At 38.8% G+C, this 71,945-nt stretch overlaps 4 protein-coding genes across 7 annotated transcripts; 3 read left to right on the top strand and 1 right to left on the bottom strand.

Moving 5' to 3' along the window:
• Positions 1–1,357: 1,357 nt before the first annotated feature.
• On the bottom strand, positions 1,358–3,529 carry LOC112181196 ((+)-neomenthol dehydrogenase). The gene is made up of 5 exons (XM_024319646.2): positions 3,284–3,529; positions 2,875–3,121; positions 2,653–2,733; positions 2,274–2,450; positions 1,358–1,908 (listed from the first exon to the last, which is right to left on the bottom strand). Exons 1-5 carry the CDS (start codon positions 3,301–3,303, stop codon positions 1,531–1,533), a joined length of 903 nt encoding a protein of 300 aa, XP_024175414.1. The 5' UTR covers positions 3,304–3,529; the 3' UTR covers positions 1,358–1,530.
• Positions 3,530–41,789: 38,260 nt separating this feature from the next.
• LOC112168025 ((+)-neomenthol dehydrogenase) lies at positions 41,790–51,210 on the top strand. Its single transcript, XM_024305141.2, has 2 exons — positions 41,790–41,855; positions 50,689–51,210. The coding sequence occupies exons 1-2, from the start codon at positions 41,790–41,792 to the stop codon at positions 51,208–51,210; spliced, it is 588 nt and encodes a 195-aa protein (XP_024160909.1).
• A 7-nt stretch (positions 51,211–51,217) lies between these two features.
• LOC112181282 (kiwellin-1) lies at positions 51,218–66,011 on the top strand. Of its 4 annotated transcripts, none has more exons than XR_005807931.1 (2): positions 51,218–51,359; positions 53,333–53,827. XR_005807931.1 is itself a non-coding variant. In XM_024319701.2 (2 exons), the coding sequence occupies exon 2, from the start codon at positions 65,208–65,210 to the stop codon at positions 65,910–65,912; it is 705 nt and encodes a 234-aa protein (XP_024175469.2). In that variant the 5' UTR covers positions 51,218–51,359; positions 65,042–65,207; the 3' UTR covers positions 65,913–66,011. The 4 variants fall into 4 exon arrangements, 2 of the variants coding, with proteins under 2 accessions (XP_024175469.2, XP_040371943.1); XR_005807933.1 differs by having other exon boundaries at positions 51,218–51,364; XM_024319701.2 differs by lacking the exon at positions 53,333–53,827 and adding an exon at positions 65,042–66,011.
• A 1,404-nt stretch (positions 66,012–67,415) lies between these two features.
• Positions 67,416–71,719, top strand: LOC121049498. The gene is made up of 9 exons (XM_040507031.1): positions 67,416–67,518; positions 67,726–68,183; positions 68,295–68,841; positions 68,947–69,199; positions 69,485–69,701; positions 70,062–70,203; positions 70,306–70,426; positions 70,511–71,623; positions 71,701–71,719. Exons 1-9 carry the CDS (start codon positions 67,416–67,418, stop codon positions 71,717–71,719), a joined length of 2,973 nt encoding a protein of 990 aa, XP_040362965.1.
• Positions 71,720–71,945: the final 226 nt, after the last annotated feature.

Here is a 71,945-nt window from a genome sequence, read left to right as displayed (position 1 = left end):
CATTTTATCTCTTTCAGCACTATCTGTTTAGTCTTGGGTGGGAAACTTCCTTTCTTTGTAGTTTGTACATAGTATGAACCTATTGAAAGGTAGCTTCCGAGAAGCAGACCTCACTTCATTATTATCTAGTGCTATAGGCCTATAGTAAGTTACATACACTCTCGCAACTTCCTTCCGAAAATATAGTTTTCAAAGTAAACAGTACAATATTGTACCCATGTATCAATTGATAAATTGCAATAGTTATATTGATAGATCATCTCTCCCTAGTCCCAAATGTACACGGCAATGATTTAGTCTACTATTACATGAGGATGGTCTATCATTGATGTATTAGTCCAATGTTGTACCGAAGTGGATCCCATATTGTAGGTATCATTGAGCACAATGTTCCTATCACACACAGCTTTATCAACTGAAAGATAAGACGTCATTAGGTAAGGAAAAGAAGAAGAACCACAAGAACAAGAAGAAGAAGAAGAAGATAAGAAATCACTTTGAGAAAGGAAAATGACTAAACCAAACAGATCCATTGGTATGGATTAGTTTCTAGAATGTGATCTCAATTAATTAATTTTTTGTTATTATTAATTTATTTCGTAAACTTTTGATTTTAAAAACTTTTCGAACCACCTAGAGCGGGTGAGAATCGGTGTTTCAATTAGCCTATAGATACCATACTGCGATGTCCATCGAGCAGTGAAGATCTAGAAGAAAAAAAGGAAAAAAAAATACGATGAGACATTTGTCGACGAATATTTCTGGGAAATGAGAGTCCAATTAGTCCATCTATCAATATATAGTTTTGTAAGTTTTGAGTAAATAGAGAAGTAGAGGCCATTCCCAACTGCTAGAATGCATTCATTGAGATCCCAAGAGTCACAACATTGGGAGATAAATGTCAGTTTTGAAGCATGTCAATTTTCGTCTAGAAACTTCTTTACTATAGCACACAAATTTTAAATAGCTAGTTTCTTCGCACAAATTTTCTTCACATTGCAATGGCCGACAATTATCAAAGATATATAGCTAGTATAAAAATGGAAAAAAAGCAGGAGAATTTGTTAAACAGCAATAAGTGTACCCTGTGGCTCATTAGTGTATCGATATTGTCCTAACTTAACCACCTTGTATCAATAATGTTTTAACTTAACCACTCGTTAGGTGTTGAGTTTTAATCACAAAAAGTCTCCGTACAATTGGGTAAGAGCCAATGAAAGTTTTATTTGTTCAAAAAAAAGAAACTGGCAATGAAATTTCGTCGGGCAAAGGATACTGTGGCAACGCCTTGTCCGTAGCCAAATTTTCTCATAAAAAGGAATACCGCTGTCGTGGGATTCTTGTACCAAAAAATAAATAAAACAAAAAGAGGCACACTGATTGAAATAATGGTTTGGCACAAGTTTCCAGCATCATTAGCACTAGCAGAGATCCTTCTTAGTTACACTCAGAATCTGATAGACCGTTTGCTTATAAACTATTCTAGGATCATATTCATGAAAAGAAAAAGGGTCTGTTGATGTTACTTAATTAAAAGGGTGAGACTTCTTGTACATAGAAGTATAGACCTGAAGGACTGCCATTTGGAGTCATTGCCAACCTCACAACACTTGTAGCACCCTCATCGATGGATAAGATGCCGGCATTGCAGGTCATATCTGTTTTAACAAATCCAGGATCAACACAATTGACGCATATCTTCGGGTACTTCTTGGCCACAATTCTGGTGTATGCATTCAAGGCTGCCTTTGAGAGTGTATAGGCAGAAGGGGTAGGAGGCCAACCTTTGGTTTCAAGCATATCTTCTTTGAAGTCCTTTAGAAACTCACTTAAGACCTCCTCTACTTTCTCTTCTGTAACGTTTTCGGCATCACTTAACACCACTTTGGCCCATTCATTTGGTATATGCTGATCAAATAACAGGTATGACAGTATAACTTCAGCTTGACATTATGGAAAGTAAAAAATCAAATGAACACAAAAAAGTAATCCTGCAGAAATTAAGTCAGTTGTTAAGATTTATTATACAAAATTTCAGTGGCACCACCCTGGTGATGGCATGAGTTAGTTAGAAGCTAGTGGTAAACTTGATGTACATGTTTGGTCATCTATTTCCTAACTGTTTAAAATTTTCAGGTATGGTGGATTGCGCAAGTGACTTAACCTGGTATATGTTGTAGCTTTGGTTGCAAGGTTTAAGGCTATACTGATAGATTGTAACAATGGAAACTCATGGTGAATCAAATAGCTTTTAGAAAACTCTTCATATATACCTTTAATGTCCCCATGCTAGAAGTAAGATTGACAATTCTTGGTGAATCAGATAGAAGGAGGAGAGGAAGGAGTGCTTTGGTAACTTTCCTTGCACCATAGTAGTTTGTTTCCACACATACTTCAGCTAGATCGTATGTTTGGGTCATTAGTTCACTCCAATTGACTCCTCCACCATCCTACATCAAAGAAACGGAACTTTTATTCTCTTGGTTTTGAATTTATTTCGATAATGGACTTGCATTTCAAAATTTGAATATGAGATATACATATATTGTTTCATCATTTGTATCAAAAATTTTCATTTCACCTCCACAGTCCACATATCCAAAAATGTTCATTTTAAATGACATTTTATTACTTTTTGATAACTAAACTCACCTTAGCCATACCTGCGGCTGCAACAGCATTTCTGAAAGCGTCAGGATCTGTAATGGTTCCACTAACACCTGCATTGTTAACCTGTGGAGAATAAACCAATACAAGTATAGAATATTACTTCAGGTTATGTGCTTATATTCATAAGAAATTTTCAGCATAAGCTTGTATAGAACTACATATAGAGAAATCGATTTCTTATGTATGTTTTCTTTTTATGCATACCAAGATATCTAGTTTCCCAAATTGGGTTTTGGCAAAATCTGCAAGGGAAGCAATGCTAGCAGGGTCTGTTACATCAAGCTGATGATAAACAACAAGGTCAGAGAGGCCGGAGTCTTTTAATTCTTCAACCGCTTCAATGCCCTTCTTCTCATCTAAAGCTGTTAACACTGTCATGATCCCATTTGAGGCCAACTGCTTAACTGTTCCAAATTCAATCCCCTGATTTGAACCTGTAACAACCGCGTACCTGATCGTGCAGAAATTATTGGATACAGACACCTTGATTAAACAAAATTAATCGGACAAATAGGTCACATGATGAGGGATTGAAGATGAGAGTGGGGCTGTATGCAGGGAAAGTGTGTGTATGAAGCTTCATTAGAAATAACAGTGAAACATTACGAACTACCTCTTTCTTGATTCTTCCATTGTTGATAGGCTTTCTAAAAGCTTGCTTTATCTGATTCTTGTATGAACCAGGCCTCTGAATAAATAATTCCACTCTGTTTCTATGTAGGGCCGTATTCCTATAATTTCTGGGTTTTTTTTTTCTAAACAGATCAAACTTTGTCCTGTTTTGCTGGTAAGTGCTTTCTTCCTTGGCAAGCAGGCGAAGATAATGTTCTTTTCTTGTTTGGTTCTTCGTCAAAGGGTGCAATTTGTCCGTTATGTATAGAAACTACATTTACATTTCAAATGAAAATGATGAGCAAAACTGCAAAGTTCTGCACCATTTAAAATTAATCATAGAATTTGATTGGTTGAAGATCCAGCTAGCTACAGGTGTGTGTGTATATATATATATATATATATATATATCCTAATCCGTATTTTTATTTGATCTTGTTTGGAGTATAAAGCCAGAAAATCTTCGAGTATCTTCATCTATTCTTTCAAAAAAATAAATAAATGAAATAATTTGTGCTCCAATAATCAAACAATTCCTAATAGAATCCCAAGTAGAAAGGCAGCACAAAAAAGGGAAGAGCCTCTTATCACATGGCAAGGCTATGAGTGGCACTATCTTACTATGCCCCAATTATAAACAACAGTCAAGCTGTGACTGTAGGGACCTCAGAAAAATAAAAAGAAGTGAGCTTAGCAGACAAAAGAATGAATGCATCTCAACTGTTGGCAGTGTTCCAAGCTAACCATGAAGTTTAGAATCAGGAAACCACACGAAAAGTCTGTGAAGATCTACTTTTCAGTTAAAGGATTCATCGAGAAGGTTAGTAAATCCCCTAATCTCTGTGACTTGGATACACATTTACGCAAGCGTACGTATCATTGTCAAGATAGGGAAATATTATACCCAAAGTTTATCGTACCACGGGGATTAGTGGTTAACCCACATTCCTTGGGTAATCGGAAATAAAGACACTTAGCAAACAAAGGAAAGAAAAAGAAAATAAATAAAAATGTTAATCTAAGGCACCAAGCCTTAGCAATGCTCGGCTTTAATTTTCACCAACGCCTAATCAAAACTAAGAGCCTAGTTGTGGATATGCACAAATGAGTGGAAGAGTTTAATGTTTGGGGGTTGATTTTAACTTAACAAATAATAATGAAATGTAAAGCAATAAAAATAAAAATGAAATGTAAACAATAAAAATGAGAATGCCGGGTGTTAGGGAGATTCCTTCACCCAAATTCTATGTGTCGGAAGCTAATCTAATATAGATGCATATTTCCTATTTTGGCAGTAGTCGTATCCAAGGCGGTTCAAGGCTCAAGGACCGAAATTCCCTTTCATGGTATTCCTACTCCGGTTCAAGGGCCGTAGGAACTCACTTGACATGAGTTAGTGCCGGTTCTAGGGTCACTAATTCACATCAAGAGGCGTAGAGATCGAGGAATTAGACTACTAAGCTACCCGCCTGCGCAATCACGCAATGGGTGTAAATCACCATTCTTATAACCCCTCGAATACAAAATTGAAGGTTTCTAGCTTAGGAATTAGAGGGGGTCAAACCTCTAACTCCATCCTAGATATACTCAAAATACACACCCTAGAGTTGACTAGGCTCCTAGACATGCATTTCAACCCAACAATAATTGATATAAACATCCATCATATGAAAATTGCATCATTACATTAAATTAAACATCTTTTACACAAAATTTGGGTTAGGGACACAACCCTAACCCCCAACAAGGAAATTACTCACAACCCATAATTATGAACATCAAAGATACAAAATTCAAAGGGAAAAGAGTATAGAAGTGTAGGAGAAAACAAGAATAATCACAAATAGCTAAAAAGCTAGCATGACTAGTCTTGAATTACAACTCTCACAATTACCCAAGTCTTGAATCTTGTAGAGGAGAGGCCTTTGATGAATCTTTGAAGCTTTGAGTGAGTAAATCCTTAAAATTCCTAAAATAAAACTAAAGAAAAAAGGAAAAATGGAGGAGAAGGAAGAGAGAGAGCAGCCCAAAAGGGCTGCCTCTGTTTTTTTTTCGGTGCGGCGCTGTAAAAGGGATGTCTTCTCCCTCTCCAGAATGAGGGTGCTTCAATATATATAGTGGGTTGGTGGCCATTCGTTTCGTGAGATAGAGGGTTGGATGATTAACTGAGGTGATATGCTTGTGTGTGGTCTCGGCAAAGAAGAAAAGGAGGAGATGATGAGGTGTAATGTGGTGGCTGGTCCATGTTGGAAGAGAAAGAAATGGGACATCTGATGGTTGCCACGTAAAGGAAAAGAAAAGCTTGCCTAATTAAGGTCAGCATAATTAAGATGCATGCTGCACGTGCATGAATGGCTGATTACCACATAACTTGATTAATTAAGTAACTAATCAATTGATTAATTAACTTAATTAATTAAGCTGCATTATTATTATTTTTTCTTTTCTTTTCCTTTCTCTCCTCATTTCTTTTCTCTTCTCAATGCACATCCGCATATACTATCAGAGGCAATTGGATTCCCGCTCCTTTAATGGTGTTGACCACGGTTGACCCGCATTGACTATTTCGTCTTTTTGTCAGAAACTCAAATTTGTTCTAATTTCTCACAATTTTCTCTCGTTTCCGCAGCTCCGCTTATTTTCTACAAAATAAATAAAAATGGATTACTTACATAATAATTGACTTAAAGATTAGCTCAATTCTAGTATTTAGAGTGCAATTACGCGTATAAAAATGCGTATAATCACACCCCCACACTTGAACTTTACTTGTCCCCAAACAAACTAAATGAAACATAATATGAGAATCTACCAACTCAAACATAAGTAAAATGCGGTATTAGCCTTTCCAACCATAACCCTCGGAGAACTAATTATGTAAATGATCATGACGTTGACAAAGCATAACATTGGAATTATGAATTTGTAAGGCAATTAAGATGCACATGTGAGAAATGCTCAAGTATATGCATGTGTTGACCTTGTGTCAAATCAATCCACCATAATTCAATAGGCACATAGAAGACCCGACATAACCCACTAAACTCACATAGGTTCACTAAATATTACCGCTCAAGTGTTTAGGGGCTATATGTATTTCACTCAAAAATAATTTCACAACACACGTCGCCATATGCTTGCTCTTCGATCTCATCTCCGCTAGGTAACCCACAACATTCAAGATTAAGAGGTGTTTTATTTGGTTGTAATGGGGCTAAGGGCAAGTGGCTATAAGAAATAAAGGATAGGGAAAAACAAAGTCCATGAAAATCGGTGAAGCAACTCTCTCTTGTAGAGATTTAAGACTTTGCTTACAAATGCTAACTCACTCACTCTAATCCCAATGTATAACCCACTCTAAACTACGTAATACTTTTTTCTTTTTTTTTCTTTACACAATTTTTTTTTTTTTTTTGCTACTTTTCTTTTGCTTGAACTTTCTTTCTATTTTCACAAACTTTTTTTTTATATATTTTTTTTATAACTTTATTTTCTATACAAATCACTCTCCCTCACACTTATTCTTTTGTAACCTCACACTTTTGACTTTTTCTTTCTTTTGAAGCACTCAAACATAAAGTCATTCTCTCGAATCGCTTCACCAACTACCATAGAAGGGTAGGATAAAAGTGTTTAGGCTAGGTAGGGATTTGTGGTGGTAATGAACAAAAAGGCTAAAATATATACATAGGCTCAAAGTCGCAATCTAGTGGTAAATATCTTTGGGCACATGCTTCTTTGGCCATGGTGGTATATAGTCCTAATGCCTCCATCCTTTCTATCATGTCGCAAGCTACAAATAGCCTTGAGAGGTCTCAAGCAAGTTCTAGATACGCAATGTCATGAAATTGCACACACATGAAAGAATAAGTGAATGAACGATGCATACACTATAGATATAGGCACAAAAGCTCACAAATAAGGCATGCAAGTTAATCGAATAATCTATATGCTTCTCTAATTATGATGAACGAACCTAACATAGGCTATGTGCACACATATAGTCAAGCATAGATCACATATACACTTCATCACAAAACAAATTCAAAGTCCTAGATCATGCTCAATTTATCCACAATCATAACAAGTTTGTCTCGTCATTGGGGTTGGAAAAAGGCATTAACCACTAATATATAATTACAAAAAGCTAATCTAAAAAAAAATAAATCCTTTTTTTTTTTTTTTATAGGCGCCCGAGCCCTCACCCCCATACTTAAAACCAACATTGTCCTCAATGTTGCAAAGTGAGCTCGAAAGCTAAATCCGTGTCGGAATTAGGCATGAAAGTGAAGTCCGGGCGAAAGCACAAAAATTAACTACGAAAATAAAAATCTAAATGCGGAGTAAAGTTACGGAAAACCCCCTTTGTAGACATCTCCATTGCTCACAACCTTCGGAGAAGAAAATATGAGACACCAACCTCAAAGCACAAGGCCTTGACTTCCTTAAAGTATGCTCCAAGCTAGCTCTAGGTACTCATGAAAGATCGACTCCATTGAGACATATATAGTGTCCAAAGAGCAATGGGTCACAAGTAGCCCATCAAAGAATAAGGACAAAGATCCTCCATTAAAATCATAGGCTTGGTCACCTCCAATACACCTCACAACATCCCTATAATGACCTCCATTGAAAAATTGAAGTGCAAAAAGTCCAACCACCCCGAGTGAACACAAACTAGTGAGTGCAGAAAACTTCCAGCAATGACCTTTCTGTCTTCAAATGCCCATATCTCATACTCAGAAAGTGATAATCAGGTGAGGCCACTTGAAATGGAAAGTAAACTCAGAGAGATTTCTATCCATATAAATTTAGCCACCTATCTCCAATTGAAATGAAAATTAAAGCTAGTCAAACTTGCCAATCTGTCATGAAGTTGTCTGCTAACCCTCAGTCACCAAAACTGTAATATCTAAAGCTCCAGAGGTGCAAAGAGGGTGAGACTAACTGGATACGAAACTAAACTCATGAATATATCTGAAGGTAAAATTTCACTGAAGTATCATATCTGAGTCAAACATCGTTGGCCTCCAAACTCACTGATCTGTTCTGCAGTTTCTGTTGTGCCCTATTTCTGACCTCTGTTACTTGGAACACTATATCTGAAGCTAAGAAGGTTCAAATCAAAAATTGTTTCTCCCGTATATAGAGGAAATGTTAAGATACATCTCTAAAAAATTTTAGCTCCAAATAGCTTGATATGTAGAGGATGTAGCTTCTCAAAGTCACTCTACAGTAGCTGTCTCTTTTCTGATCTCCTTGCATTGACCATTAAATAAATAGAGCTCCAGTGACTGAAAATGGTTCAAATTTTGGCATAGGACAGTAAACATATAGAAGAATAGTTACAGAAAATTTCATCTCAAAATAGCATGTAGAATGGAAGCTATAGTCACCCAAATTCAACTGAATTTTCAGGACAGAAACTGCTCACTACCAAATTAATTTTCCTTCACATTTCCAAATCCGGACACCTCCCATCCACCCAAAAATGACTAGAAAGCCTTATTCACTACTACAAAAAGAAACTACTAAAGGAAGAAATACTAGCGATGATGTGCTAGGGTTGCCTCCCTAGCAAGTGCTTTGTTTAAGGACTTCATTGCCGGTACATATAGAACATGATCTTGTCATGGTGGATACTTCTCAAGTGCGACCACCCTATTGTTTGGGGCTAAGGGACTCCATGATGTATCATAGAGGTAAGACCAAGAACTACCTATGAATATTCCAAATGGCGAGCAAAAGTGTAGCTTCTTAATCTTCCTCTTCTTCATAATTGTTCTTATAGGAGCCAACATTGCCTTCTCCTTCAAAAGTGGTGTAGAAATGATGCTCATAGGAAAAATAGGTGGTAGAAGCTCTTGAGAGTGATGGGAAAGGGTGAGTGCAAGTGCTCCATTTCCTTTCCAATCCATCACCTCATTGTAGAAACATTGGCCACTTAATGGTGGATTGAGAGGTAAAAGTACCTTGATCCCAATCCTCTCATTAAAAACATAAGTGCTCAATGTTTTACTCTCCACCTTGGGAAGCTCATGATGGATCTCCATGGATTTGGGAGGCGAGAAAGTCCTTGGCTCTTCAATTTTTTCATCATCACAAAGTATTGAAGGACTCTCTTCCTCCATGAGAATATCTACCTCAATGAATAAGGGATTATAGTGTATGACTTCAAGCTCCACATCCTCCTCGATGAACAAGGGATTATGGTGTATGACTTCAAACTCCGTATCCTCCTCACTAGACAAGTCATCCTCCTCTTCGGAATCATCTTCAAGTATCTCCCCTTCATTTGGAAGCTTAGATTTCCAATATTGTACCCATTCCTCTGAAGTGTAGTCTCTCACCCCACTTGCATTGAAACTTTCATAACCAAGCTCAATTTCTTGTACATCAACATCACTATCATCATTTTCAACTTGCATAAAGGATTCTTGCTCAAGATGCTCGATATACACTTCTTCTCTTGAAATAGGCTCCACTTGGTCAAAGAAAGGTTCATGCTCATAAATGGTGAAGGGTGGCTCTTGTGCAAGACTAGTCTCAAGTTGCTCATTGGTATGTATAAGTATTTCTTGAGAAGCTTGCAATCGAGCTTGGGACGCTTGCAATTGAGCTAGCAATTCTTCAAGAGAAGGCTTCCTAGACTCATACACTTGCTCATGAGGATATGCTTCGGGAACTATGGTCTCTTGTGAAATCCTAGCTTGAGAGGCATGTAAAAGATCTCGGGAGACTTGCAATTGAGCTAGTAGTCCTTCAACGAATTCCTTCCTAGGCTGATAAGCTTCATTTTGTGGATATGCATCGGGGACAAATGTCTCTTGATACATGTACTCACACTCTTGCATAAAATTTGGGCATTCAAATCTCATAGAGCACTCAAAACGTGAATGCCACGGAGAATTACACAAAGCACAAGTTTCATTGCAAGAAGACATTGAACCGATCGCATGAGAATTCCACACTTGATGACCTCCACCATAAAAACTTTCTTGCTCATATCCCCTTGGGTCATCCCATCCATAGCTCCATTGATCCATAACTCAATATGATAAGAAAATAAGCACCTATGAGTTCCCAAAAGTAAGATTAGTAACCAAAAAAAAAATCAAAAATTATAAAATTAAAGAGTAAGCAAACAAAATAAACAACGAAATTTTTTTTTTTTAAATAAAGAAACAAAAATATGCTAAAGTGACCTAAAGAACCGATTCACCAAGGGATTAAGGTTATTAAACCCTAATCCCCGGCAACGGCGCCATTGACTTGGATACACATTTACGCAAGCATACGTATCATTGTCAAGATAGGGAAATATTATGCCCAAAGTTTATCGTACCACGGGGATTAGTGGCTAACCCACATTCCTTGGCTAATCGGAAATAAAAAAACTTAGCAAACAAAGGAAAGAAAAAGAAAATAAATAAAAATGTTAATCTAAGGCACCAAGCCTTAGCAATGCTCGGTTTTAATTTTCACCAACGCCTAATCAAAACTAAGAGCCTAGTTGTGGATATGCACAAATGAGTGGAATAGTTTAATGTTTGGGGGTTGATTTTAACTTAACAAATAATAATGAAATGTAAAGCAATAAGAATAAAAATGAAATGTAAACAATAAAAATGAGAATGCCGGGTGTTAGGGAGATTCCTTCACCCAAATTCTATGTGTCGGAAGCTAATCTAATATAGATGCATATTTCCTATTTTGGCAGTAGTCATATCCAAGGCGGTTCAAGGCTCAAGGACCGAAATTCCCTTTCATGGTATTCCTACTCCGGTTCAAGGGCCGTAGGAACTCACTTGACATGAATTAGAGCCGGTTCAAGGGTCACTAATTCACATCAAGAGGCGTAGAGATCGAGGAATTAGACTACGAAGCGACCCGCCTGCGCAATCATGCAACGGGTGTAAATCACCATGCTTATAACCCCTCGAATACAAAATTGAAGGTTTCTAGCTTAGGAATTAGAGGGGGTCAAACCTCTAACTCCGTCCTAGATATACTCAAAATACACACCCTAGAGTTGACTAGGCTCCTAGACATGCATTTCAACCCAACAATAATTGATATAAACATCCATCATATGAAAATTACATCATTACATTAAATTAAGGGCTAAATACAAATTACTACCCTGTGGTTTAGGTCCAACATCAATTCAGTCCCTGAACTTCTAATTTCATCAAAAACACCCCTGCACTTTCAATTTTGATCTAAAAAGTCCAATTTGTTAGTTTTCCGACAATTGAGTTATTTAACTTGTTAATGTGGCTCATATATGGTGTATGTTTTATGATGTGGTGTTGAGGTGATCTGCATAGTCAATTTAGGAGTGAGTCCTACTATTAAAAATAAATAGTTTTTCAACAAATAATCCAATTATAACTTGAGCCCATAACAGAATATTAACTAATTAGACCTATTAGATCAAAATTGAAAGTGCAGGGGTGTTTTTAATGAAATTAGAAGTCCAGGGACTGAATTGATTTTGGACCTAAACCACAGAGTACTAACTAGAATTTAACCCTTAAATTAAACATCTTTTACACAAAATTTGGGTTAGGGACACAACCCTAACCCCCAACAAGGAAATTACTCACAACCCATAATTATGAACATCAAACATACAAAATTCAAAGGGAAAAGAGTATAGAAGTGTAGGAGAAAACAAGAATAATCCCAAATAGCTAAAAAGCTAGCATGACTAGTCTTGAATTACAACTCCCACAATTACCCAAGTCTTGAATCTTGTAGAGGAGAGGCCTTTGATGAATCTTTGAAGCTTTGAGTGAGTAAATCCTTGAAATTCCTAAAATAAAACTAAAGAAAAAGGAAAAATGGAGGAGAACGAAGAGAGAGAGCAGCCCAAAAGGGCTGCCTCTGTTTTTTTTTTCGGTGCGGCGCTGTAGAAGGGATGTCTTCTCCCTCTCCAGAATGAGGGTGCTTCAATATATATAGTGGGTTGGTGGCCATTCGTTTCGTGAGATAGAGGGTTGGATGATTAACTGAGGTGATCGATATGCTTGTGTAAGGTCTCGGCAAAGAAGAAAAGGAAGAGATGATGAGGTGTAATGTGGAGGCTGGTCCATGTTGGAAGAGAAAGAAATGGGACATCTGATGGTTGCCACGTAAAGGAAAAGAAAAGCTTGCCTAATTAAGGTCAGCATAATTAAGATGAATGCTGCACGTGCATGAATGGCTGACTACCACATAACTTGATTAATTAAGTAACTAATCAATTGATTAATTAACTTAATTAATTAAGTTGCATTATTATTATTTTTTATTTTTCTTTTCTTTTCTCTCCTCATTTCTTTTCTCTTCTCAATGCACATCCGCATATACTATCAGAGGCAATTGGATTCCCGCTCCTTTAATGGTGTTGACCACGGTTGACCCGCATTGACTATTACGTCTTTTTGTTGGAAACTCAAATTTGTTCTAATTTCTCACAATTTTCTCTCGTTTCCGCAGCTCCGCTTATTTTCTACAAAATAAATAAAAATGGATTACTTACATAATAATTGACTTAAAGATTAGCTCAATTCTAGTATTTAGAGTGCAATTACGCGTATAAAAATACGTGTAATCACACTGTAAACATTTAATCTTCACTGTACCCTTTAGTACTGAAAGAAAAAAAAAAGGGAAAAAAAAAAAAAACCTAGCATCTTCTTTCTCTTCCTCTCCTCACTCTCTCTTTCTCTCTATTGCTCATGTTTAACTCTTCGGAAACACTCACGAAGAAAAATCATGGATTAAGCCAATATCACTTTCACTGTCAACAATTGGATGCAATTGATATTCATACAATTTCCAAAAAAAAAAAAAAAAAAAGAGAGATAAATTGATAGAACACTCAGTTCTTTCAATTACACGGTCAGATCAAGTTGATATGCAAGTCACAAACAGAAAGCAAAGCACTAAGGATGAACATAATAGATATACTTGCAAGACACAAAACAAATCCCTAAACCCAATCACCAAACACCAATATTTTGAACCAAACAACCAAAACACCAGTATCTTGAACCCAAATCAAGAACGAAGACCATTACCTGGTCAGATTGATCAATGAAAGAAGCAAAAACAGTGATATTTCGTAGTAGTTTTCAACCCAATCTCTGTATCTCAAAGGCTGATTGATGGGGTTGACACTTGACCCTGATGCTACGCTTCCGGCCACGGCTGTATCTCCAAACTCAAAGGAGTGATTTTTGGGTTTTGAGGTGAGATATTCGAGTAGACGCTCTAGAAGAGAGAAGAAGATTAGATCGATGCACAGCAGAACAAAAAACATCTCCAAGGAGGGCAGAACCGTCCTTCCCTGCCCCACGAATTGTTCCTGACTGTTCCTAAGCCCCTGAACTGTTCCTTACTGTTGCCTTAGGAACAGTGGCACAGTGGAACTCATCTTTAGTATATAGTAACTTAGCTAAGATCATGAACCGACCTACCAAATGCTGCATGCATGGACCAAAAGAATAATGGACCACTGATTAATTATTTCAGAAGCTCAATCCGGCTAGGAATTAATAAAAACTAATCGAAACTGATCCATTCAAAGTTGAAATTGAATGAAGATGGAGCCTGTGATGTTCGTCGAGGAAGAGTTTGTATAGGAGCAGTTGTGAGGGATGGCATGGGGAAGGAAAGTTGAAAGCTGCACTACTCTCTCTCCCCTCATGCTACTGATGAAGCCTTGGTTGTATTAACAGTGACGTAGCTAGAATTTGTAATAAGAGGGGTCAAAAATATAGTTTCAACTTTTAAATTAGGATTTACATTCAAGTGAAATATACTTAATAAAGACACAAAGAAAGAAAAAAAGAGAAAAATCTTAATCTCCTTACAAGTGTAGCTTAAATCTGTAGTACATGGAAATTTACTCAAAAACTAGATAAAAATTCATGTAAAGCAAATAATTTCTGAGTTAGAATGGTCAACAAGGACTTTACAAACAATGTTAAGCAAAAAATATAAGATATCTATAACAGAAAAGCTAAGATCAATGGGGTCATTTGACCCTCCTCGACCCTAGCTACTTAGCTAGCTACGCCCTTGGGTATTAATATTGTATGGATTGAGGTTTTACTTGAGAGAATGTTTTTTTTTTTTTTTTAATTTTTTTTTTATAAAAAATTAAACGAAAACATCAATTGAACTCCAGATTCAAAATTCTCAATATAAACCTCAACAGAGAGGATTACAAGTTCTAACCCTTGAAATTAAGCCATATGTTCAAATCCCCAAGAATGTTATTGCAAAATAGAAGTAGAAAGTGTTGCCATGAACGTGATCTCAGCCATCAACAACTCTGAACAATATTTGAGCACGTATATATGGCTCCATATTTCATAAACTTAAATAGCTGAAGCAAGCTTTTGAGGAAGTTATTTGGAGTAAAATACCGAGGCATTGTAATATAGCTGCTCGAGTCTTTATCTATCATTGGAACTGGAAAAGTAGAAATTGGAAGGAAGCCGACCCTCTATGGTTTGAGGAAGTATTGATAGGTGATGTCTACTTGATTTGCAGCAGTGTGGTAAATCTTTAATTTCCTTGCTTTCATCTAGCAAGATTTCTTACAATGCCACATTTAGCTCCCCGATTCTAATTAATTAGGGAAAATGATCATTTACCCAATTTCAGCTTAAAAATTGCCCACTTGCTCCACCAACTGTTTTTTAACCCCATTTACCCAAAACACTCTAAGGGATTATTTCCCTAATACCCAATTAATTCTTTTTTCATTCTTTTTATTTATTTTTGAGATTTTTTTGCCCTCTCCTTCTTTCTCACTTAAAGAGAGAAGTCATCCTCCACCTTGCTGTTCTCTAGTGACCAGTGGCCGGCTTTGGTCTTCGTCGACCGGTGATCGAAATCCAGCAATCGATAACCGGAATCTGACAACCGGACTGGTGACCGGATTCCGGCGTCTGAATTTATTGCCCTCTAATAATACCCAGTAACCATATTATTGCCCCCCAATACTCATATTATTGCCTCCCAGTAATCATATTATTGCCTCCAATAATCATATTATTGTCCTCCAGTGAATTGCATAAACTCCCAAAACCAAAATGAATACACTACAGGCACAATTGATCAATTTATATGCATATTATTGCCCCCCAATACTCATATTATTGCCTCCTAATAATCATATTAGGAACACTCGAACCAGACCTTCTTCTTTTATCATATCTCATATTCCAAACACCAGCGACTTCCTTGACATTACGCTTTTATATTATAATATTATAGAATAACAGTGAGTATTTTATTAGCCGGAGTTGCTATAGCTGTCAGCTTGGGATGGATTTCTCACTCAAGAAATCCTTCAAATCTCTTAGCTTTAGTAAACACATCTCTGCTGAAGCAGACCACAGCAGCCACGAGAAGCTCCCCATTCTACTGGATCACCACAACGAACAACATGCAATGAGCGCCGTTGATTCCTCCGACCGCCACGAGGTCTTCGTTAAGATCGACGAGGGCAGCGCTTCCTCCACCACTACAGAAGCCGACCTTACGAAACTCATCGCCTGGATTTGGCGGGAGTCCAATATCGATTTCTGGAAGGACGACGGGACCAATGTCTGCTCCAGCTAGGAATTTGAGTTTGGTCGGAAGAAGAAGACGGCGGCGAAGACTGAGGAGGAGGAGGAGGAGGAGGAGGAGGATCCGCCGTCAAAGCTGATAGGGAGGTTCCTGCATAAGAAGAGAGCGTCCGGCGACTCGTCGTTGGACATGGATTTGGAGATGGACGAGCTATGGATTTGGAGATGGAGAGGAACTCATGCATGTCTAGGTAGATCAAGGTATCGGCGGTGAGGAGATGGCGATGGTCTGGGTGAGGAGACGGCAGATGTGTGTGAGAGACGACAGCGGATGTGTGTGTGAGAGAGAGAGAGATGAGTGTAAATTAATAATTAAAATAAGGTCAAAATTGTCAATAGATGTTAGATTGGGTAAATGGAGTTAAAAAACTCTTAATGGAGTAAGTGGGCAATTTTTAGTCTAAAATCGGGTAAGTGGTCACGACCCCAATTAATTAATAGCAAAGGACTTGTAATTAAAGCATTTTTTTATAGTTTAAATAATATAAAAAATAGAGTTAATTACTGTTTACTCCCAATACTTATAGGGTTTCATCGTTTTAGTCCTTGACATTCGAATTTCACCTAAAAAGTCCCTGAACTCTCAATTTCCTCCTAATTCATCCCTGCCGTCAGTTTTCTGTCAAATTCTTCGTTAAATTGATGACGTGGCATTCTGTACACACTGAAATGTCTATTATACCTTCACGACCTTTTTGTTTTTTTGTTTTTGTTTCTTTTTTTTCTTTTGACCTTATCTTCTTCCAGCTCTCTCTCCTCCTCTGGTTATCTCCGTCTTCCTCGTCCAAAAACAAACTCAGTTCTCTCTCCATCTCCAAATCTTCGACGACGCCAACACCACCCACCACCACCATCACAACCCTCATTCCTCTCCTAACCTATGCCCTCCCTTCTCTCCTTATCCCACACCCCAATGTCCTCCTCAACCCCCCGACGCCTTGCTGGACTGACAACTAGGCCGAAGTCCTCATCTCCATCTTCAAGGACAAGTGGTCTTCTCTCGACCGCACCAATCTCAAAGCCACCAACTGGGATGACGTCGCCACCACCCTCGTCGCCCCCATTCCCTCTGGTCTCGCCGTTCAAGACCGCCATGCAGTGCCACAACAAGATCGATAAGCTCCGGAGAGAAGTGGAGATGGGTTCGAAGGTGTCTCTCTCTCTCCTCCCCTCCCGATCTCTATCTCTTCTTCTTCTTCTTCTCTGGAAAAGTCTCTGCCTTTCTCTCTCAAATTCGCATCCCTATTCGCACAATCCATGTTGCTTGCTGCCTCGAATTTGATAGAGACGGATGCCGGCGAGTTCCCAAAATTATTCGGTATATCGAACCTGAACCGATTGTGGTTGATGAAAATAGCACCCAAGTCCAGTCGGAGTTGACCTCGAACATGCCAGTCTTCAATGCGAGCTTCAGCTGATTGAGCTGGGTGTCGTCGTTTAGGGCTTTGGAGGCTGAGGGATTGGCGGAGATGGTAGTGGTAGCGGCGGCGTTAGGGCTCGGGGCTCTCAACATGAAGGCAGATCAAGTGAGGTTAGATTCGAGTCTGGATGTGTCGGTTTTGTCGCTCAAGACTCTGAACCGATTGTTGTTGAATTAGGGTTTGATTGATTGTGTGATTGTGTGATGAGTTGGGGGGTTTTTGTGAGATTGGAGGTGGCCTGGTTTTGAAAGTTTCAAGGTTGGATTCGGAGGTCTCTCCTGGTAGTAGAAAGAGTGTGTCTAGCTTGCAAAAATCATGGAAAGGGTTTGTGGGTGTTACCAAATGTGGCCAATAATAGAGCCTGCAGATCTTGAAGGTCTGTGGATTGGAACCACGATGAGGAGATGAACAGAAGGAGGAAAGAGAGCCGGAAGAAGAAGAGGTAAAAAAAAAAAAAACAGAGAAAGAGAAAAAAAAATTAATTGAGGGTATAATAGACTTTTTAGGGAGAAACGACTGCCACGTCAGCAAGATAACAGAGTCTTTGACGGCAAGGACCAATTGGGAGGAAATTGGGAGTTCAGGGACTTTTTAGGTGAAATTTGAAGGTCAGGGACTGAAACGATGAAACCCTATAAGTATAGGGAGTAAGCAATATTTAATTCTAAAAAATATTAAGACCTACCAACATCTGAATCTTTCAAAGGCTAAACCACTAATCTATACTATTATTAAGAAAAGAGAGCTTGCTCTTCTTAACTGAATTTTTTTTATCAATTTCGCCTGTATATATTAAAAAACTTTGAATCGGAAATAATTTATAGGATAATAAAGTCAATTTACAAAATAAAAATAAAAGTAGTGGAAACGTGGTGGGTTTCAATAAGCAAACACCTACTACTTTTAACTACCACACCATACACTCTTAAAAAAAAAAAAAAAAAAAAAAAAACCCTCCCCACACACAATGTGCGTAGGCCCATGCTAGTTCAAATTAAGGGAAGGAAACTAACTAGTAATATGTGGCTTACATGCTCCAGAGTCCAGACATTCCTATCAATCATTTGTGAGGTGAAGGCCTTTAATATGAATGATATCCTTTTTTTTGGAAGTAGAATATTTCATTAAAAGCAACGGGCAAAGCCCAGCAGAGGTCCAACACCTTAAATACAAATACAAACAGCCAACCTGGTTCTCCCTCTCCGTCAGGAAAGAAAGAGAAATAGGAGACCAGAAGCTCAAAAGAAGACGAAACCCGACTGGGTTCCAACTATGTCCTACTTATGAGGGCATGGTAACCCATCATTTCTGAGTACCAGAGTGAGAGACGGCGGTGGCGTTTCCGCCCATCTGCAAAGACCCAACGTCCGACTTCCAAGCAAGGCAGCCTTGTGAGCTGCTCGATTTGCTTCACGGGGAATCCATTCCCAATTCACTTGATCAACAAAGCTCTTCCTCCAATTGATTTCATCAATAATCTGGGAAGTTCTCCAATTCAAGTGTTTTCCATTTGAATTCAAATCAGCAATTAGGTTGAGAGAATCTGATTGAATCCTAACATTCCTCATCTTCATATCTATTGCCAGGTTTAGATCGTGGAGCACAGCCCGAGCTTCTGCCAATTCCACCGAGCTCGACTAGGAGAAGCTGGCTTCCGCACCCACCAAATCTCCATTGTGATCTCAGATAATGATGCCCAGACCTCCTAAGTTAGGGTTCAGCCACACCGCATCACAGTTCACTGCAAACACACCTATAATAGGAGGGATCCATTTTTTAGGAGCATCGATTGGCGGCTTCGTCTTGGTCGCAGCTGATACTGTAATGAATTCTCTCGCCGAGTTGGTGTTGGTCCTGACAAGCAGAATTGGGGATGGTTGGCATTGTTGATAGACATAGCTGCATCTGGCCTTCCAAATGGCCCAGCTGAAGAAGCTGATAAAGGTAAGAACCTAATTCCTTTCGGCTCGACTGTTATATGAGTTTGCCATGTCTGTTAACCAAACATCTAGAGTAGTGATTCTTTGACGATCAATCTTCAGACCCAATGGGGACCCAAACCAAACTTGTTCAACCCAAGGGCATAGAAGCACTGTGTGCTCAATTGTTTCCTCAAAATCACCGCAGATCGGGCATTTTGGGGAGGCTGCTAGTTTTCTTCTGTAGAGGTTGAATAAGGTTGGGATTGCCTTGTTCAAAGCTTTCCAGAAGAAAAGTTTGATCTTTGGTAGCGTAGACATGTTCCATAGTAATTTCCAACACTTAGGATCAATAGTATGGGAGCTACCGGAGATTTCTACTTCCCTGTTATTGGCCAAGCAATGATGGATGAAGTGGTATCCCTATTTTACCGAGTACATCCCACTCTTTGTTAGGTTCCAAATTAATCTGTCAGCTCCCTTTCCGCGGCCAATAGGAATAGAGATGATTCTGTTGACCTCCGAAGGTTGGATGAGATGAATGATGCTATCTAGATGCCAGGAATAGGTGTCTTTGTCGATGATCTGCTCCGCCATTGTTGGAGCATCAGTGGGAATTTGTTCGGTGGTTAAAATAGGGCCTGTCGTGGGGGGATGGTTGGAATTATGGGGCGGTAACCAGCAGTCCGACCAAATATTAATTGAAAAACCCGTGATAACCTGCCAGCAACAGTTTTTTGTGACAAAATCCCTGGCTTCCAACAAGCTAGACCACCCCTAGGAAGCTCTGTGACCCTTGGTTACCCCTGCAAAGGAGCAATTTGGGTAGTAGCGAGCCTTGAGCACTCTTTCCCACATAGACCCAGGATCCCGCATTAGATGCCAAGCTTGCTTAGTGATTAGAGCCAAGTTAAAATGATGAAGGTCGGGGAAACCCATCCCTCCGCACTCTTTTGGTCTCCCCAAGAACTCCTAACTCTTCCAATGAAGCTTTTTCCCCTTCTCAGAAAAACCCCACCAGAAATCCCCAATGGCAGCATTAATGTAGTCACAGATTCCCTTAGGAAACTTGAAACAGTTCATTGGGTATGAGGGGATAGCCATGGCCACAGCCTTTATAAGAACCTCATTTCCTTCCTGAGATAACGCATTTTCCTTCCAGCCATCAATTTTATTACCTAGCTTCTCTTTGATATAAGCTAGGGCTTCCGTCTTAGACCTTCCCCAAAATGTAGATAGACCGAGATAAGTTCCAGGGTTGTCAATACCATTGACATTCAAGAGAGCACACATCAATCTTTGCATCTGTAAGGGAGTATTAGGCGAGAAGTAAATGTTTGACTTCTCGTAGTTAATAAGTTGACCTGAAGCCACACAATACTCCTGAAACACAAATGCCAACTGCCAGCAGTTCCTAAGGGTAGCTTGCATAAAGAATAAAGAATCATCAGCGAAGAATAAGTGTGAAAGTACCGGCCAAGATCGGGCTAGTTTAACTCCAACAAGGCTTCCAACCTTTATGGCCTTGGTTAGTCTTAGTGACAGAATCTTGCTGACAATGAGAAAGAGATAAGAGGACAGGGGGTCCCCTTGTCGAAGGCCTCTGCCTGGGCTGAAAAACTCCCCCGGATTACCATTAAGAACAATAGAAAAAGTGACTATAGACACAGGCCATGATTAGGCAAATCCACTTGGGGGCAAACCCAAATCTACAGAGGGCAGCTCTTAAGAAATCCCACTCCACATGGTCATACGCCTTATTCATGTCAAGCTTTAGTCCAAACTCATGGTTCCCTCCCTCCCTTTTCAATCTAAGGTAGTGAAAGCCTTCATGAGCAAGCATGATATTATCCTGGATAAGTCTCTCCGGTACGAATGCATTTTGGTTGGGGGATATCAACTGGGGTAGCAATGGTTTTAGGCAGTTTGCTAGGAGTTTGGATAGTATTTTATAGGAATTGTTGCAGAGGCTGATTGGCTGAAAGTGGGTGGTCTTTTCTGGGTGAGGGATCTTTGGAATAAGCACAATATGGGTTTGATTGAGATCTTGTAACCGGATCTGCCCAGTCATGAAATCAGTAGAGGCTGCTTCCACAATCTCATTAACAATTTTCCAGTATTTTTGGTAAAAGAGCCCAGGGAATCCATCCGGGCTAGGGGCTTTTAGGGCCCCAAATTAGAAAGTAGCTGTTCTCACTTCCTCTAACCTAAAAGGGGCTAACAATCCATCATTCATGTCATCCGTAATAACACTTTCCACACCTTCAAACGCATCCCCACTCCCTCTGCCCAGAGCTGTGGAATACCCGCTTGAATTGTTGTTCAAACTCGGTGCGGATTTGGGCTTCACCAACAATCCATTCATTAGAGTTATTCTGAATCTTCAGAATGCGATTCCTCTGTCTCCGATGTAATGTTGACAAGTGGAAGAACAGTGAGTTAGAATCCCCTGTTGATAACCACTTCACCCTAGATTGCTGATGCTAATATTTCTCCTCCCTGAGCCATAATGCCCCCAGCTTGCTAGTCAACTCATGTTGTCTACTGACTGACTCAATGGGGGAAGAGATTTACAATTCCTCCAGTTCGAATAAGCAGTCACTTATCGCAGACTTGTTGCACTTAGGGAAGCAAGATTTGCTCCACTTCGTAAGGTTCTTCTTGCAGGCAGAAAGGTTGGTCTTCCACTTGAGCAAAGTGGGAGAGTTACCTCTCGGCTGCCAGCTATCTTTAATGATCTGAAAAGAGTCAGCCTCATCTGCCCAGTAGGCCTCAAACTTCAAAGTTCCTTTGTGCTTCGTGGCCGGGGAATCTGAAGTAAATGATATAGGGTTGTGATTAGATCCAATCCGAGTGAGGTGGGTTAGGCAGGAATTAGGCCACTTAAGAAGCCAGCATTCATTCAACAGACATCAATCTAGTCGCTCCTGTAAGATAATCTTGCCATCGACCATTCTGGTCCAAGTAAAGTCCCTTGAATCTTGGATCCAGTAGAGAATTAGAGGATATAAAGTTCCTTAGGTACGACCTCCGATCAGAATTCCACAGAGAACCACCTTCCCTTTCATGCTGATCCACTAGTTCGTTAAGGTCGCCTATCACCATCCAGGGAATGTTATCGCTATGATTTAGCCCATACCAGGCTTCCCAAAAAGTAGCTTTATCTTCTCCATAAGGGGGGGCGGTACATCCACGTAACACGAAAAGTCACCCCTGTATTCATGTCTAGTATGTGGGTATCAATAAAAAACTTGGAGAAGTCAGTAACTTCCACCATGAACCACGGTTTCCACCATAGACTTAGTCCACCACCTGTATTAACAGGAGAAACATTGTAACCTTTACTATAGCCAAGTTGACGACGAACACGGTCAACATAATAATCACTCTTGTGAGTCTCAGATAAGAAAACAAAACTGGAACCTTGGGAGTTTGTTATCTCCCGCAAAGTCTGAACTGTCAAGGCCTTGCCCAATCCCTGACAGTTCCAATAAATACAGTTCATTGACCCCGTGCAGCTGCACTCGGCCAGCTGCCACAGTCGTGGAGGGGGTAAGGTCCTCCATACCTTCCAAATTAGCTCCCTGCTTGGTAGAATCATTCCCAGTCAATGTAGCCACATGAATCGGGACCTGTTCAACAGGTTCGTCCTGGGAGGGTGAGTTGGGATTTACCACCAGATTGTCCTTTGTAGTGCCTCCTCTTCCCCGTCCGCTCCGACCTCGGCCACGACCCCTTCCACCGATACTTGAGAGCCTAAGCCCTCGGTAGTGAATGGCCTTGGGACATTTAGGGGTAGGCTTAGTTTCTCCTTCTCCATGTTGGGATTTTTTTTGTTTACGCTTCCTTTTAGCCCCTTCAGCTTGGTCCGAGCTCTCAACTTTACTATTCCCTGGAGTATCACTCTGGTCCAGTTCAATTAGCTTGATAGTAGTGGGCTCAGGATGTTTGGCCACTGATCCATCGTAGCTATCCAAAGTAGTAGGGACTAGAAAATGTGGGTTCGCATTGTAGTACTCATACTTATGCTTAAAAGCCCATGGTGGGATACATTCCGGATCTGCCCAAGACCCATATCTCAATGACAACCCACCAAAGGCCCGAGTAACACTGCCATTCCTAAAGAAAGCCCCATGCATCAGGGTCCCAAAGGTGGGGACCATTCAATGGGATCTTAGGACGTTGGAGCCTCCAAGGTGAAAGAGACCTATCCCTTAAGCTCCAGGACGGACCAGAGGGTAGCTGTCTACTTGTCACATCTCTATCAGAAGTTGAATTATGTGCCCTGTTAGGTCCATTGTGCCTAGGAGAACCCACCACCCCAGAACTAAGAATTTGGGATGACATGCCCCCCGGTTTATTTCGACCAAAAATTCCGGCCGTCGGGGCATAGGGGAATTTGTCCGGAAACTTTGACTGAGTGAAATCCTGTTTTTTTTTTTTTTTTTGGGGGGGGGGGGGAGGGGGGGATTAGCAATCAAGGAGTTGTCATACTTGACCCCCATAGCCATAAGAGCAGGGTTGACCTGGAATCTGGAAGAGGAAGCCATGTGACCCAGGCGGCCACAGTTGTAGCAGAAGCTTCGCAGGTTTTCATATTGAAGGCGAATCCTGGATGAAGTGCAATTGGCTCTTGGAAGTTGGATGAAGGTAGCTAGTGGTCTGCGAGTATCAAAATCAACTCGTAATCTTAAGTAGCCCCTGTTACCAACAGTGGCAAGATTCTCAATCTCAACCACTGACCCCAGTAATTCACCCAGTTTCCGACCATTGTTTTTATTCATTTGATGGAGGGGGATGCCATGAGCCTGTATCCAGTAAGTAGCCCTCTTGGTTTCAATGTCATCGATGGAGTGGTATCGAGGCCAATGTCGAATGGTGAAACAGTAACCTTTAACAATCCATGGGCTATCCTCCAAGAGCTTGCTAGCCAGCTTTTCAAAGCCAATAGTTAAGCAGAAAGTGTTCTCCTTAACCCTGACAATGCGCACCTGGCCAAGAGATTTCCATATCCCCATTAGGGCATCCTTGACTCCCCCTACTCCTGGTTCCTCATCCGCAATGAGGATACCTAGAAGGTTGATACCTTCATCAATGTCAGCAAAGTCTGCATTATCCTCAAAGCTAATAGACATTGCTTCAATGATTCCCTCATGCTCATAGGGAATATCCTTCTGAGATGATGAAGAGGAGGCCATTCTTAGGTCGTAGGTTACAAAAGAGAGACTAGAGAGACACTGCTCTGAAATACCACAGGATGGGTAAGGCCCTATCTCATAAGAGTAGGTAGGGATTTAAATACTCCTAACAGAATAGTAAGTAATTAAAAGCTAAACATAAGACACAAAGCTCTAATATTGAGCCAAAACAAAAGAGCCTGGACTTAACTGTGGCAGGTGATATCCTTTCCCAGGGACAAGAATCTATCTCTTTTGTTAGCTCAATATTCCATTGGAATATAGCTAATCGCAGAGGTAGATGACTCCCTTTCATAGACAAAAGGGCTCATCCATTCGATTCAATCATTACCAAGTTAACCAGAGAATTTACCTGACATAATGTCACGAACTTTTATTTGCTCTAGTTATGCAGGAACTCAAAACAAGTCTCCCGAGGCAGTGCCAAAGAGAACAAAGTATGGGCAAAGTTAGTAGGACATGGGTGAGAAGGAACTGGAAGCAAAATGATTGGATTGGGATTGGGGGTATGGAGAAGATTGGGTATGGATGAATAGGTTAAGATGGTATTGATTTGGAATTAGGATTGGATCGGTGCAGTGTATTGGGGAGCACAGGTAAAGGCGCTGGTTGTGGGGAAACATATTCTAGTGAGAAGCTAGCAGACACTCTCTCTCTAGAACCCATTTTTGAGCCTTTGTGATTTATCTTGTACCCTAAACCCTAAACCCTAAATATGAATGATATCCTTGATTATAGGTGCTATGAACATCTGAGTTTTGGCTTCCCATTTCAGGGTCCTCATCAGCCTCCCCAATTTGTCTTCTTCTCTTTTTCCACTTCGACTTTCGTAGGCAATGAACAACTAGTATAACACCTAGCCAAATAAAAACTGTTCCCAAAATTCCAATGCTTATAGTAAAAAAGGCTACAAACAACAATTCATTTTTTGGATTATGTGGCATGAAAACCCATGTGGCTGCAACAAACCCTGTTGCCATGAATGCCATAGCTACCCACATTACCTTATGAGCAACCCTCAACAACCTTATCAATGGCTTTCTCTGATATGGAATGATACTCATAAGAACAACAACTATCGAGAGTGATGTGAATAGCACGACATAATTGCTTATTTCAAACACCTTGAAAACAGTTGTTGTGTGATTTGAGCGCTTTTCATTCGCCTATCGCGTAACAATCAACACGGTCATCAAAGATGGGAAGTATTTATGTCCCGGTTTATCGTACCTCGGGGATTACGAGCTAGCTAAGAATCCTATGGTTCTAAGTCACCGAAAATCAATTGCACAAACAAATAAAAATAGAAAAAAAATGCTAAACAAGGCACCGAGCCTCATTCAAGCATAACTTTGCATCACACAAAGTCACAAAGACGGCGTTGCACCAAGCAAGGCCTAGATAGGGCCGTGAAACACACAAAAGTGCTTGTAATGCTCTCGCCTTCATGGATTTACAAATGAATGGTGGTGGGAAAGTCACAATGTTTTTTTGGATTTTCATAAATGATAAATAAACTAACAAATTACGACATAAAAATAAGATAGATAGAAGGATGGGATGCATCGCATCAAGTGTCACCATGGAATTCAAGGTTCTCCACACAAATCTAAAATCATATGGAATGATGATGATTAATTCAAATGATGCTTCAAATGTTTTGTCGGATTTCCATTTAGCATTAAGAGGTCGAAAAGAAAGCTAAATTGATTGTCATAAAATAGTAGTCAAACCCTAAGCAAAAACAAGAAGAAGAAAGAATACTTAGTTTTTGGCTACCCTAGACTAGTCTCAAACCTTATGCCTTGTTAGGGCCACAAGTGCTCAAAACTAAATGCTTTATGTTTTGACAATCGATTGTAATATACTCTAGCAAGCATCACCACAAATAATAAGGTCGAAAAGAGTACTTGTGATAACAATTACCCTACCCAATAATTCCGAATACTATTCCGACAATCAAGGGTAATAATACTCAAAATTGGGTGATTGGAGAACCACAATCTAAGAAATCCAAATGGAAATAGAGATATGCAATGCGCAAATTCCACCATACTCATGCCATAATCTAAATTGAAATATAAATTCCCCAATTTAATATTCCAATTCCAACACACCAAACATAGATTAAGGAGGAGAAAACCTAAACCATACATCTAGAGTGAAGAAATTAAAGCAAGAGTACACAAATCATATGAATAAACATCAATTTTATTAATTCCTCAACAAAACCATACAAAACTAAACTTGGGTTTCAAAACCCTAAAACCATGAGAGGTCACACATAAGTATATATCAATACACATCAAACAACACCATAAGCAAGAAATAAGAGAGAGAGAGAGAGAGAGAGAGAGAGAGAGAGAGAGAGAGAGAGAGAGAGAGAGAAGAGGGAAAGAGAGGAGAAATCCATGAAATTTAAGGCAAAACTTGTCACTAGCTATTGCCATAACTTCATGGCTTCTCTTGCTACCCTTATGAAGCCATGGTGTAGAGATGGTGGCCTAGATACCGGAAATATGTGTGCCTCCTCCTTGTGCAAGCTTAAATGTGAAAAATGGGGGATGAAGAAGAGAAGAAGAAGTGAGAAGAGAGAGAAGTCCCAAATTCGGCCAAAAGGCCTAGGGTGCTGAAAAATGGGTCTTAAGCTTGTGAATGTGTGTGTAAAGGTGCTTAAATACCCCATTGGGTTCAAGGGTCAAGATTAGACTTGTACCCTAGATCCAAGGGCTCAAAAACAAGTAGAAAAAGGGTAAAATGAAAAGACTAAAACAACCTAATAAAAATGTAGAGAATTAGAAGTTTAAAAAACATTTTGGAAAATGAAAAGTGAACCGGAGGGTAGAAGTTTAAGTGAGTGTGTGCCTAGTGTGAACACAAATAAATATCTTCATCCACATGTGTGATATGTGTGAGGTGTGTGATCCACTAATTATTATTGTCATTACATCAATTTTGAATTTGAAATTTAAATACAAAGATGTAATACAAATGGGCTTGGGTCTTCACTTGTGTGCTTCTTTGGTCTTGGGCCCGGACTTCTTGCTATTGGGCCAAGTTGACTTGGTTGACCCGATGATCAACTAGTTGACTTTTGGTCCTTTAGTCGGAGTTGACTTTTTGCTCGAATTTGCTGCGTCTTTCGTCTTTTTCCTCTCTTGACCATAATTTCCTACAAATGAAGAAAACAAAGTAATACTACGAAATAATGCTTGAGTATTCGCTAATTTCAAGGTAATTAGGGCTAGAAACACACGTAAATTGCGTGTGAATCATTGTGCCTGCTATTGACTTCCCTTAAATATGTTTATCCTGATAAACACCACCCGGGGGACTAATGCCAGCAGCAAAAGTAACCGTTGCAATCAAAATGGCAACTAATGTTATAGTTTAACTTCAGCTTGACATTATGGAAAGTGAAAAATCAAATGAACACAAAAAAGTAATCCTGCAGAAATTAAGTCAGTTACTAAGATTTATTATACAAAATTGCAGTGGCACCACCGTGGTGATGGCATGAGTTAGTTAGAAGTTTTAGACCTGATGTACATGTTTGGTCATCCATTTCCCTACTGTTTAAAATTTTCGGGTGATTGCTTAATTAAGTGCCTTAACATGGTATACATTGTAGCTTTGGTTGCAAGGCTTAAGGCTACACTGATAGATTGTAACATTGGCAACTATTGGTGAATAAGATATCTTTAAGAAAACTCTTCATATATACCGGTAATGTCCCATGCCAGAAGTAAGACTGACAATTCTTAGTGAATCAGATAGACAGAGGAGAGGAAGGAATGCTTTGGTAACTTTCTTTGCACCATAGTAGTTTGTTTCGACACATACTTAAGCTAGATCATATGTTTGGGTCATTAGTTCACTCCAGTTGACTCCTCCACCATCCTACCTCAAGGAAACGGAACTTTTATTCTCTTGGTTTTGGATGTATTTCGATAATGGACTTGCATTTCAAAATTTGAATATGAGATATACATATATTTTTTCAGGGCCGGTCCTGAGATTCTAATGGCCTAAGGCGAAGAGTAAAAATGTGGCCTTATATATATATATATATATATATATATAACAGCGACAAGCGTGGCCTGTGGCCCACAATTGTATTGATATTGTCTCAACTTAATCACCCGATAGGTGTTGGGTTTTAATCACAAAAGGCCTCTGTACAATTGGATAAGAGCCACCCACTTATAAGTTATATTTTATTTGTCACTTTTTCCAATGTAGGATCTTTCCTCTCCAACACGCCCCCTCATGTGCAACCTAACTCTAGATCTGCACGTGAAATTAATTAACAGTCCAATTCCCATATTGGAAATTGAGACACAAGTCTCATATCAGAGACTTGGCCAATATAACAATCCAAGGCCCACATTGGACACTTGGTAACAATCCAATCGGAATATTTCGATGGAAATATAAGGAACCCAAATTCAGGCCCATGACAATTGGAGGCACAATTGGAGAGAGATCCGCTCTGATACCATGTTAAACAGCTACAAGAGTGGCCTGTGGCCCACTATTGTACCGATACTGTCCCAACTTAACTACCCATTAGGTGTTGGGTTTTAATCACAAAAGGCCTCGGTACAATTGGGTAAGAGCCACCCATTTATAAGTTATATTTGATTTGTCACTTTTCCAATGTGAGATCTTTCCTCTCCAACACGCCCCTTCACGTGCAACATACCTCTAGGTCTGCACGTGAAATTAATTAACAATTCAATTCCCACATTGGAAATTGAGACACAAGTCTCATATCGGAGACTTGGCCAATTAACTTGATGCATATGCTCTCGCAAGCGTACGAATATTGTCAAGATAGGGAAGTATTAAGTCCAAAATTATAGTACCACGGGAATAGTGGCTAACTCACAATTCTTGGATAGTCGGAACTAGTGTCACTAAGCAAATAAAGGGAAAAGTAAAAGAAAAAAAATAAAAATGCTAGCTATTCTAAGGTACCAAGCGCCTCAGCAATGCTCGGCTTTGGTTTTCACCAAAGCCTAATCAAAACTAAGAGCCTAGTGGTGGATATGCACAAATGAGTCAAAAATTGTAGGAAGTTTTGAATTGTGAATTAACTAAATTAAACGCAACCGAAAAGTAAACTAAACAACTAATTAATGAACTAGAAAATTAAATTTAGGTTTTCAAATTAATGGGAACATGGGAGTGTCGGGTGATTCACACTAACTCTTTTGCAAATATCAATGCCAATTTCACAAATGCATGCTTTTCCTATATGTGTCGAGTCCCGTATCTAGCCAGTACTGGTTAAGGTTACTAAACCAATTATCCTTTCGGTGTAGGGCTAAGGCCACAATCAACTCTCTAATTTGAGCATTACGCCGGTTAAGGCTGCAATATCCAAAATTAGAGGCCTAGAGAGCAATATAATAGAGACTCAAGTAAGCTTAGCTACAATTAAGCTAGCTAATGGTCACCACACTTAAATCTCAGACGCCACAAGACTAATAAGTTGTCAATTTATCAATCTATTCATCACAATTGCCCACAACATAATTTCAGAGGTTGACAAAGCCTAGAAACATGCTTCTAAGGACCAATAAATTCGGATTTAAAGCATACACAATGGAAATTGCATTTATTAAAAGTAAAGCATCAATATTTATACAAGATGAGTTAGGGCTTCACAACACTAACTCCCAAAATTGAACTACTCACTATCCATAGTCAAATACATTATCAATAGCAAATAAAATTATGGAATAGATAATAAGGAAGAGAGGGGAGAGTTAGCTTGGTCACTTCTAGCTATGAGGTAATATGAACTAAGTAATTTCTTCACCCAACTACCCAAAATAGAGGTGTGGTGCTCTTGATGATGATTCTTTGAAGCTTGAGTGAGAAATCCTCCAAATAGCTACAAGAAAAGTAAAGAAAATAAGAGAGATGGAAGGGAGGAGTGGAAGGGCAGCAACCCTCCCAAGGCTGCTGTGCGGCGCTGCTGGTGATGTCTGGAAAAATAGGTCGTGGTCTATATGACTATATATATATGAGGTGCTGGCTATGCTTTTGCGTAAGAAGAAGAGAATAAGGGCTGATGTGTGTAAAAACCAAGGAGGATAGCAACTACGTGTCAGCGTTTGTGTGGTCAATACAAAATAAGAAAGAAACCAAGGCTGATGCACGTGTTTCTCATACTAGCCATGCTTAATTAAACATTGATTAAGTTTAATTAAGTTGGCTGCTAGTGCCTTCCTAATTAATTAAGCAATTAATCATCTGATTAATTATCTTAATTAATTAAATTGCATTTCTTCTTCTATCTTCGATTTTTACAATTCTACGGCACCACCGCACGCAATATTGTGGTTTTGGATTCCGCTCCCTTCATGTCATCGGTCACAGTTGACTCGGTGATGACTCTTTGTCGGAAACTCTAATTTGCCCTAATTTTGTCTAATTGTCTATCGGTTTCTGCAACTCCACCTATTTCCTGCAAGATAAATATAAATAGATTAATTACTGTAAAAGTAAAATAACAATTGGAATTGGTCTACTCAGTTCATTTCATAGCCCCTTTATATAGAAAGAGGATTACAACAGAAATATCAATTACAATGATGACATTAACTACTGATTGGTCCTTGATCCATGCTGATTGATGGTGATTGCTGATTACTTGATTCCCTCTCCGTCAATCACTTGGACGAAGGCACATAATGTGTTTTTCCTTTAACACTCCCCCTTGTGCCAAGTCAAAGATGAAATGGTGCATGAGTTGTTGCCTGACTAAAAACTTTGCCAAGTAACAATAAAAACCCTGTGGGACAAAAAATACACCTTGGTCGAAGGAAAAGAGCACAAAGCACCTTTTACATTTGAGGATGACATGTGTGTGTTAGACTCCCCCTAACGTCTACACCTCTCCCTGATCCTTACATTAATCAAGGGAACTTGGAAAGTCTTCACATTCCTATGCTTTTCACATGTTTCTCAAATATGGCCTTAGGCAATGATTTGATGAACAAATCTGCCACATTCTCCTCAGACCTTACTTGATTCACTTGAATCTTGAGGAAGGCCTGTTGTTGCTGATTGTAGAAAAACTTTGGTGATATGTATTTTGTATTATTACCCTTGATATGCCCTAGCTTCATCTGTTCGATGCAAGCTGCATTATCTTTATTAATGTAAGTAGGCTCTTCAGTGGTAGAACTCAAACCACTAGTCCCTCGAATATGTGTGATGATAGCTCTTAACCATACACACTCACGAACCGCCTCATGTAGAGTAATGATCTCTGAGTGGTTCGAGGAGGTAGTCACAAGGGTTTGCTTGGTTGATCTCCAAGATATCGTCGTGTTCCCACTGGTAAATACATAACCAGTTTGGGAACGACCTTTATGTGGGTCAGAGAGATACCCAGTATCAGTAAAACCAACCAAAACGTCATTTGGCGTTTCGGTGTAGTGAGTGGCATTTTCGCCATCAACATTTCCTTTAGGGAATGCAGTTCTATCTGCAGTCCCTCTTGTCTCTCTATAGGGAAAGAACAGTCTCAAGTCAATGTTCCTTTTAGGTATCAAAAATGTTTTTGATACCATTCCAGTGATGTTGTGTTGGCGCTGAGCTAAATCTAGCTAACAAGTTCACTGAGAATGTAATGACTGGTCGAGTACATTGGGATAAGTACAATAATGCGCCTATTGTACTTAGATAGGGAATTTCAGCTCCCAACACCTCTTCGTCATCTTCCTTTGGACGAAATGGATATTTCCTTGCATCCAAGCTTCGACCGATCATGGGAGCGCTAGCAGGATGCGCTTTGTCCATGTTATATCACCAGACTTTTGGACATACACAGACTGGTGGATTAGTATTCCACAAACTCGGTGTTCTAGTTCAAGGCCTAGATAGAATAGAGTTTTCCCAAGATCCTTCATCTCAAATTCGGATTTCAAGTAGCTTGTGGTTTCTCTTATTTCATCAAGAGTACCTATTATGTTCATATCATCGACATATACAGCTACAATTGCAAATCCGGTACTTGTTTTCTTTATGAATACGCAGGGGCATACTTCATCTTTCTTATATCCCTTCCCAATCAAGTAGTCACTTAGACGGGTCTACCAGATCCGCCCGGATTATTTCATTCCGTAAAGTGAGCGTTTCAACTTAATTGCAAACGCACTCCGTGGTTCAGAGTCACTTGACTTGGGTAATGTAAGGCTATCAGACACTTTCATATATATCTCTAAATCTAGATCCCCATAGAGATATGTAGTAACCACATCCATGAGCTGCACTTCCAGTCCTTCGGAAATTACTAAGCTAACTAAGTAGCGGGACATTATAACATCCATTACGGGAGAGTATGTCTCCTCGTAGTCAATTCCAGGGCGTTGTGAGAAACCTTGGGCCACAAGGCGAGCCTTGTACCTCAAGACTTCATTCTTCTCATTACGCTTTCTGACAAAGACCTATTTATGTCCTACAGGCTTTACACTTGGTGGGGTTAGCACTACCGGACCAAATACCTGTCTCTTTGTCAGAGAATCTAACTCTGCCTGGATTGTTTCTTTCCATTTAGGCCAATCTGCTCTTTGTTGACATTTTTCAACAGAGCGTGGTTCGATATCATCGTGCTCTATGATTCCTTGAGCAACAGTATATATCATCAATGTGTATGGAAGATCATTCTATCAACTCATACGCACTCTCATAATCCTTTGAGATTTCTTTGTTCTCTGGAATCATTTTAAACATCAGAGCGTCCTCCAGTATTGATTCATGGACATAACTATAATCATAGACAATCTCATGAGAGGGATTCTATACATTGATGATTGGTTTGTGCCTTACTTGCCCTCTTCTTCTTTGGGTGAGTGTCAATCGAACCAAGTGGCCTCCCCCTCTTCCTTTGGGGAGCCACGGCCTCAACCACACCTCCACTAAGTGTGGTTGTAGTGCCTCTATCTGCAGCACCGTGCCCCTTGTTGGGGACTTCTAACCTTACAGGCACATTTGCAGCTGGTATATGTGATCTCGTCACTTTTACGATATCAGTAAATGCATCAGACATCGAATCTACTACGTTCTGAAGATCAATTATTCTTTTCACTTCACTTTCACATTGTGAAGTGCGGGGATCAAAATAAGACAGAGTGGGGACAAACCACGGCAATTCCTGTCATTCCCTTAGAAAATCCTTTTTCCTATCTCCCCCTAACGACGGGAAGACTGTCTCATCAAAGTGACAATCCGCAAATCTAGCGGTAGAGAGATCGCCTGTCAAGGGTTCCAAATAGTGGATAATTGTTGGGGATTCGTATCCAACATAAATACTTAATCGTCTCTGAGGACCCATTTTGGTGCGCTGTGGGGGTGCAATAGGCACATATACTGCTCAACCAAATATGCGTAAGTATGAAATGTCAGGCTTATATCCAGTTACCAACTGGTACGCAAAAAATGGTTGGCTAGTTGTGGGTCTGAAACGAATAAGTAAAGCTGCGTGCAATATTGCATAACCCCATGCAGATATAGGCAGGTTGGTGCACATAACCAATGCCCTAGCCACCATCTGTAGCCTTGTAATGGTGGCTTCTGCGAGACCATTTTGTGTATACACATAGGGTACATGATGCTGTACATCAATCCTGATAGATTTGCAATAAGCATCAAATGCTTTTGATGTAAACTCTCCAGCGTTATCAAGCCTTATGGACTTGATAGGGTGATCAGGGTGGTGAGCCCTTAAATGTATAATCTGTGCTAGGAGTTTTGCAGCATTTATTGTGGACAATAAAACGACATGTGACCAGATTGTCGAAGCATCCACCAGAACCATAAAGTACTTGAATGGTCCGCATTTTGGATGGATAGGTCCACAGATATCTCTTTGTATCCTTTGTAAGAAAGGAATGTTTTGTTTTGTGTCTTTAGCATAGGAAGGTCTCCATCCTGTTTTTGCTAAAGAGCAGGCTTTGAAAAATGAGTGGTGTGCCTTTGAAATAGTCAATGAGGCATAATGGGAGGTAGTGCTTCTTATACTTCAGAAAGCAATAACTACATTTGAGCAGTACTAGGACTGACACCTTGCAGTGTGATTGATTTTTCTCCCACTTTATTTTTCACTCGAAAGAAGGGATGTCCATAAGAGTTCTTTAAAACATGGATCATTATATCACGACCGGGGTGCCGTAGGCGGTCATGCCAAAGCCTGTATGAGTTAGTGTCCCACATTTCATTGTTGGTGACAACATAGGATTCAATGATCCGAATCGTAATGAGGTACAGTCTACTAGATTGACTCATAAGTTTCTCTAAAATGCGTTTTCTTCCACATTCATTAGAGTTAATATCAAGGTATTCAATTTCATTCTCACAGTGTGTTTCTATTGGATAACCGTTGGCACAATTAGCTTTGAAACTTAACAAGGTTCGATTAGCTCTTGGTGCATATAGAGTGTCTGTGACTTAAAATGTTGTGCCATTAGGCAGCAAAATTTTTGGCAGTTCCTCGCCCTTTTATTACTTGTGATGATCCGCTCATCGTAGTCACAGAGGAATTATAGGCTATTAATTCAATGAATAATTTCCTATTTCTTAATATTGTATGGGTAGTCCCACTCTCAACTAAGCACTCAAGTTCTCCTCCATTCATTCCTACAAATAAATGGGAGGTATTTATAAAATATAACTCATATTCTTCAGAGTATTTCTATTTGCGTAGAATGATATTCTTTTCATTCTAATAATTTTTCCTTTTTCTAGATGTATTGCTTTACATCTTTATAGTGCTATTTCGAACCATGTAAATATGTGTAGTAAATAAATTTGAATAAATTCAGTGCTGCAGAATAAAATTAGAAATTTATTAATAAGCCAACGATAATCAAAGGACAAAATACTGTTTACTCCCTATACTTATAGGGTTTCGACGTTTCAGTCCCAGACGTTTCAATTTCACCTAAAAACTCCTTGAACTCTTCAATTCCACCTAATTGGTCCTTGCCATCAACTTTCCGTCAAAAACTCCGTTATCTTGCAGACGTGGCAGTCCTTATACAGTAAAATGGCTATTTTACCCTCACTGACAAAAAAAAATAATATTCTATATTTTTTTTACTTTCGTTTCTCTGTTTTTTTTAACTCTCTTTTCTCTATTTTTTAATTTGTTATCTTTTTTTTTTACTCTCTTTTCTCTCCTTTTTTATTTGTTCTTGTTTTTTTTTTTTTAACTCTCTTTTCTTTTCTTTTTTAATTCTCTTTTCTCTATTTTTTTAATTTGTTCTCTTTTTTTCAACTCTCTTTTCTCTGTCTTTTTTTTTTTAACTCTTTCTTCTCTATTTTTTAATTTGTTCTTTTTTCCTACTCTTTTTTTAACTCTTTTTTCTTTATTTTTTAATTTGTTCTTTAATTTTTTTCCTACTCTTTTTTTTTTAACTCTTTTTTCTCTATTTTTTAATTTATTATTTTTTTTCCACCTCCCTTTCTTTGGCGCTAAAACTGTTCAAACATTTCTCTCTCAAGTTACCATCAGAAACAGCCAAAATGACCAAATCTCTGCCTTGCGCAGGAAAACTCAAACATCTTATCCTCTTGGATTCTCTCTTGGCTCATCATCTCAGCGAACCAACACCATAGAAATGTTATTGATGTCGAGAGAAAGCTTCTGATATAACTCCAATATCACGAAGCGGCAGGGATCTAAAGGGAAGAGAACCCGACCATTCCGACGTCCAAGCATGGCCAGAAACTGGAGCTGTGATCAAAGAAGGGAAAGAGATGGCCGAAGAGAAGAGAGGAGGAAGAGGAAGAAGAGGTAAAAAGAAAAGAGAAAGAAATATACGGAAAAAAAAGTGAGAGAGAGAAAACAAATAAAAAAAAGAAGAGAAAAAAGAGTTAAAAAAAAGTAGCAAAAAAAAAAAGAGAACAAATTAAAAAAATAGAGAAAAGAGAGTTAAAAAAAAAAGATAACAAATTTAAAAAAATAGAGAAAAGAGAGTTAAAGAAAAAGATCAAATTAAAAAAAATTGAGAAAAGAGAGTTAAAAAAAAAGTAGGAAAAAAAAAAAGAGAAAAGAGAGTTAAAAAAAAATAGAGAATTTTATTTTTTTTGGTCAGTGAGGGTCAAATAGTCATTTTACTGTAGAATGACTGCCACGTCAGCAAGATAACAGAGTTTTTGACGGAAAGTTGACGGCAAGGACCAATTAGGTGAAATTGAAGAATTCAGGGAGTTTTTAGGTGAAATTGAAACGTCAGGAACTGAAACGTCGAAACCCTATAAGTATAGGGAGTAAACAGTATTTTGTCCATAATCAAATCAAGGTCATGTTCATAAATCTAATTCATCAAACCATTATTGAAATAAACTTTAAGACCAATAATAGTTTAATTAAAAATGAGGCATTATGCCTTCACAACTGTCTTTGGAAAATAAAGTAGATCAGTCAAGATTGAGAGCATCCATTGACTTAGCAAGTTCCTCTTTGCCATTGATGTGACGTCCCGAACCCGAATTCACCGGTTTACTAGTCATTTGGACGGTAAACAACTTTTACTGTCGTTTCAATGCTTTTAGGGGGCCCTAAAAGTTGACTTTTTGTTCGGGTCAAAATTTGAGAAAATTTCCTTCATGAAAGTTGTAGAGTACGTTAAACCGAGCGCGTGCATATGTGGTACGTAAAAATCGGAGTAGTAACGAAGAAGTTATAAGGGTTTTAAGTTAGTGGCAGTTTTGTAATTTTGTGGAATTCATGTCTATAAATAGAAATCTGGACTTTCCATTTCGGGAAAGCCCCGAAAATTTCCAGTTTTCTTCCTCTCGCCGACGTAACTTTCCGGCGTCGCTACCGCCTCGTCCGGCCACCTATGGCCATGAAATTGGTGTCCATCTCTTCGTCTTGAAACAAGGTTTCTATCTATATATGCCTTGCACCCTATCATTCACCATAGACGACGAATCGAAGCCAACAAGTTCACTGTAGCAGCTCGGGTTTTCTGGAAAATTTTCCAGATTCCGGCCATCTCCGGCGGCATTTTTGAGCTTGATCGATGCGCCTCGAGACGTGGATGATATTCCTCCAAGCCTTGTTCCACGAATCGAAGGAAAAATCGACGAATCAAAGGTTTGAAATTCTTGACATTGTTCACGTTTCGGGTATAATCTTCACCTTAATTGTTGAGGTAGTTCTAGCCATTTTCTGGCTTTGTTGTAGTTGAAAGAATTAATGTGTGTGTTGAGAAGGTGCTACTGCCAAATTTTGGTGACCATTAGAGTTGGTAGTAGCGGCGGCGGCTAGGGTAGCTTTTTAATTTCAATTTCTGGCTAGTTGAATTCTATAATTATCTTAGAGCGTATATATGAAGTTTGGTGAGGATTGGTGGAGTTTTGAATCGGTTATAAATTTCTAAAGATTTGGATTTCGATTAATGTTAATCGTGAATCCGGTTGTCAGATTTCCTCCATAATTGTTATATAGTCTGAAATCGACGAGTGGGCAGTGTTGGTGAAGTTTGGTTGGATGTGGAAGAGAATTGGAGAAGTTGAGGTTTTGGGTTTTGAGACTTAATTATTGATTATCGTAAAATTATTTTCCGTCCGGTAATTGTGTACAAATAATTGTGTACAGGGCGACGTACCGAGCTATTGCTCGACGAAGGAACTCGTATGCATGGTCGCCTAAATAGTACTGTGAGTGGACATTTATTTTAAATTAATTGTGCATGCAGTATATTAGCATTTTCCGATTGAGATTTAATTTATAATTTGAATTATTGAGTTTTATGGTTTTATGAGATTTAATTTATCGAGATTTATTTATGAATTATGAGATTAGTATTGAAATTCATTCCCGAGGGCTTTTAGTAGATTTTTGAGATAGTTATTCAGGAGTTATTGAGTCGAGAAATGATTTTCGGGAAGTGACTGATTCAGAAAATATTATGAGAATTTTTGGATTTCGAATATCGGTTTTTATGAGGATTCACGAGTACGAATGTTTCATCGAATATTTGAGCATGATTGATTTATCGAGATTTATTGAGCTTGGAGCTCCGTACTTATCAGCTTTGAAGTTAGATTGAGTTTTCTTTCCGAAAGCATTTATTGATTTACAGAGTATTTGATTTTATGCTTTCGAGGATGTTTTCGAGGATTTATTGAGATTTTGAGGTTATTTTCAGTTTCTTGAGGAGGCTATTCAGTTTATTAAGGAGGCCAGTTTTGGCGCATGCGTATCTTACCTAGTTGGCAGTCCCTTCTAGGTAACACCCCGGTTGGCAGTCCCTTCCAGACTACAGCCCGGTTGGCAGTCCCATCCGATGCGTCACCTGGTTGGCAGTCCCTTCCAGATGACATGAGGTAGTTAGTCGGCAGTCCTGTCTACTACCTGTGGTTAGTCGGCAGTCTCGTCTACTACTTATGGCTAGTTGGCAGTCCCTTCTATCCACCTCCTCCTATTCCGGTTGGCAGTCCCTTCCGATGCGTCATCTGGGTGGCAGTCCCTCCTAGATGGCATGAGATGACTAGACAGCAGTCCTTTCTAGTCATCAAACGAGCCTCATGAAAAGGATGTTTTTATAAGGGTTGAGGATGAGATTTTAAGAGGTTTCAAGATGTTCTTGTTACGTGATTGAAATTTCAGTAAAGAGGATGATTAAGAGTGTTTTCAAGATTGTTACTGCATGCGAGATTTTAGAGAATAACTTGGGAAAGCATTAAGTTTTACTTATACATCTGAAAGTACTTATTTTTCGTCCACTCACTCTAACGGATTTTAAATGTTTTCCCCTGGGCCCTTCTGTTTTAAATGCCCAGTTTGCAGGCTAGTTTAGCTTGAGGTCGAGCGTACTTGGGGTTGAGGCATAGCTGTCATAGCTTCCGCATTATAAAAGCATCGGTCATTTATCTTGTTTTCTATTCTCTTGTACGCCTGTACATTAGATTGCTCTGATAACCTATGAGATTAATATTCTTAAATTCAGAATTGTTTATGAAATGAGAGATGTTGTGATATAGGGAGCAGGGTGGCTCCAGGAGAATAAGGATGGATGATTTAGAAGTGTAGATGTTTTTCTACAGGTTTTGGGTTGTCCATTTTTAGGGGAAGTTATGTCAAATTTTTGGTAGAATTTCTTCTAAAGTGGGCCCCGCAGGGCCTCGTCGGATTTCAGGGTGAAATCCGGGGCGGGTCCTGTCAATTGAAGTCTGCAATTGTAAGGTTGACATCTAGGTCATGACCTCTTTCTTCCATATAGTGAGCCTCTTGTTCTTTAGACTCTCTATACCTCTTGTAATTAGCTGCTACTCTGTTGTTTGCTTGGCAGTTTTTGTACCAATGCCCAATGAATCCATACCTATAGCATGGTTCATTGTCAACTCTTTCCTTTTGCATCTTGTTTCCACGATCCCCATGTCCCTTTCCAAGTGGTGCATTGTTGCCACGTGGGTAGGGATTAGCACGTCTAAACGACCTTGCATTGGAGTTATTTCCACCTTTCATTTTTTTATAATTAGCCTCGGGAATTGTCTTTGTCCTAGTAGGCCTGGCATTGTTGTTCAAGAGAACCTCATTATGTTTTTCAGCCACTTGTAGTAGGCTGATCAACTTATTAAAGGTTGTGATTCTTTTGTTGTCATACTCCAGCCTATACTTGTCCGCTAGCATAAACGCTGAAGTAGGAAAGGCGGAAAGAGTCTTGTAGATCATATCATCTTCTGTGATTTCCCTTCCACAGAAATTGAGACGTGCCTTTAAGCGCAAAATATCCTTGTTAAAGTCATTGACCCTTTTATAGTCAAGCAAGCGGATTCCATTCCACTGAACAGCCAGTCCTGGGAGCAAAGTATCGTGAATGTTCCCAAAACGTCCCTTAAGTGCATCCCACAGTTCTTTGGGTGTCTTCAACTGAAGGTACTCCCAGCGTAGGCTGGGATCAATATGTCGCCTCAGAAACAGTAAGACATCTGCTTTCACCTTATTAGATAGTTCAGCATCTTTGGGGTCGGTAATGGTGGCAGTGTAGTCTTTTGCCACAAAGGCAGTTTCTACATCGGAAACCCAACGGTGGTACTCAAGTCTTTCTGAGTCCAAGATGTCAAATTCAGGTCGAGTTGGATTAGCCATCTACATAAACAAGAAAGAAGATATAAATTATGCAGTCATAAAGACATCCACATAAATTATTTTCCAAAAATGTGAATTAGATTTCAAGACCAAGATTCGAAATGGTCACATTTTTTTCTTTCGATGCTATGTGAAAATGTTTTATCACAGTAAGTGTGTATGGATAATGCGCATGAATTTTCATTATCATGGCAAAACTGAATTGATATGTTGCATTAAAAATAATCATAGCACATTTTAATATAGCATATAAAAAAATAAACTACATGGCATGCTCAAATTTCACAAATATACAACAAATTATATACTACACATAATAATAGCAAGAATATATCATGCATAAAAATCACGAAACATGCTTAAGATTTCATAATAAAAACATAAGCAAGAAAATATAAAGCATGCTTAAACATAATTATAAATCATGCTTAAAGATAATCATATAAAACACAAATAACAAGGCATGCTTAAAAAAAAACAATCAATATTATCTAATTAAACATTCTCAAAAGTTCTAATTATAAACAATTAATTATACCATAATATGAAATTAAATAAATAAAAGATAACATACTTGGTTTGGAGAAAATAAAACAATCCTAGTGCACGCGAGTGTTGATGCAGGCGTGCGTAGCGATATTTTTGGATTTGAGAAAGCTGGGCCACTTCCTCTTTTTTTAAGCAATGGGCATGGGCCTTGTTGTTTTTTTTTTCCTTTTCTTTTTCTTGGCCTGCTGTTTTTTTTTTGTGGGCCTCAGGCCTGTTTCTTTTTTTTTTTTTTGAGCCTGCCTTTTTTCTTTTATGGGCCTGTTTTTTTTTTTGTTTCTCCCTTTTTCTTTGGGCCGGATAACCCCTTTATTTTTAGGTTTTTTTTTTTTTTTTGGACAATTGTTGTTGTTGGGCCGGGTCACTCACCCGTTTTTTTTTGTCTGGGCCGCAGGGTTTTCTTTTTTTTCTTTTTCTTTTTTGGGTCGGCTCTTTACTTTGGGCCGGGTCACACTCCTTTTTTTTTTTTTTTTTCTTTCCTCTCTTCTTCTTCTCGTCTTCTCCTCCTGGTTTTCTGTTTTTTTTTTTTTTTTTTTGTTACACTCCTTTTTTTTTTTTTTTTTTTTTTGGGCATGGCTGCTGCGTTGGGGCGTTGCAGCAGGGGCTGGGCCGTGCTGCTCCGGCGGATCGATCTTTTAGGGCAGTCGGGCGCTAGTGTCCAGCGGATCGATATGGAAAAGCAGGCGCGGGGGTTGGAGGCTGGTGGGACTTGCAAGGTGGAGGTGAAACGCGGCCTGGTGTGCTGGGTGAGAGTAGGCTGAAGGGAGGCTGCGCGGGGTGCTGAGGCTACTGGGATCTGCGCAGTAGGGGCTGCGCGGAACTGTGCTGCGCTGCGGCTGAAAGGTTGCTGCGACTGGGCTGCAGATCGGTTGCTTCCCGTGATGTGGGCGCGGCTGGGCTTGCGAGGGCGTTGCAGGCAGGTGCTTGGCCAGTGTGGGTTGGCAGGGTGAGGCGTGTGCTCGAGGCTGCTGTAAGGCGAGGAGGGTTGGCTGGAGGCCGCCAGGGAGAGGTTGATTGGAATCTGGCCTTAGTGCATCAAGCCGACCTGGAGATCTGTTTTTTATTTTATTTATTTTTTTTTTTTATGGTGGCGGCAGAAAAATTAAAAAAAATTTCTCTATGGTTTTCTTTCTTGGCTTATTTGCTATGAGCGTGCTGATAACGTGTGAAAGTAAAATGACAATTGGAATTGGTCTACTCAATCCATTTCATAGCCCCTTTATATAGGAAGAGGATTACAACATAAATATCAATTATAATGATGACATTAACTACTGATTGGTCCTTGATCCATGCTGATTGATGGTGATTGCTGATTACTTGATTCTCTCTCTGTCAATCACTTTGACGAAGGCACATAATGTGTTTTTCCTTTAACAATTACATAATAATTGACTAAAGGATTAACTTATTTATAGTGTTTTAGATACAATTACATGCATAAAAATGCGTGTAATCACCAATATAACAATCCAAGGCCAACATCGGACACTTGGTAACAATCCAATCGGAATATTCCGATGGCAATATAAGGAACCCAAACTCTGGCCCATGACAATTGGAGACGCAATTAGAGAGAGACCCTCTCTGATACCATATTAAACAGCGACAAGCGTGGCCCATGGTCCACTATTGTACCGATACTATCCCAACTTAACCACCTATTAAGTGTTGGGTTTTAATCACAAAAGGCCTCGGTACAATTAGATAAGAGACACCCACTTATAAGTTATATTTTATTTGTCACTTTTTCCAATGTGGGATCTTTCCTCTCCAACAATATATATATACACACACATACACACACACACACATATATATTTTCGCGCCAAATAACAGTACAAAATCATGTATTTTGAATAAAAGTAAAGATGAAGTTAATAACAAAACAAAATTATATCAATATTTATTCCCTATAAAGTTTAAGGGGCCGTGACCACTTACCCAATTTTAGCCCAAAAATTGCCCACGTACTCCACCAGGAGTTTTTTAACCTCATTTACCCAATCTAACAGTGTTTGACAGTATTGCCCTCATTTTAATTAACAAATTACACTCATATATCTCTCTCTCTCCTCCCCCTCATCGATTTCTCTCTCTCTCTCTCTCTCTCTCTCTCTCTCTCTCTCTCTCTCTCTCTCTCTCTCTCTCTCTCTAAGCCACCACGCCCACCACTCCACCGTCGATGTCGGCCTCCACCGCCGCCGCTTTGTCCCACTGTCGGACCACCAGAGGATGACGCCATCTAACTCCACGATCCCAACTCCTCTGGGCTTCGCCGGTTTTGTTCGTCAGATGTCCGAGAAACTCTCCACGTCGGAATCGGGTCTGGGCTTCACCAGTTTTGTTTGTCAGATGTCTGGGAAGCTCCAGAGCTCCAAGCCGGAATCGAGTCTGGGCTTCACTTACAGGTCTCGGACGACATCAAAACTGTGGTCTATTGGGGGGCAATAGACAGATCCCCCCCCCCCCCCCCCAAAAAAAAAAATTTCTTAACTGTGGTTAATTAATCACTGAAATTAGAGTTTTGATAAGTTTTATGTTGTTTTGAGTTTATTAAAGTACAATAATCTGTCAATGATAGAAACTGGTGATTTTTGGGGTGGTCTATTGGGAGGCAATAGACAGATATTGCCCCGCAATAATGTCTTAACTGTAGTTCATTTATTACAGGTCATTTCAACAAAATGCTGCTGGATTCATTAACCAACATAATTAGGTTTATTGGGGGGTCATAAAAAGTTTATTGCCCCCCAATAATTTTTTTATAGATGGTCAGAAGTAACTCAGTTTGGTTTTGAATTAGTTTACAAAAGTACAGGTATTCAATTTCAATACTTGGTGAATTTAAGTCCACAACGAATTGGCTTTTTTTCACACTCTCCACTTCACTTGAACCGCTTCACCCTAGGCCTCCCGGGTGGCCTCTTAACAAGAATAAATGCACCTAACAACAAAAGGATCACCCATATTCATGCAAAAAATAACAAAATAAATATATTATTGCCCCACATTAAACAGATTATTGCCGCCCAATAATATATTAGAAATACCAAACAGATTAGAAGCAGTCTTTAACACAAAGAAAAATATCACCGAACACAATTATAGAGACTTTATAACAATTACGACACATTATTGCCCCCCAATAGGAAGATTATTTCCCCCCAATAATCTCGACTTCGGTTGACGATTTTGCCCACAATTCTTGTCTTTTTGCAACAATTCCTGTTGGCCGTTTGCCTTCACACTGATTTGACTCCAATTGCAACGACTCCGGTTGTAGCCCGGGACCGGAGATACAATCAAGTTGCGATTTCCGTGATGATTAATCGCCGGCGAGAGACAGAAGCAAATCGAAGACGTACCCGATTCTACTGGCGGTTGTCGATTCCTTCAGAAGGTCCAACCCGGCCTCGCCGAGCTTCTCAGCGATGAGTACCGTCGGCTTGGCGTCGAGCCTGGCTGCGGAGAGCACGACGAAGAGTTTCGATGTGGCAATGGCGAGAGCCGGCGTCGTGGGCGACCTGCTGGAGGGATGGAGGGAGGGAGAGAGAGATCCGACGTCGTCTAGAGAGAGAGAGAGAGAGAGAGAGAGAGAGAGAGAGAGTTCTCTCTCTAAGTGAGAAAGAAGGAGAGGGCAAAAAAGTCCCCAAAAAAATTAAAAAAGAATTAATTGGATATTAAGGAAATAATCCCTTAGAGTGTTTTGGGTAAATGAGGTTAAAAAACTGTTAGTGGAGCAAGTGAGCAATTTGGTGCCTAAAATTGGGTAAATGATCATGTCCCCAAAGTTTAATTTGGGTTAGTTTTCCATACGGAGAAGGATAGGGAATAGTTCTTCATATGGAAAAAAGGAAAAAAGTTTATATAGGCCTGGCATCGTGCGGGTTCTTAACGGGTTCAAAGTTGAAGATCTACATACACACACACGCGGGAGTAGACCATAGCATCGCGTATTTTTATAATTAATGCCTTGTTTGGTAATGCTTGTTAGAATAAGATAAAGTTTGAGAGTAAATCAAATTTAAAAAAATTAAAAATCCTAAAAGTTTGTTAGAAATGGGTTTTTGGGAAGGGTTTTGAGTTAACGGGTTCCAACGGGTTTAGCATGCAAGGCCCGTTAATTTGCTGGTTTTTTGAGTGCGGGCTTTTTTTTAGCCTGGATTAATAAACTGGTGGGTTTGTGTGGGTTTTTAGCGCGCTGGTATCGTGTGGGTTTGCTGGTTACGGGTTTAAATGTCAGGCCTATTTATATGGAATAGGAAAAGGAGAAGGAAAAAAAATGAGCTAGGTTATAGGGTCTAAGAAAAATAAGTAATTAAATAATAATATAATAAAGCTGAAAGAATGAAGCTAGTTCGATTTGGGCTTTGGGCCCTCCTCAAATCACTTAACTGATTGAAAAAACCCAAAAAAGAGATGAAACTGGAACACAATTCGAACCTTGGTGGGGAAGGACGCGAATTCTCCTCATTTCTGCTAGAGCAACAAAGATTTTCTTGTTTAGAGGAGCAAAGAGTATTTATATATACTATCTATATCATATTTACAGAAACTCCGGAGGCCCTCGGGAGCTGGTGGCCTGAGGCGGCTGCCTCAATCGACAGCCCTGACATGTTTTAATCCTTACTGGGCAGAAACCAAAAAAATTAGACAGAGCACAAGATTTTGGTTACGCAGTGAAAACCTCAAATATGAGATTAAAAACACTGCGGGGATCTTACTCTTGAGAACCCAAAATAAAATCAATTCACTAATTATGATGAAGGATATGTTTCTTTATGAACACAAGTAGCTCTAGCTCGGCTACAATCACTAGACTTAACTAATGAGATGTTTGTCTTCAACCTTGAACGCCTTCTTCACTTGAATGATCTTCAATTATCACTCTTCTTGCATCCACAACTTCTCTACTGGTCTTGAGAGAATCAATGCATGTAGGTGAATGAACAATGAAACACTTAGACATGGAACAAGTGTTTCATGGACTCCTATGGAACTCTTTCTAAGCAAGCAAGACACACAATAATTCTTGCATCAAAATCACGCCACAATCAACGCTGCTTTTCTGAATATATTGAGGAGAAAACAAATCATCAACAATTAAGACTTAACCTTAATTGGACTCCTACTAGGAAAGATCTTTTAATAAAAGATATCCAATTAAAATAAATAAATCCTAAATCACCTCGGATTTCAAAAGCACGATTTTATCAGTTGGAAAATATATTTGTAATATAACATATAAAAACCAAAAGATACTTTCTAAAATTGGACTCCCAAAAACTTAGGGTTGACTAGGACTAAGTGACTGACTCAGGGATTACAACACGAGTGTTTCTATTGAGACCTCCAAATCTGCTCACTTGACCTCATTCATAATCGAATTATTAAATTACATATATAACATACTATAAAATGACTATTAAGGACAATAATTATATCAAAAAAATATTATTTGTATTTCTCTAGACTTTCCAATTCAATAATAATCAGATTGCATTCTTTATTATTTTCCTTATCTATTTTCATTTTCCAATTTCACTACATACTCATTAAAGCATTCATATATATTTAATAAGAACTAAAACTATGATTAAGATCATGTGACATAAAAATATATGATATACATGTTGAACACATATTGTGAGGGAGAGCAAAATAAATCATATTATAACCTAAATCTAAGTCTATCTATTATATTTGTAAAAAAAAAAAAAAAAAAAAAAAGAGCTAGCATTTATAGAAAAACTAAAAAAAAATTAAAAATTAATCATGAGGTGCAGAAAATAGAGAAAAAAAACATTAAGAAAAAATGATTACTCTTTTTTTTTTTTGCACAACTAAAAGAAAAAAAAAGTTTTTAAAAAAAATCACACAATAGTTCATGTTATTTTCTTGTTGATTAGAAATTATTTTTGATTTTTTTTATTGAATAAGAGATTTATGTTGTCTGATTAAGGAATAGACATGTTGTGACGTCCCGAACCCGAATTCACCGGTTTACTAGTCATTTGGACGGTAAACAACTTTTACTTTCACTTTTACTGTCATTTCAATGCTTTTAGGGGGCCCTAAAAGTTGACTTTTTGTTCGGGTCAAAATTTGAGAAAATTTCCTTCATGAAAGTTGTAGAGGACGTTAAACCGAGCACGTGCATATGTGGTACGTAAAAATCGGAGTTCGTATGCAAAAGTTATAAGCGAAATGGTAAAGTTACTGTTCATGGTAAGTTTCTATAAATAGGACGAGTTACTGTGGTAAGTTTCCATTTTCGGAAACTTACCGAGCCCTCTCCTTTCTCTCTCCTCGACTCTCTCTTCCTCTCCGACCTCGTCACCTTCTTCCGGCCATAACTCCTCCATCCGGCGACGGATTTTGACGTGTAAGATGTCGTTGGAAAGCTCTCTTCCTTCTCTTGATTTCTGGGTTCGTTTCGTAGCTTAATATGAACTGTGGAAGGTGCAGCAACGAGAAGAAGATGACGGTCACTGTAGCATTTTTGAGGCAGCGTCGATATTTTCCGATTCCGGCCACCAACCGGCGTGCCACCGGTCACCAGAGGAGCGCCTCCTCCCTCCGAGCACCCTAGCAACCTTGGTTTTCCACGATTTGGCCGGAAAACCACGGATCGAAGGAAAAACTCCTCCGGCTGCAGTTTGAAGCTTTTGCCGATTTCCGGCGATTCCGACCACCTCCGGTCCCCATCTCGCCGTCGAAGGTTCGGTTTTCATCACTGATCATTTCCCCTATGGCCTTGTATCACGATTTGTTGTGTAGATGCCGAATCGACGAATTGAAATTCTAGGGTTCTTGAGGATTTCTGGGTTTTTGTTCATTGAATCGATTTCGGCCATTTTTAATTGTTATTTGGGAATGTTGTAGTTGAGAAGTTGAATCAGTGTGTTGAGAAGGTGCTACTGCCAAATTTTGGTGGCCATCGGAGATGGTGGCGGCGGCGCCGCCACTGTGGGCGGCGGTAGCGGCGGCTAGGGTAGTTTATAAATTTCAATTTTTAGCTAGTTGAATTCTATAATTATCATAGAGCTTATATATGAAGTTTGGTGAATTTTGGAGGAGTTTGGAATTGTTTGTGAATTTTCGAAGTTTGGAGTTTTGTGGTGGAATTATGGGAAATCCGGCCGTCGGATTTCCCTCGTTTTCATTATGGAATATGTAAATTGAGGAATTAGAATTGTGGAAGAGATTTGGGTTGAATTTGAGAAGTATTGGAGATAGGGATTTTCGGATTTCGTTTAAGTTCGTAATTATTTTATCGGATTGCCGTTTACGGAAATATAATTGTGTACAGGGCAATGTCGCGAGCTACGGTTAGATGAAGGAACTCGTTTGCGTGGTTGCCAATAGTACTGTGAGTGGACATTTGTTTTTAAATTAATTCCGCATGCAGTATTATTAGTATTTTCTTCCAATTGAGATTTAATTATGTTTTGAATATTTGAGATTTAGTTTATCGAGATTTATTTATGGATTACGAGATTAGTATTGAAATTCCTTCCCGAGGGCTTTTAGTAGATTTTTGAGATAGTCATTCATGAGTTATTGAGTTGGGAAATGATTTTCGGGAAGTGACTGATTCAGAAAATATTATGAGAATTTTGGATTTCAAATATCGGTTTTTATGAGGATTCACGAGTACGAATGTTTCATCGAATATTTGAGCATGATTGATTTATCGAAATTTATTGAGCTTTGAGCTCCGCACTTATCAGCTTTGAAGTTAGATTGAGTTTTCTTTCCGAAAGCATTTATTGATTTATAGAGTATTTGATTTTATGCTTTCGAGGACTTATTGAGATATTGAAGTTTGATTTAGCGAGATAATCCTGAGTTATGCTTTCGGTAAATTTTTAATGTTTTATTGAAGTAACAGCGAGTTTCTTTCTGAAAGCAAGTAATTGAAAGAGGTTGTTTCCAGTTTCCAGTTTATCGAGGAGGCTATTCAGTTTATTAAGGAGGCCAGTTTTGGCGCATGCGTATCTTACCTAGTTGGCAGTCCCTTCTAGGTAATAGTCTGGTTGGCAGTCCCTTCCAGACTACAGCTCGGTTGGCAGTCCCATCCGATGCGTCACCTGGTTGGCAGTCCCTTCCAGATGACATGAGGTAGTTAGTCGGCAGTCCCGTCTACTACCTGTGGTTAGTCGGCAGTCCCGTCTACTACTTGTGGCTAGTTGGCAGTCCCTTCTCTCCACCGCCTCCTATCCCGGTTGGCAGTCCCTTCCGATGCGTCATCTGGGTGGCAGTCCCTCCTAGATGGCATGAGATGACTAGACAGCAGTCCTTTCTAGTCATCAAACGAGCCTCATGAAAAGGATGTTTTTATAAGGATTGAGGATGCGATTTTAAGAGGTTTCAAGATGTTCTTGTTATGTGATTGAGATTTCAGTAAAGAGGATGATTAAGAGTGTTTTCAAGATTGTTACTGCATGCGAGGTTTTAGAGAATAACTTGGGAAAGCATTAAGTTTTACTTATTCATTTGAAATTACTTATTTTTCGTCCACTCACTCTAACGGATTTTAAATGTTTTCCCCTGGGCCCTTCGGTTTTAAATGCCCAGTTTGCAGGCCAGTTTAGCTTGAGGTCGAGCGTACTTGGGGTTGAGGCATAGCTGTCATAGCTTCCGCATTATAAAAGTATTGGTCGTTTATCTTGTATTCTACTTTCTTGTACGCCTGAGAAATAGATTGCTCTGATATCTCTTGAGATTAATATTCTTAAGTTTCAGAATTGTTTTGTGATATGAGAGATGTTGTGATATAGGGAGCAGGGTGGCTCCAGGAGAATAAGGATGGATGATTTAGAAGTGTAATTGTTTTTCTACAGGTTTTGGGTTGTCCATTTTTAGGGGAAGTTCTGTTAAATTTTTGGTAGAATTTCTTCTAAGGTGGGCCCCGCAGGGCCTCTTCGGATTTCAGGGTGAAATCCGGGGCGGGTCCTGTCACATGTAATTAAGATTATAGAGTAATTAATCATTGAAATGACTAAGTTTTTTTAATTTTAAAGATAATAGTTTGTTTGCAAATTATGAGTGAGGTTATTTAAGGAACTTTAGTGAGGTGTAGTGAGTAAATTTAGTATTTGAAAATTTGATAGGAGGTGCAAAAAGCATAGAGGTCAAGTGAGCAAATTTGGAGGTTCCAATAGAAAAACTCTTACAACACATGTTGCAATCTCGTGCTTATGCATGAGATGCAATTACCTAAAATTCTCCGAAAGCAGTTTTGATGAACTTTACAGGCTTCTTCAGTGCTTTGTAGTTTGTATAGGGATACCAACACATCAAGTGCAAACCTTATACTTACAACAACTAAATGCTTTCATTAGTTCAATGTACTATAATGTGAAAATTGTGGTTTGATCTTTGGTTTGGCCAAAGGGTGGTCTATTTGAGTTGACCCCATACCTTTTTCCTGTATCTTTGCAAAGTAAGTCATCTGAGAGTTCAAGAGACCGTAAAAAATGAATTCTTTTTCTTACTGGTTCATGCAGGGACTAGGACAGATTGATTGGAAAAAGTTGTTGACTGAAACTTACGAGTTAACAGGAAACTTACGAGTTAACAGAAGAATGCTTGCAAATCAATTATTATGGTGCTAAAAGAACAGTTGAAACACTAATTCCACTCCTCCAGCTATCTTATTCACCAAGAATTGTTAATGTTTCATCCTCCAGGGGAAAGTTAAAGAACATACCAAGTGATTGGGTGAGAGGAATTCTTAGTACTAATGTTGAGAACCTGAGCGAAGAGAGTGTAGATGAAATATTGACAGAGTTTCTAAACGACCTCAAGGAGAGTTTACTTGAAAGCAAGGGTTGGCCTTTCATGATGTCAGGCTATACAGTCTCAAAAGCAGCAATGAATGCGTATACAAGGATTCTAGCCAAGAAGTACCCCGGTTTTCGCGTCAACTCTGTCTGCCCTGGCTATGCCAAAACATATATAAACTTCAATACAGGTGTCTTACCTGTTGAAGAAGGTGCTGCAAGTGCCGTGTATTTAGCATTGCTGCCTAATGATGGCCCCACAGGCCAATTCTTTTTTCGATCTGAAGTACAAAGTCTTTAAACGAAGATTGATTTATGCAATTATATCAGTGTTCTAAAAAAGGTCTCGCCCAGGCAGCCTAGGCGCTGGGCGGCAGCAGACCGAGGCGAGTAAGGGCTGATCGGCGGGCTTAGACGGGGAGGAATTAGGCGGCGTGGGCGATCTTCCAGGTTAGGTAGCTCCCTTTTTTTTTTTTTTTTTTTTTTTGTGAGACCTAAACTCCAAAATGACCATATTTGATCCCCAAACCATTCAATCACCAAAACTGGAAAATAGGCCGTATTTGCTCTCCCTACCACGCCTCTGCTTCATGTCTCCACTGGATCTCCCTGCAAGCCACCACCGCAGCTTCCTCCCAAGCCACCTCCAGCTTCCCCCCACGCCACCTCCAACTTCCCCCCAAATGAAGATCTTGAAATCTGAGAAATATGAGAGAGACTGGAGGTTGGTGGCTATTGGTTTTGCCCAAGAGAGGAAGAAAATATCATAATGAACACTGTTGTTTGGAGAGAGAGAGAGAGAGAGAGAGAGAGAGAGAGGGAGACTATTTGTCGAGAGAGAGAGAGAAGTGGCTGCTGTTTGTTGAGACAGAGACGCTAGATGGGCAAGTGGCTGCCTTTCTAAGCATAATTGACTATACTATTTTAAAAAAAAGAAAGCATAATTGACTATGTTAGCCGCTTAGGCGTGTAGTTTCAAAATATATATATGTTAGGCGTGTCATACACTCATACTAAGGCTTCCACGTTTCCTATATTAAATTATTAAATATATTCAATGAGCTATTGGAGAATGGAGATTGAGAGGGAGAGGGAGGGGAGGAGAGCGGGAGGAAGTGAGGAACATGGATAAAAATAAAGTTTTTTGTCTTTCACGTTTCCTCTTTTTTGGTCTTCTACTCTTCCCTATGTTTCTCTTTTAATTCATTGGTTATGTATGTGGGCACCAGAATCTTAGAATAAGATATAGTTGTATAGAATTTTTTTTTTTTTTATATAACGTATATTCACTTAAAGGGCTATATAAACTCTTATATATATATATATGATATAAAAATAAATAAAAAATACAAAACCGCCTAGGTGCCGCCTAGGCACCCACCTAGCCGCCTGGACGCTCCTCCCCAACTCACCGCCCGACTAGCGCCCACTGTTTTTACGAACCTTGATTATATGTTAGTTGTAAGGCGATAAAATTTTTATTAGAGGACAATAACAGCTTCTATTGAGGAGCAATAAAACTTGTACTAGTTTTTAATGAAGGGCAATAAAAATTTATTGAGGGGCTACAAAAGTATCCGACAACCTCTTCTGTGACCTATGAGATTTTCGACAACATTTTCGGTGAAGTCCGGTGACCGGAAACTGGCAACCGATGACTGGAATCTTGCAAGGTTTCCAGCGAAAATCAGTGACCTTTGGGGAAGGCTCTTACAACTTCTCTCTCTATGTGAGGTGTAAGGGCAAAATTATCCCCAAAAAAAATAAAAACAAAAAGCTTGGGTAGTGGGGAACAAAATGAGACATCTTAAGGGTGATAGTGAAAATTAATAAGGATTAAATGCAATTTAGCCCCTCAAACTTTAGGCCAAACATCAGTTTGGTTCCTTTTTTTTTTTTAATCAAACTCATCCCTGATCTCCTAAATTGCATCAACTTCGTCCAAAATTTGAATTGGACTCCGAAGATGACGTCATGCGTTGAGTTGGAGCGGGCAAGGAGATCTCACATTTCTGATTTTAAACCCACAAAAAGGGCAAAATGGACATTTCAAATTTAATTTAATTTCTAAATTTTTTTTCTCTTATTTTTCTCCCTTCTGCCTTCTGAAACCTCCTCTCTCTCTCTCTCTCATTACCAACCACCATGAATCTCTGCTCACAAGCTCCCACTACCCACCACCCCAACCAAACTCCACACCCGCTCAAAACCGCCCCCTCCCCCACTGCACATCATATCCATTTTCTTCTCCCAAAATCAAAATTGCAAACAAAATCCAATCCAAATAAAATCGTAAGATGAGCCCAACTTCAAATCACTAATGTCTAAAAGCAAAATCCAGAAATTCAAACAAAAACAAAAAACAAAAAAAACCAGCAATTTCTGCATTTGCAATTGTGATTGATATTTGATTCCGGTTGCAGAAGGAAGTCAGGAAGCAGATCAAAGCCAAGGAGGGGCTTGGTCAACTCGTCGGCCCCCGTTATCGGGTAAGGTCTCCTTCATCGACGCGTCGACCTCCGCAATCCTACCCTCCAAGTTAATAAACGCCATGGGCGGGGCGGAGGCGGAGCTGTAAGCCAGGCGCATGAATACCTGGACCAAACTGCAGACGAAAACATGTCAGGGAAGATTTGGAAGAAAATTCAAATGCAGAACATGTCAATAAAATCACCCAAAAATGTAGACAAATAGAAGAACGAGAAACACACATGCCTGTAATATGATCATTTACAGACTCATAAGAAGCGGTATCAGTTGAATAAGAGAACCCAACTCCAATTGGTGTCTCCAAAAAGAGCATGTTTGCTTCTGCAAATCAAATCAATGAGAATGTCAAACAATCAGAACCATTGGATTGTTCTGAAACCACCCATCAGTGAAATCACCAAACTCCATAAGAAGTACATACCTTTATTCCAACTATATTCGTTTTTAACCAATACCTCTCCACTAGGCCTAAATGGCCCATTTTCAGAAAATGCTCCAACGCCCAGAGTAGAACAACCGGCCCCTGTATACCAAAATCAAAACCCAGAAAAAAAAATTTCAAAAAGATGGAAACTTTAGACTTCCCACTTGCCGAAGATACGAAGGAACTTGAGCCAGCGGGGTCGCTGGGTTGTGGGTAGGGCTTTGCGAGAGCGGCGATGAGCGAAGGGGTGTGAGACGGTGGAAGTGGCACCGGTTTTTCAGGTCTGAGCGGAGAGGTCGACGGCGGTTTCGCTTCTGATGGACTGATGACTCAGATCTCTGGTGTTAGCGGCGGTTTGGTGAGCAAGAGTGACAGGGATGACATCAAGAATGAGATGCAGATTATGCAGCACATCCGTCGAGATCTGATGCTTTCCTTGATTCCGTTTTTGTTCAGATTTTTGGATTGCTTTTTCTTTCGATTGTCTGGTTTTGGTTGATTGTTTGTGTTAGATCTGTTTAGCTTGTGAGCAGAGATTCATGGTGACCGGCCGGTGTTCATGGCGGCTGGGATTGAGAGAGAGAGAGAGAGAGAGAGAGAGAGAGGAGGTTTCAGATTTGAGTGCGAGGCAGAAGGGAGAGAAAATAAGAGAAAAAAAAAATTTAGAAATTAGATTAAATTTGAAATGTCCATTTTGCCCTTCTTGTGGGTTCAAAATCAGAAATGTGGGACCTCCTTGTCGGCTCTAGCTCAGCGCATGGCGTCATCTTCGGAATCAAATTTGGATAAATTCCTCCTATGGTACCTGAGGTATTGCTACTTGGACAGTTTGATGCTTGATGTATTAAAGGGGACAGTTTGGTACTTGAAGTTAGACTCTGTTTGACACTTTGGTACTTCTGTTAATTTTTCTGTTAAATGTAAAGATAAAATTGACATTTAGGATATATGTATAAAAACAAAATAAAAAAACATGAGTTTCTGGGTTGATTTTCTTCATAATTTTATAGGTATGAATTAATGTTTATGGGTTATGTTGAAGGTGAAATATTCGAATTTTATGTTTAAGAAATATAGTAATCATATAGTGAACACCCATGAGAGTACTGTATTAAAACTAGTCTCGTACAACTAAATTTTTTAAACATAAAATTCAATTATGTCAACTTTAACATAACCTAAAAGCATTAATTCATTTTCATTTTCTCTTAAATGACCTAAAAAATGATGAAGACCTAAAATAATACCAAATAATATCATCGCATTGTGTTTATGAAGAGGAGGAAAAATCCAAGTTTTATAGGAAAAATCAGTGGATTCATAGAGAATAGTACAAAAAAAAATACCTGATTATTATATTTCTTTAACATAAAATTTGAATATTTCACCTTCAACATAACTCATCAAATGCTTAATTGCATCCCTTCGTATCCTTGCTAGGTTTTATTTCCGATGCTTTGTTGCATCTAGTATTTCTCTTGCTATTTTATATTTTGATGTAGTTTCTACATCTATCAGTTATAATTTTTATTCTGTTTATTATTAATAAAATTGAGTTGATAGTTTCTCAAAAAAAAAAAAAACATAACTCATAAACATTAATTCATACCTATAAAATTATGAAGAATGGCAATCAACCCACAAACTCATGTTTTTTTATTATGTTTTTATACATATATTCTAAATGTCAATTTTATCCTTACATTTAACAGAAAAATTAACAGAAGTACCAAAGTGTCAAACAGAGTCTAACTTCAGGTACCAAACTGTCCCCTTTAATACATTGGGTATCAAACTGTCCAAGTAACAATATCTCAGGTACCATAGGAGGAATTTACCCATCAAATTTAAATTTTGGACGAAGTTGATACAATTTGGGATATTAGGGATGAGTTTGATTAAAAAAAAAAAAGAGGGACCAAACTGATGTTTGGCCTAAAGTTTGAGGGACTAAACTGAATTTAATCCAACTAATAATTAGGTGAGGTAAGGGGATTAATGTCCCTATAATTAGGGTAAAGAGACATTTTTCCATAAAAAATAAAAAAAATCTTCTAGTATTAATCAACCAATTAAGCCTGTGTAGATCCATGCCTCTACTGCTTTTGTATGCTAATTAATACTTACCTATGCTGATAAACACCTTCTCATGTTAACATCCACAGCAACATTTTTTCTACTAGCAATCTATGCAGAAATAAAAGTGTTGGTGAAATTACAATAAAATTATAATTTCTATATGAGAAACTCGTTGACAAAAGGCTGAGGCGCGGGTATCTCGCTCTCTTTAAGGAGATTCAAGCCCTCTGCGGAACAATGCCGGTGCACCAGAAATCTCTTGACTTGTCCCCTCTAGGATACAACAGCCCAACAACAAGTTGTGTGGCTCACACCAATCTGCACAAATTGGAGGAACCCAAACCTCTACCAAAAGAACACCTTTCTCTGGCCAAAAAATACACAAGACTCTTTGGGGGATTTTGGAAAGAAAGTTGATGGGTGAATAGTTGAGTAAAAGTTTGATGTGTTTTAGCGTGCAACAAATGGTGCTATTTATAGGCTCTTAGAACACTCCCTACAATTAATAGGGTAGTAACCAAATGCCATAGGTTACAAAAATTAAAACCCAAAATAAATCAAAATAAAACACCATGAGTTACAAAATAAAATTCAAAATAAATTCTGAATTTAAACACACAAATAAATTCATAAATTAAACACAAAATAAATTCACCCAAATTTAATTTCAATAATAAATAAAATATTAAAATGTTACAACATTCCCCCACTCATTTTAATATTTAAAAAACAAATATAAACCAAAGTTACCGGCCAGACGAACCATTATGCATCATGAAGGTGTGCTCTGCATTGAACCTTCACTTAGTGAAACAGCAATTCCTACTCCAGAGTTGATAGTGGTCTCAGACTTGAACTACAACTGCTTAAGGGAAAATAAGAATTACTGCTCAAACATAATAATTCAGGTGTTAATTTGAGCTTTATTAGCCAGCACGTTACGGCCTTGTGCTTATCCCGGTTTTCATGAGTATATTTCAAGAATAAGCCCAATTCTTATAGAGAGCGGCCCCACTCTCACACTCATATAGGTAAAATCCGTCAAGGATGCTCTTGTAACTATGACATCCTACTCATATGAGCTACAGATTTTATTAAGAGTTTTAAGTGAACTCAACCTTCATATACGTTACAAGATTAATGCACTTACATCATAGGGATGAGTAAGAAAATATGGTGCATTTTTCTTATGGCCACCTTATGATTCGTTTTTCCCATTGAACCCAGTTTTTAGGATCTCTAATCACCGGGTTGGGTGTCCTCATATATGGCTCATGATGATATGGGCTTCAATCCCATCCCCCTCGATGTATTCCAGACCTTTTCTCTTGCCAAGCCCTTAGTTAAAGGATCTGCAAGATTATCACATGATTTAACATAATTCACATTAATAATTCCATCACTCAAATATGATCTCACAGTACTGTGCTTTCTTCTTATAGGTTTGGATTTACCATTATAATAACAGTTATTTACTCTACCAATAGCTGCAGTGCTATCACAATGAATCAATATAGGTGGTATAGGTTTTTCCCACAAGGGAATTTCATGCAATAAATCTCTCAACCAATTTGCTTTTTCACTTGCTGAAGCTAGAGCAATAAGTTCAGCTTCCATGGTTGAATTAGAAATTATTGTTTGCTTCTTTGATTTTCAACAAATAGCACATCCACCTAATGAAAAAATATAACCAGTGGTAGAGAGAGAATCACCTGACAGAGTATTCCAATCGGCATCACAAAAGCCTTCAAGTACAGCAGGATATTTTTTATAAAATAATCCATAATTTTTAGTACCAAGCAAATATTTCATAACACGCTCAATTGCATGCCAATGTTCTTTACCTGGTTTACTTGTGAACCTACTAAGTACTCCAACTGCATACGCAATGTCAAGTCTAGTGCAGTCAGTTGCATAGCGCAAACTGCCAATTATGCTAGCATATTCCTTTTGATTAATCACATCATTTTCACTTTCAACAGGAAATAAGTGAACAATAGAATCAAAAGGAGTAGACACATGCTTGTGGCCAACATAATCATATTTCTTCAAAATTTTCTCAATATAATGTGACTGATCAAGAAAAATACCATCACATGTTTTTGTTATTTTCATGCCCAAAATAACATTAGCCTCACCAAGATCTTTCATATCAAAATTGCTCTTAAGCATAGTTTTTGTCTCATCAATTACATGCAAATTTGAGCCAAAAATTAACAGATCATCCACATAGAGACTAATAATAACATGTGAATTTTTCCAAGATTTATAATATATGCACTTGTCACATTCATTTGATTTATAACCATTTTCAATCATGCAGGAATCAAATTTTTCATGCCACTGTTTAGGAGCCTGCTTTAAACCATAAAGGGATTTAGATAACTTACATACCTTGTGCTCTTGACCAGGTTCTATAAAACCTTCTGGTTGGTCCATATAGATCTCTTCATCTAAATCACCATTTAGAAAAGCTGTTTTCACATCCATTTGATGAATAATCAAATCATGAATTGCAGCAATAGCAATCAATAATCTAATGGATGTAATCCTTGTAACCGGAGAAAAAGTATCAAAAAAGTCTAGATCATGTTTTTGCTTAAAGCCTTTAGCAACAAGTCTAGCTTTATATTTGTCTACACTTCCATCCGGTTTGAGCTTTTTTCTAAGGACCCATTTACACCCAATGGTTTTAAAACCTGTTGGTAAATCTATTAATTTCCAAGTATTATTAGAAATTAGAGACTCCATTTCATCATTTACAGCCACTTTCCAAAAAATTGCATCTGGTGATGATAAAGCTTCATGTAAAGAAATAAGATTTTCCTCAATATTATAAACATAATAGTCAGGGCCAAAATCTTTTTCAACTCTAGCTCTCTTACTTCTTCTAGGTTCATTTTCATTAGTTTCTTGTATATGCAAATTAGAAGAAGAAGAACTAGGTTGTGAAAAAATATTTTCTCTAGATTCTTGACCCCCACTATTTTTTGATTTAAAAGGAAATTTTTCTTCATGAAAAATTGCATCACCAGATTCAATCACAAAATGATTTTCAACATCAAGAAATCTATAGGCTGTACTATTTAAAGCATATCCAACGAAAACACAAGTAGTAGCTCTAGCACCCAATTTTGGTCTTTTAGGGTCAGTTAACCTCACAAAGGCTAGACAACCCCAAACTCTAAGATAACCCAAATTTAGTTTATGCCCCTTCCACACCTCAAATGGTGTAATTTTTGTATTTTTATGTCGCACTCTATTCAACACATAACAAGCAGTTAAAACTGCTTCACCCCAAAGATTAGAGGGAGCACCTGAATCAATCAACATGGCATTTGTTAACTCAATCAAAGTTCTATTTTTTCTTTTTGCCACACCATTAGATGCAGGTGAATAAGGTGGAGTAACTTCATGAATCACTTCTAAAGATTGAACAAAAGAATTGAATTCAGAAGAATCATATTCTCTCCCTCTATCACTTCGGAGTCTTTTAATTTTTCTACCGAATTGATTTTCAACCTCAAGGAGGAACTCTTTAAATTTGGCAAAAGCATCACTTTTATTTTTCAACAAATAGACATAAGCATATTTAGAACAATCATCAATAAAAGTGATAAAGTACCTGTTACCTCCACAAGTTAAAATTCCCTCAAATTCACACAAGTCTGTATGAATTAATTCCAATAGCTCGGTATTCCTTTCAACATTTTTGTGAGGCCTTCTAGTAATTTTTGCTTTACTGCAAGTCTCACATTTTTCAAAATCTTTTTGCACTGAAGGAATTAAACCCAAGCTACTTATGATTCCCACATATCTACTATTTATATTACATAAACGTGCATGCCAAAAATTCAAAGAAGAGAGCATGTAAACTGAAGTAGATGCTTTATTATTGTTCTCAACATTCAATTTGAATATGCCATCACAAGCATAACCTTTACCCACAAATACACCTTTTTTGGTGATCACATATTGGTCAGATTTCATAGTTTGTTTAAAACCAGCCTTATTAAGAAGATAACTAGACATCAAATTTTTTCTCATGGAGGGTGTATGTAACACATCTTTCAAAGTTAGCACACTACCAGAAGTAAATTTGAGTTCCACCTCACCAGTTCCAAGCACATGAGTAGTATGTGAATCTCCAAGCATAACTGTTTTGGGCTCCTTAAAAGGAGTGTATTTCTTGAACCAATCTTTATCATAGCAGATATGCCTATTAGCACCACAATCTGCCCACCATCCTTCAACACTTTGAACCATATTTACATCAGTTATCATTGCCACATATGGTTCTTCAGTGACGTGAGCTTGAGGAACAGCCTCACGTTTTCGATAATTGCAATTTCGAGCAATATGCCCACTTTTGCCACAAACATAACAACAAGTATATTGTTGCTTATTTTCTGAAGGAGGATATTGGTTCTTATTCACATAGCTTGGTTTGCCTTTATTCTGTTGGTGAGGTTTACCAACTTTTTTCATATTTTTCTTCTTTGGCTGCATAAGAGAATTTTTATGAAAATGACCATTGGGCATATTATTATTGGAAGATACTAAATTTACCTTAGAGGTGTCATTGTTTGTATCTTGCATAAGAACATCTTGACCTCTTACTTCCTCCTCAACGCAGATGCGAGTCGTCAAGGTCTCCAAGGAAATCTCCTTGTGTTTGTGACGCATGGATTTTTGGAACTCTCTCCATATTAATCTACAAAACTTATCAATATTTCTTTGAATAACAGTGAGTAGTTCATTATAATCATAAACAATATATGAGAAATAAGTCAAGAGATAAAAAATAATATTTATACTCATCTTTCTCAAATTGAGATATCCCAGATTGTCGAACGGTTTCTCTTTTGCATGCTCCATGTTGTTGAATCTCCTTAAAATTGTTGGTGAAATTACAATAAAATTATAATTTCTATATGAGAAACTCGTTGACAAAAGGCTGAGGCGCGGGTATCTCGCTCTCTTTAAGGAGATTCAAGCCCTCTACGGAACAATGCCGGTGCACCAGAAATCTCTTGACTTGTCCCCTCCAGGATACAACAGCCCAACAACAAGTTGTGTGGCTCACACCAATCTGCACAAATTGGAGGAACCCAAACCTCCACCAAAAGAACACCTTTCTCTGGCCAAAAAATACACAAGACTCTTTGGGGGATTTTGAAAAGAAAGTTGATGGGTGAATAGTTGAGTAAAAGTTTGATGTGTTTTAGCATGCAACAAATGGTGCTATTTATAGGCTCTTAGGACACTCCCTACAATTAATAGGGTAGTAACCAAATGCCATAGGTTACAAAAATTAAAACCCAAAATAAATCAAAATAAAACACCATGAGTTACAAAATAAAATTCAAAATAAATTCTGAATTTAAACACACAAATAAATTAATAAATTAAACACAAAATAAATTCACCCAAATTTAATTTCAATAATAAATAAAATATTAAAATGTTACAATAAAAAGTATATTAGTCAGTCCAGGTCCAAGGACATATCGCTCATTTTTAAGACGATATATCCTAATAATTAAGTCCTAGACTTCCTAGCAATTTCTCCAAATTGCATGAAAGATTGGATATAACTAATCTCAAACACTAGTTATGATTCTCAATTACTTGAACTCATGATTTACCTAGACCTGTAAATGGACCGGATTTTGATCCAGACCCGCTCCAAATCCGTGGCTATTGGACGGGTTTGGATGGAAAATTTTGATCCGTTGATCCGTTAATGATCCGAATCCGTTAACCCGTTTATTTAACGGATCAAATACGGATTTAAGTCGATCCGATCCGTTAATGATCCGGCCCGTTTTCTTAATAATAAAATATTATTTTTTATTAATATATTATTATTTTTTAAAAATATAAAATATAAAATATGAAGAATTTCTAATACAAATTTTTTGCAGAAATCTAAGGGACAGTCCATCACCCAAGATTCCAAGAAGCATTAAGAATTTTGATAATGTGATTCTACTTTTGATGATATTTTTCATTTTGTTTTAATATTTTATTAATATCTTATGAGGTATCATGATATAAATTTAATATTACTATTTAAAATTTTAAAATATTTGAAATTATAAACGGGTCGGATTAGCGGATCGGGTATCCGTTAATTCGGCGGATACAGATTTGGATCGAGTTATCAATGATCCGCCGGGTTAACGGAGCGGGTTTGTATCGAATTTTTTTTTAAGTAAACGGGTTTGGATTTAGGTCGATCCGATCCAAATCTGATCCATTTACAGGTCTAGATTTACCCACCATCTATTGGCCATCAAGTTGAAATTGAATGCAGAGGCCGTATGTGCAATGACAAAAGCAGATTATTTTCCGAAAGTGAATTGTCTATCAAAGTTTTCTCTAGAGCATTAATAGTTACGACCAACCAAAGTCACTCAGTATTTCTTGATACGCTCAAAGCAAACATATAATTTAACCCTGAAAATATCGTTAGTAGTATAAGCAAATAGGGATCGTTCTATTCCGGGGATTGAGGGTACACCTGTAATTGCAAAAATAATTAATTAATTAGTAAAAGTAAAAAGTATTATTTACAAAAAGAATATATACAAATAACGAAATAAAAGGGGGGTTTAAGAATTATAAAATCAAAAGTTAAAGAAAATCAAATAAAGAAAACGTAAAAACATATATACAAGGGTGGAACGCAAGGAAGAAAGATCAAAACCAATTCCATGTAATCGAATTCGATTCAAACCCTATAATTGTTCATCTAAGTCATGAGAAAGGAGTTGATCATGTGAAACATTCGAAAGCAAATGATTTCCCATATTTTACTTTTCAATGCTAATTAACCTAAGCGAAAGCACCTAGATCAATCCTATCAAACAGGCATTCAAGGACTAGAAAGCTAGTTAATCATAACATGTTTAACGCATTACACATAGAGAAAGGCTATCAACTCAAGTGTACAACTTAGTTATGGAAAAGTCCACCTAATTGCAATCATCTTCAATTAAATTCGATTCTTGTCCAGAACCTTTACTACTTTTGATTCAAGTTACACAAAGTAAAAAGTTGATTCATGTTCTTAAACCTAGCACCAATTACATGCAAATCCTATAAGTGTCGACCCAAATAAGATAAACATATAAAAGTTTTCTGTAAAGCAAATTTAATCGAACAAACTCACATAAGCAACTTAGAATCTCAATTATAGAATTCGAAAACTTTATTTAAACATAGAAATTGGGCTTAAACTTTGCCCTAAACGTTATTGTTAACTAGAAATAAGTTCATACGAAATCAAACAAGGAAACCAAAAAGGTTACAAGGAAAAGGAACGAATTACACCGTGAGTGGAGATGGAGATGGAGAGCTAGATGGTTGGATCTTGAATCTTGGAAGCAAGCCTTCAAGGTGGATGATGGAGGATATGATCTTCACGGCTCATTCTTCTTCTTCCTCTCCTTGCTTGAAAACGCAGAGCTTTGCAACTAGAGAATGGAGAGAATTTTTCTGAATGAAGAGGTGTTGTGGTGTTGTTCTTCTGGTTGATGGTGTGTTGCTTGCTTGAAAACGCAGAGCTTTGCAACTAGAGAATGGAGAGAATTTTTCTGAATGAAGAGGTGTTGTGGTGTTGTTCTTCTGGTTGATGGTGTGTTGGTGTTGTGTAGAGAATGCTCCTATTTATAGGAGGATGGCAACTTAGTCTCCAAGTCTTCAAGATTGATCCACACAGCATTAGCCAATCAGAGAACGCCACGTCAGCTCTGCTATGTCATCCAACCAATAAGAAACCTCCAATTTAACACCTTGATTTAGGGAGATTATTTTTGAATTAATTGCATGATTATTTTCTGATTTATCTCCTCAAATAACTATCCAATCATGCCACACAGCTTCGACCAATCACAGAATGCCATGTCAGCTCTGTTGAGTCATCCAGCCAATCAGAAAGCTCCAAAATAAATCCATAATCTTTCCAAATATATTATTGCTGATTTTCCCAAGATTTAATCTGATTTTTCTCTTAATTTTCGGCCAAAATTCTCTTGAGTGAAAATAGGAATGAATCTGGACTTGTTTTGGACTTTTTCTCCCTTAAATCTCTCCATGGCATCATTATCCTTGATCATCTCTTGATTTTTGACATTAACTCCATAATTTCCCATGGCAAAATCAGCTTTAATTCCCCATAATATCTCCCACGTTATCATGTGGTCTCCTAATGCCTTCAGGTTTCCTAACCTCATCAAGATTCCTGCGTTGACTGGGATTCCTAGTCGGACCAGGAAAACTCCATTTCTTCATGTCAGCTCCATTTATTCCAAGGTACCTAGAAAATAAAAATTATATTAAAATTTATTTATTTAAGGAAATAACTAAGAAAAATATGAGGAAATAATTATTAAAATGTCGCATTAAAATGCTCCTATCATTTCTACCACAAGTTGAAATAGATTTTGCTAACTAAAGAAAATTATCATGTCATTGTGTTTAGAATTGACTACTTATTTTCTTTATTCAAGATGAGAAAACTTGCGGTGTTTCATACATCAGTTTTATGGAATCGCCTTCAACATCCCCATGGCCAATTTTTACTCCGTAGTTACATGACTAGCAGAACAATAAGAAGACACTTTTCGAATAAAACAGGGGACACCTTCAGATGGAAAAAAAAAAAATTAGAACAACAAATAAGGACATTTAGTATAATTTATACACATTTTCAGTTAGACAGTTTTTAGTATAGAACCAGCCATAGCGGAATTTCCAGAGAGGATCTATTGGCTTTTTAACTTTTACTACTAGTAGAATCAGAATCATGAAATTATCATGTTGATTGATTCCTAATTTACTGACTACTGAAGTAAAATTTCATCATATGGGGAAGGAAAAGTATACCTTAATGTTCAAGAATTGGTATTAGCAGTCACAATTTCCAAAAGAAAAATATCATGCATGTTAGACTTCAATATATAGGTTCCTGACTTTGCATCTCTCATATAGGTTAGAGGCTATAGCCGGCTAGGCTGCTCTTAAGATTTTAAGGGATCTTTGGAGTAATCTATCATTAATGAATCTTTAGTTAATTTCTCTTGTATTAAGGAATCTTATTCTAGTATTAATCAACCAAACCAATCTTACACAGGCGGCTGCAGTACAGAACCATCGTTAAGTACAAAAATGGTTCTTTGTGTATGGTGATATAATGAGCCGTATGCGGACAGTCAGATTGTATGTATATGGAAGGTTACTGCACAATTTGACAGTATACTTATCAGCAATATTACGAAGCGGTATCTTTCACAGACAGTATGATCATTCTAGAGAGAATCAAGTCAATTGATATTAAAAACCAGCTAGCTAGCTTGATCTCTATATATAGCTTACTTAGGATTCAACTTCCTCAGACCAACCAAAACAAAACCAGCAAGAGTACTCAGAAGAACATGAAGTACCACTTTTGTTCTTCCGGTGCTTTTCTCTTCATCTTCATCATTCTTGTAACAATCTGTTTGAGCATTGAAGCTCAAACCTGCAATCCAAGTGGCAAAATAGTCGGTAAAAAGCCTCCTCCGGGACAATGTAACCCTGAGAACCAGTCTGAATGCTGCAAAAAAGGCAAGCTCTACACCACTTACAAGTGCTCTCCTCCGGTGTCCAAGCATACAAAAGCAACCTTGACGATCAACAGCTTCAAGAAAGGTGGTGATGGTGGTGGAGCGTCTGAATGTGACAATAAATTCCACTCGGATAGCACCCGGGTCGTGGCATTGTCCACCGGGTGGTTCAACAATAGGAAGAGGTGTTCACACTACATCACCATACATGGTAATGGAAGGAGTGTGAAAGCCAAAGTTGTTGATGAGTGTGACTCCACAATGGGTTGTGATCCTGATCATGATTACCAGCCTCCATGCCCTCACAACATCGTTGATGCCTCTCCAGCTGTTTGGAAGGCCTTGGGAGTTAAGAAAAGCGACTGGGGTGAAATGCAGATATTCTGGTCTGATGCCTGATTAAGTGACTGCCTCTATATTGTGATATAAATAAGAGTGAAAAAGGTTCATAAAGTATATAACATTAAATTGCAATCTATAGTTGCTTCTCTCCTGCATTGAGACTATGAGTAATACAATAACAGGTATAGAAATGAATCAATATATAAGTCTTCTGCGTAGCTACACACCCTCTTGTAGTCAAAATTCATACCTTTGTTTAGTTTGATCTTCAGATCTTTGTTTACGAATGGCTGGTGAGCCAGAAATTTTTGTAATCACTGGGTCAATGAAGATAAAGTAATACAAGTTTTTGTTAAATATACAGACTTTGCCAAAATCCATAATTATTCAAGCATGCTACATGCGTGCTATCAGGGAAAGAAGCACCAACCAATAGGTGCAGCCACAGGCGGATCTACATACATCATGGGGTGGGCTCAAGACTGCCTGAAAATTTTGGAGAAAAAAATTCTATATATAGTGTCAACAAAATGTTGTCGTCTTGATGTTAAAGCCTACCTGAAAATAATTAGGAAAAAGTTTTCAGTCTCCTCTCCGTCATTTTCATCACTAATCAGCGATTGAGTTCTCGTTTTCTTGTTCACGCAGGTTTCTCACTCTCGTTATCATAGCCAGTAAGCCACTACTTATTCTCTTCCAAATATTCTCGCCTCCCGGCGTCCGTCGACGACAATACATAATGATATTTCTTACATTTGTGCATAGTTATACCGAGAAAATGTGGAAACAGAAGTCCCTCCCAGCGAATCATCAATGGCAGAATCAAGATTCTTTCGTCATTTGTATCAAAAATTTTCATTTCACCTCCACAGTCCACATATCCAAAAATGTTCATCCTAAATGACATTTTATTACTTATTGATAATTAAACTCACCTTAGCCATACCTGCGGCTGCAACAGCATTTCTGAAAGCGTCAGGATCTGTAATGGTACCACTAGCACCTGAATTGTTTACCTGTGGAGATTAAACCTGATGTAGAACAGATAGCGGTCCAATTTCAAGAACAATTGGATCGTGCTAAGGGTGGAAACCGAAAAGTGACTAGTAGACGTGAAATGGGCCTCCGGAGTCCGATCGGGACGCACTTTAGCTTTCCGGAAAGGGAATCGCGCCAAAAAGCAAACTCGTCGCTATGCCACGACGTGTGACCTTTTTCGGGCTTTCGGGATCGTTTAGGGCCTCAAAACGGCATTTTTCTATTTTACCCGTTTTTGGTTTTCTTAGTTATTTTTGGATTGTTTTCGTTTTTATCCATGGGCCTTAGGGTTTCGTTGTTAGTCGCCCTAGGGTACTTTTCTCTTATTTATGCAGCCGCAAGCGGCTACAGAAGGCATCTTATTATCTTTTATCAATATATTGAGATTATTCTCTTTTATCTCTGGTGGACTCCAGAATCGTTTGCTTAGGTTTATTGCTGGTAAACCTAGTTTATCATTCCGACTGCGTCAGGTGGTATCAGAGCAGGTCTTTCCTGTCTCTCCTATTTACCTTGGTAGCAATGGGTGAAGTTACAAAATCGGATATCGAAGCTCTCACGGCAGCGTTTACCGCTGCCATCAACACCATGAACAATCGGATGGATCAGCAGATTGGAGAAATTCGTGGGTTGTTAGGAGAGAGAAACAACAACAACAACAACAATGATCGGAATATAGGCAGGGAGGGAGGCCAGCGAATTAGGGCTCCACGTAGAGAGGTTGTTGTTCATACTTCAGAATCTGAGTCTGAAGAAGAGATGGTGCAATATGAACCACAAGGACAAGCTGACCAAGATTACAAAGTCAAGGCCGAAATTCCTTTCTTTTCAGGCAACTTGGGTGTAGAAGATTATCTAGATTGGCAGCTTCAAGTGGATAGGTTCTTTGAGATCATGGAAGTTCCTGAACACAAGCAGGTTAAGCATGTTGCATGGAGATTGAAGAGTACTGCTGCAGTTTGGTGGGATAAATTGCAGAACACCCGCAAGAAACAAAGGAAGCAGGGTGTTAAAACATGGCGAAGAATGAAGCAGCTGATGATGGAGAGGTTCTTACCGGACGATTATGAACAGATTTTGTACAGATTGTATATCGAATGTGTCCAGGGAACTAGGACAGTGGCTGAATACACCGCTGAGTTCTTGCGTTACTCGGAGCGTAATGAATTAGGAGAAACTGAAGGTCAGAAGGTGGCTCACTTTGTCAGTGGGCTGAAGCCTTCCATTCAAGAGAAAATCGGATTGCAAACTGTTCATACTATGGCAGAAGCTTCAAACCTAGCATTGAAGGCAGAGTTGTTAGAGAAGCCTTCACGAGCTTCTTCTTTCCAAAGATATAACTACCAAAGGAGCACAGATCTAGTAAATTCTTCAACTGACAAGGGTAAAACCACACTGCAGAAAACAGAAGGTGCTTTTAGGGCTTCCAATCCTCCTTTTAAAGGTGTTGGTAGTTCTAGTGGTGCTCAAAATAGAGCCCCGAATCAGAGATTTAATAACCCTTATGCTAGACCTACGGGAGATGTCTGTTATCGATGCAACAAGCCTGGGCATAGGTCTAATGTGTGTCCAGAGAGGAGACAAACTGCTCTTATAGGTGAATATGATGAAAATGAAGAAGAAGGAGGAAGAGGTGACGATTATGATGGGGCTGAGTTCGCGGAGGAGGAGTCTCCTAAAAAGGTTAATATTGTGTTGCAGCGGGTCTTATTATGTCCCAAAGAAGATGGACAACGACGCAATATTTTTAGATCATTTTGTTCCGTCAATAACAAGGTGTGCAATTTGATTGTGGATAATGGGAGCTGCGAAAACTTTGTAGCCAAGAAACTGGTGGAATACTTGCAGTTACCTACGCAGCCTCATGAAGCACCTTATTCCCTTGGTTGGGTCAAGAAAGGTCCACAAGTTCGAGTTATTGATTCTTGCAAAGTACCGGTCTCCATTGGTAAGCATTATAAAGATGAAGTTATGTGTGATATTATTGATATGGATGCTTGTCATATTTTATTTGGACGACCTTGGCAATATGATGTGGATGTGATTTACAAAGGCAGAGATAACGTGATGATGATTATGTGGGATAGTCATAAAATTGCTATGGCTCCCGTGAGTCAATTTGAAAAATCTGGTGGGAAGAAAGGGGAGAGTTTCCTGACCTTATCTAGTAGTGAGTTTGAGATGGAGGAGGCTTTTAGAGAAACTGAAGTTTTCTGCCCAGTAGTGATAAAGGGATTGTTGGCTACAGAAAAGGAAGATGTGTTGATCCCTAAAGAAGTGCAGAAGTTGTTGGGAGATTTTGAAGAGTTGATTTCAGATGAGTTGCCCAACGAACTACCACCTATGAGAGACATCCAACATCAGATCGATTTGGTTCCTGGAGCTAGCTTGCCAAATCTGCCACATTACCGAATGAGTCCCAAGGAGAATGAGATTTTGAGGGAGCAGATCAAAGACTTGTTGAAAAAGGGGTTCATCCGAGAGAGTATGAGTCCTTGTGCAGTTCCCGTCCTCCTTGTTCCTAAGAAGGGCAATCAATGGCGGATGTGTGTTGATAGCAGGGCCATTAATAAGATAACTGTGAAGTACAGGTTTCCTATTCCTCGTTTGGAAGACATGCTTGACGAGCTAGAAGGTTCCAAAGTGTTTACCAAGATAGACCTTCGAAGTGGATATCACCAAATTCGAATCAAGCCAGGAGATGAATGGAAGACAGCTTTTAAGAGCAAGGATGGCTTGTACGAGTGGATGGTCATGCCATTCGGGTTGTCTAATGCACCCAGCACTTTTATGAGGCTTATGAACCAGGTTCTTCGCCCCTTTATGGGTTCCTTTGTAGTAGTGTATTTTGATGATATACTGATATATAGCAGGACCAAAGAAGAACATCTGGTGCATTTGAAGCAGGTTTTGGAAGCTTTACAGGAGAATAAACTGTACATCAACTTAAAAAAATGTACATTCTGCACCAACAAGTTATTATTTCTGGGATTTGTGGTTGGAGAAGAAGGCATTCAGGTTGATGAAGAGAAGGTACGAGCAATAAGAGAATGGCCAGCTCCGAAAACAGTTTCTGAAGTCCGGAGCTTTCATGGTTTAGCTACTTTCTACAGGAGATTTGTGAAGAATTTCAGTACCATTACTGCCCCTATTACTGAATGTTTGAAGAAAGGCAAATTCCAATGGGGAGAGGAACAAGAGAAGAGCTTTGCCTTAATCAAGGAGAAGCTTTGTACTGCACCAGTTCTTGCTCTTCCTAATTTTGACAAGGTATTCGAGGTAGAATGTGATGCTAGTGGCGTGGGAGTGGGTGCTGTATTGTCACAAGAGAAGAAACCAGTAGCATTCTTTAGTGAAAAGTTGAGTGAAGCTCGTCAGAAGTGGAGTACTTATGACCAAGAATTTTATGCAGTGTTCCGGGCATTTAGGCAATGGGAGCACTACTTGATTCAGAGGGAGTTCGTACTGTTCACCGATCACCAAGCCTTGAAGTACCTCAATAGCCAGAAAACTGTGAATAAAATGCATGCAAGGTGGGTGAGTTTTCTGCAGAAGTTTCCTTTTGTGATTCAACATAAATCTGGTACTCTTAACCGGGTCGCAGATGCTTTGAGTAGGAGGGCGTCCTTACTGGTCACTTTAGCTCAGGAGATTGTGGGGTTTGACCTCTTGAAGGAGTTGTATGAAGAAGATGTTGATTTCAAGGAGATTTGGGCCAAGTGCAGCAATAACAATGCAGTCGCAGATTTTTATGAGAATGAAGGATATTTATTCAAGGGCAACAGACTTTGTATCCCTAGTTCTTCATTGAGGGAAAAACTGATCCGAGATCTGCATGGAGGAGGATTGAGCGGGCACTTGGGCAGAGACAAGACTATTGCTAGTCTTGAGGAGCGGTATTTCTGGCCACAGTTGAAGAAGGATGCTGGAACTATTGTGAGAAAGTGCTACACCTGCCAAGTATCTAAGGGTCAGTCCCAAAATACAGGTCTTTATCTACCTTTACCTGTTCCTGATGACATTTGGCAGGACCTTGCTATGGATTTTGTGTTGGGCTTACCCCGTACCCAAAGGGGAGTGGATTCAGTGTTTGTGGTAGTTGACAGGTTCTCTAAGATGGTGCATTTCATCGCATGTAAAAAGACTGCTGATGCTTCTAATATAGCTAAACTGTTCTTCAGGGAAGTGGTTCGTTTGCATGGAGTACCCAAGTCCATTACATCTGACAGAGACACCAAGTTCCTTAGCCATTTCTGGATTACTTTGTGGAGGATGTTTGGAACATCTTTGAACCGTAGTAGCACAGCCCATCCTCAAACGGATGGCCAGACAGAGGTTACTAACAGAACTTTGGGTAACATGGTCCGGAGCGTTTGTGGAGATCGACCCAAACAGTGGGATTATGCTTTGCCCCAGGTGGAGTTTGCTTATAACAGTGCTGTGCATAGCGCCACAGGGAAGTCACCATTCTCCTTAGTTTATACTACTGTTCCTCAACATGTGGTTGATCTGGTGAAGCTTCCTAAGGTTCCTGGAGTTAGTGTTGCTGCTGATAATATGGCTAGAGATGTACAAGCTGTTCGAGATGAAGTTAAGGCTAAGCTGGAAGCAACTAATGCTAAGAATAAAACTGCAGCTGATAAACATCGGCGAGTTAAAGTATTCCAGGAAGGTGATGACGTGATGGTGTTCCTGAGGAAGGAGAGATTCCCTGTTGGTACCTATAACAAGTTGAAGCCCAGAAAATATGGTCCTTTTAAGGTGGTGAAGAAGATCAATGATAATGCTTATGTTGTTGCACTTCCAGATTCAATGGGCATTTCTAACACTTTCAATGTTGCTGATCTGCATGAGTTTCATGAAGATGAGGCTCTTTATCCTGAAGAGAACTCGGGGTCGAGTTCTTCGGAGGTGGAGGAGACTGATGTAGAACAGATAGCGGTCCAATTTCAAGAACAATTGGATCGTGCTAAGGGTGGAAACCGAAAAGTGACTAGTAGACGTGAAATGGGCCTCCGGAGTCCGATCGGGACGCACTTTAGCTTTCCGGAA

The sequence above is a fragment of the Rosa chinensis genome, chromosome 1, assembly GCF_002994745.2.
Source record: "Rosa chinensis cultivar Old Blush chromosome 1, RchiOBHm-V2, whole genome shotgun sequence".
NCBI lineage: Eukaryota > Viridiplantae > Streptophyta > Magnoliopsida > Rosales > Rosaceae > Rosa > Rosa chinensis.
Note: the sequence above shows the minus strand (reverse complement) of the source record. Positions and strands in the feature narration are given on the sequence as shown.

Bases quoted from the DNA above. Each gene is read 5' to 3' on its own strand.
- LOC121049498 (XM_040507031.1), top strand. From the start codon at position 67,416: ATGGGTGAAGTTACAAAATCGGATATCGAAGCTCTCACGGCAGCGTTT. The intron at 68,184-68,294 runs GCAGAGTTGTTA...ACCACACTGCAG, and splicing joins CTTCAAACCTAGCATTGAAG to AAAACAGAAGGTGCTTTTAG. The intron at 69,200-69,484 runs GTTGATTTCAGA...TGTGAAGTACAG, and splicing joins TTGTTGGGAGATTTTGAAGA to GTTTCCTATTCCTCGTTTGG.
- LOC112181196 (XM_024319646.2), bottom strand. From the start codon at position 3,303: ATGGAAGAATCAAGAAAGAG. The intron at 3,122-3,283 runs GTAGTTCGTAAT...CTGCACGATCAG, and splicing joins ATGGAAGAATCAAGAAAGAG to GTACGCGGTTGTTACAGGTT. The intron at 1,909-2,273 runs GTATATATGAAG...TTATTTGATCAG, and splicing joins CTAGCATGGGGACATTAAAG to CATATACCAAATGAATGGGC.
- LOC112168025 (XM_024305141.2), top strand. From the start codon at position 41,790: ATGGAAAAGCAGGCGCGGGGGTTGGAGGCTGGTGGGACTTGCAAGGTG. The intron at 41,856-50,688 runs GTGTGCTGGGTG...ACGAGTTAACAG, and splicing joins TGGAGGTGAAACGCGGCCTG to GAAACTTACGAGTTAACAGA.
- LOC112181282 (XM_024319701.2), top strand. From the start codon at position 65,208: ATGATCATTCTAGAGAGAATCAAGTCAATTGATATTAAAAACCAGCTA.